Genomic DNA, 72,089 nt, shown 5'->3' with positions numbered 1-72,089 from the left:
AAGAGCAAACCACAGACCACATACTACAATGCAGCCTGTGCCCTGCCACATACACAATGGAGGATCTTCTTATAGCAACACCAGAGGCACTCCAAGTGGCCAGCTACTGGTCAAAGGACATTTAATAGAATGGCAAATTTTTGAACTTTGTGTTTTCTCAAATACATCACAGTTGTACCCTTGGTTCGCTCTTGACACAATAAATAAATAGTCTGAGGCTTACCACATGAACAGTGGAGGACCTGGGTTGTTGTACGTTCATCAGAGGCACTCCAAGTGGCCAGCTACTGGTCAAAGGACATTTAACATAATGCTAAGTTTTTTTAAAACTTTGTATTTTTTATATACAGTACAGCTGTATCCTTGGTTCGTTTCTGATATGATAAAAAGTAGTCCAACACTGAAATTGCTACACCACACTGCTGACATAGGTCATGTGCTATACCAAAGAAAACTTCCACTCACAAAGTATCACATTTTTGTAATGAAATCAAGTGGGATGGCAACTCCTAAGAGTTAGCAGACAGCATGGTGTAGTAGTTTGAGAGTTGGATTATGATCCTGGGGTTTAAATCCCTGTTCAGACATGGAACTTCATTGGGTGACCTTGGATGAGTCTTGAAGGCACAGAATGACATATATTGAACCTCCAATTCTTCAGGATTTCTAGAGCACCTTTGAAAAGAGAAATTCTAGCATAAGCTTTTATGGATCTCAGTCCACTTATTAGATGTTGAAGCTGTTGAAATGGAGTAGACTCGTTGAATTGGAAGGGTATCCGTAGGCCAGCAAGTTCAACCCACCTTCTCACTTAATGCAGGAGATTCAGCTTGTATATCCCCACCAGGTAGCTGTCCTGCCTGTTTTTGAAGACATCCAGAGAAAGAGACCCCACCACCTCTCTGGGTAATTGGCTCCTTTAACAAACCACTCTGACTGTCAAGACTTTCCTTCTTATGTTTAATCAAAGGAATTTCTTAGTAAGAGCTGTTCATGAAAGCTTATGCTAGGAATGTCTTTTTCTCAGTCTCAAAAGATTCTACTGTATTCCTTCTCTTCTTTTTATCCCAGCAATGTCTGCAAATACTACAACATACTTCAAAATGTGTAGTGGAGGCCGCTGGGTGGAATAGTTAAGAGTGTCACATTGGGACTTGGGAATTTTGTCATGCAATTCAGTCACTACATCAGTGGTTCTCCACCTTCCTAATGTTGTGACCCCTTAATACAGTTCCCCATGTTGTGGTAACAACCAACCAAAATATCATTTTTTGTTGCTACTTCATAACTGTCATTTTGCTACTGTTATGAACTGTAATGAATATATCTGATATGTAGAATGTATTTTCATTCATTGGACCAATTTTGGCACAAATACCCAATATGCCCAAATTTGAATACTGGTGGGGTTGCGGGGGAATGGTGTTGTCATTTGGGAGTTGTGGTTGCTGGAATTTATAGTAAACCTACAATCAAAGAGCGTTCTGAACTTTACCAATGATTGAATTGAATCAAACTTGGCACACGAACTGCCACATCAACAAAAAATACTGGAAGGGTTTAATGGCATTGACCTTGAGTTTTGGAGTTATTGTTAACCTACATCCAGAGAGCACTATGGATTCTGAACCACACCAGTGATAGAATGGGGCCAAACTTGCCACACAGAACCCCCATGACCAACAGAAAATACTGTGTTTTCTGATGTCTTTGGCAACCCCTCTGACACCCCCTTGTGACCCCCCCAGGGGTCCTGACCCCCAGGTTGAGAAACGCTGCACTAGATGAACTTGGACAAGCCTTTTTTTCAATCTAACCTATCTCCTGAGATTGTTATTAAGTGAACAGCAGGGAGGAGGAGAGCCATGTACATCTCCTTGAGCTCATTGATGGAAAGGCAGAACCTAAATGTACCTAATAAAAAATATCATTAAGTTGTTTCAGGATGGATGCAAGCCAGTTGATGTTCCTCATTCAAAGCTGACTCATGGTAAAATGTAACTGATTCATAATAAAAATGTAGTTCCCATGTCAGTAGGGTTTTAAATGTACTTTGGAGTTTAGTTTTAATTTTATGGGTGCTGTCCAATGTGCTGAGCCTATTTTGGGCACCTTGGATAGCTTCTTTAAATTAGAAATGAAGGTCTGGCATGGATCCGCTATTCCATTAATATGGAAGCCGTCATCTGACACAGAATAAAACATAGGAGACCTATTGTTATAGTTCTTTTAATGCTTGGATGTGGATTTACAAAACAGCTGTGGTTCCTTTTCTGAAAACGTATCTCCCTTCTTCTGGGTGTGCCAAAGGTCAACAGTCAATGTTCATTTTTCTTTTGTAACTAGCTTGGGAAAACAAGCTGTAAGAAGAGAATATATAAAAACAAAGCAAAAAAGTAACAGTTTGAGACTCCAATAATTATAAACTTCCTTAAAAAAAACAAGTTGAAAAGAAAAGCAAATGCAGAAGAATTGCAGCAATAAGAACGAAGAAATAACCCGCTCCAGCAGGAAATGAACACAAATTAGAATCTAGGGAATTATTTGTATCAAGGAACATTACGAGACATTGCTGACTGCAGCAACAGTCTTCTTCTGACTACTTACTCATAGTTCCCCAGCTCTGTGTTGTTCTTAAAATAACATGGAAACTGCTACTGTATGTCATGGCAGTGTTCATTGTGTTTCTTATTTGGTAACTCATCTTGAAACAGACTTTAAACCCTCAAATGAGATAGGCTGACTTATGTATCATTTGATTGTCATTGTGTGTTCCCCATTACTTACTGGGGCAATAAGCAAGCAATTTGAAGTTGCCGTTTATAAGAAAGATGACATATCATAATTTTGCAGATGTAAGTTGATATGACACAAATGTAATGCAGGCTTTTGGTCAATGGCTAGAGTGCCAACTACATTGTTTGTCACCCACTGTCCTCTCTTACTTAAAGTATTCCAGTTATTCAGCATTTAAGCACAATGATGAAATATTCCAGAAAATACACATTCATGGTATCAGAATCGTAGAACTGGAAGAGACCTCATGGGCCATCTAGTCCAACCTCCTGCCAAGAAGCAGGAAAATTGCATTCAAAGCACTCCCGACAGATGACCATCCAGCCTCTGTTTAAAAGCTTCCAAAGAAGGAGCCTCCACCACACTCTGGGGCAAAGAGTTCCACTGCTGAATGGCTCTCACAGTCAGGAAGTTCTTCCTAATGTTCAGATAGAATCTCCTATCCTGTAGTTTGAAGCCATTGTTCATGTCCTAGTCTCCAGGGCAGCAGAAAACAAGCTTGCTCCCTCCTACCTATGACTTCCTCTCACATATTTATACATCTCTCAGCCTTCTCTTCTTCAGGCTAAACATGCCCAGCTCTTTAAGCCGCTCCTACCATAGAGCTTGTTCTCCAGAGCCTTGATCATTTTAGTCGCCCTCCTCTGGACCCATTCCAGCTTGTCAATATCTCTCCTCAATTGTGGTGCCCAAAATTGGACACAATATTCCAGGTGTGGTCAGAATAGATGGGTAGCATGACTTTCCTGGATCTAGACACTAGACTCCTATTTATGCCGACCAAAATCCCATTGGCTTTTTTTGCTGCCGCATCACATTGTTGGCACATATTTAACTTGTTATCCACAAGAACACCAATATCTTTTTCACACGTACTGCTCTCAAGCCATTTCTCTTCAGACAAACCCAAAGGACCTATGCAAGATGATGAAACAAGATATCCTCCAAAATTGCAGTACAACCTATGTATAACTTTTCAGAAATGACCAATGACTGCACCACATATTTGCATTGTATAGAAATGTCCCAGCTGTGACTACACAATCCATCTGCAGCCTGTAAAAGAACACAAAACATTCTCTATGAGGACACAATCTTCCAGAAGCCTATAAAAGTGTGTACAGATTTCCCCATGGCTTCACAATCCATCCAGAGCATGTGTTCTTCCAAATGTTTCTAAAGGACAACTTCCAAAATTTTGCATGGTTTTTGAGGTGCGTGAGTGCTGGACAACCGCAGCAAGTCCTCTAGGTCATGTTTAAGCCATTTCTGGGGGAACCACGCTTGATCTGTTCTACTCTTTGTCAACCCTAAATATTGTCCACTCTGCAGATATTCAATTTAGCACCCTGCTTACTCACTTCCCCTTTTCACAGCCAATGCATCCATGGCCTAAAATGCTTAAGGGCAACATGAGGTCAAGGAGAGGAAGGACAGAAAGAGCAGAGTAGCAGTGAGCAAAGGCTGTGGTGCTTCATGTGACAGACCGTGCCAAAATGAATTTGGAGAGCAAGCGAAGCAAAGAGAAAGGCGGCATTTATGCCTATGGATGCTCTTTAGATTCATGGGTATTAATCCAGGCAGATTAACCACCCACTGTTAGCCTGAACAGTGGCCAGATTTGAGTATTTGTCCTCATAGATGCATTATGAGTGACTGAAGACATTGAACCAAGAACAATGGAAATTAAGTTGGAATGTCCTTAACTGGAGAGAAAAATAACCTTTCTGTTGGCAAGACCATTGTGAAATCAGAATGCTATGGTCGGCCCACAGTACCCAATGGGATTTGGTTCCAGGATCCCTCATGGATATCAAAATCCATGGATGCACATGTCCCATTATATACAATTGCTTAGTAAATGGTGTATTCTATATAAAATGTAAAATTGTGCCTTCTATATAAAATTGAAATTTTAAGATTTCCTTTTTGGATTCTTTTTTGGGGGGGCGGGATACTTTCAAGCCCATAGATGGATGAATCCATGGATGCAGAATCCATTGATATGAAGGACCAGCAGTATTCATTTGAGAATAAGAGTTGTGCTAGCTCCAACCGAAAGTTTATCTAATCCACTGTTTTCCACACTAGCCAACTAGCTACTATGTAGGAAGCCCAAAAGCAAGACATGAATGCCAAGTGCCCTTCAGCTCATGTTCTCCAGCATGCTACTTCTGAGGCAATATATAACCATCATGTCTAACTATCATTGACATCCTCTTTGAATTTCCTGAATCTACTTTTAGAATTGATCAAGTTAGTGGCAATGGTTTATCTAGGTACTTGGACTATTGCCTTTAACAACCAAAATAACATCATATGCAAGATGTGGAGGAGGGATGCATCCACTCATGGTGGTTACTCAAGCGAAGGCTAGGATCAGAAATCTGTAGAATCCCTATTTTTCTCTTTCTGTCTGTGTGCATCAAGACAGACTGAAAAATCCCAGATTTTGTTTCTATTGGGTTGTTGTAGGTTTTTTGGGCTATATGGCCATGTTCTAGAAGCATTCTCTCCTGATGTTTTGCCTGCATCTATGGCAACCATCCTCAAAGGTTTTGAGGTCTATGGATGCTTACCATAGATGCAGGTGAAAGGTCAGGAGAGAATGCTTCTAGAACATGGCCATATAGCCTGAAAAACCTACAACAACCCAGTGATTCCAGCCATGAAAGTCTTATTTTATTTTATTTTGTTCCTATTATTTATTTTGTGTACATGTTTGCCTTCAACATGACTGCTGACTTATGGCAACCCCATACATTTTACAGGGTTTCTTAGGTAAGGAATACTCAGAGGTGATTCTGCCAGTTCCTTCCTCTGAAATACAGCCCTTGGCATTTGTTAGTGGTCTCCCATTCAAGTACTAACTAGGGGCTATAGACCATCCCTAGGCGAGATGGACCACTTCCAAGATCAGACAGGATTGGATGCCTTTAGGATTAAATCCTGCTTTACATACCAGTCTGGAGAGCAGGTATAAAGGGGTTCTGATTGTACTGGGAACTGACAATATATTCCCGGGTCAACAAAATGTATATGGATCTTTGAACTAAAAATTGGAAAGTACACATGGAAAATCTGGGAATTTTCTGGAGTTAGAAAAATTATTTTCAAAGAGACAGCCATGTTGGGCTGTTGCAGTGTAAAAAGGCAAAAGAGAAGAAAAAGGAGAAATCCAGCAGCATATTTATTTCAGTGTGAGCTTTCATAGATTTTGAGCTAGTTCTTTAGATGCATGGATGGAGGTAACATCAAAGCTTAGCTATATTAGCAGTTTCCTGGCTTTGAGGTTGAGTTCGGGGCATAGTAGTATCCTATTGTGCTCTGATCCCATTCCCACAATAATGTAAGCGCTCATATCCCCAAGGTTCAATTCCATCCATGCATCTGAAGAATTGAGTTGAAATCTCATGCTGAAACAAATCAGCATGGTACTGCTGCATGTGTCCCTTCCTGCACTTTTTGTTCTGCCAGTCAAACATTGACCGTTCCAGGCTAGGTGGATGAGTAAACTAGCCCACCATAAGAGAACTTCATGAATCATGATTATTGTCATCATTTCACTGAGTTTAAAGGACTTTCCTCCTCCTCATATCTTCTTAAGAACACTGTTAGGCATATGTAAATTTATGTAAATTTAATTTATATATGCCTCAGACTTAAAAGAAAATTATCTTAAAATGCTTCATCGAACCGATTCTCCTCTATGAACCATCAAGGTTGTTAAGATCTTCTGAAGGGGCCCTGCTCTCGGTCCCACCACCCTCGCAATCGCGTCTGGTGGGGACGAGGGACAGGGCCTTCTTGGTGGTGGCCCCTTGGCTCTGGAACTCTCTCCCACTGGATATTAGACCTGACCCTTCTCTCCTGACATTTAGAAAACTGGTGAAAACCTGGCTCTGGAATTTAGCATTTGATGAGTGAGTCAGTAACTCCTGACCACATGGACGGATGGCGATGAATTGTGACTTCATTTTGATGACTTGGCATTATGTAATTATATGATCGTATTTTAATGTTTTAGTGAATTATGGGATGTGATGTTTTAAACTATTGTTTATGAATCTTTTGTTGTGAACCGGACTGAGTCCCTCTGCGGAGGTCAAGAAGACCGGTATATAAAAGTTCTAAATAAATAAATAAATTGATGGTACTTGACTCCAGAAAAACTAGGAATAATGTATAAAAATCTACACAACAGTTACTGGAAATGTGAAAACAAGATAGGGACATACTACCATATGTGGTGGGTATGTTCAAAAGCGCAAAGTTACTGGAAAATTATACACAAAGAATGTCAATTAATCATTAAAAAGAAATTTCCAATGAAACCTGAATATTATTTACTTGGCATGTGGGACGAAGAGTTTTTTACAGATATGAACACAGAAAAATTCCCTACCTATTTCGTAACTGCAGCTAGAATGGTTTTTGCAAAAGAATGGAAAGCAGAAACAACACCGGACATAGATTCGTGGAGGAAAAAAGTTGTGGACATTAAAAATATGGATAGACTAACTTTTTTGCTTAAGAAAACAACGGCAGAGGCACAACACAGACTGACTGGTCTATGGTAGAAGAATACATTCAGAGAATATATAATGCGGACTTAACCACTTAATTTACCAAGAGGAAAAGGACAATATTGTTAATTAACAAGAAAACACAGACAATCTGATGAAGAAGATGAATGGAAGTCAAGAACCCAATTTTTTTTACTCTTTCTTTTTTTTTCTGTGTGCATTGTTGAGATGTTCCTATTTCCTACTTTTCTTTAATAAGATTGCTCTCCAACTTTCCTTGTATTATAATTCTTTTGATAATTCTTTTCTCTCCTTTTTTAAGTCTTATTATTTTTAGATTTAAAACAATAAAAATTATATAAAAATAAAGAACACTGTGAGGTAGATCAGGCCAAGAGAGAGAAAGATTCGGATTGCGAATTTCTTAGCCCAGTGAAGACTTGAACCCGGACCTCCTAAATCTCCCAGTCCCATGTTCTTTCTCAGTACACACAACTGCCAAACACATAAGAGAAGGAAAGAGAGAGTGTGTGCAAAGTCCATGTAAAATGGTCTTTGCATTCACTTTCTTTCTCTCCCTCCCTCTCTCTAACACAGATACATACACACACACAGAAGCACAGGCAGACCAAAAGTGCAACTTCCGTCTTAGTGAGAATCCTCATTGTCGCATTTCACAGACTATGAGGAGAAGTGCCTTCTTAATGTCACACTCAAGAGAGACCTTGATATCAGAGGGCCAAATGAATCACTCTTGTAAATCTAGAGGAGTTAAAACAAGAAATGACACCGAGGGGTGACTTGTCCTTCTCTAGTGCCTCTTCTCCACTTCTACTTTTGTCTGGAACGGCTGAACAGCAAATTAGCTGTCACTGAGTTGCTAAATTTAAAGTGTTTCCTTCGCCTCGGAGAGTTCCTTTCTGCGCCTGCGTTGGTTTCACTTGGTAATTCGCCCCTTTTAATCACATTGTGTGATAAGATGGAAATTACAGGCAGGGATCCAGAACCCGCTGAGATTGCTGACTCACCCTGAAATTATTACACTTTTAGGACCTGTTTTTGCTACTGGTGTTAATCCTCCTTAATTTTTCTGATTCTTGCTTATATGGGTAATAACAATAAAACAACTGTTATTATAGTGATGTGTCTATGGCTCTGTAGTTAAGGTTGAGTCAATTTCATATTAACTAGGCTTGTATGGTGTGTGGCTGTGTGTGTTTATAAGCAACATAATTTGAGGATTCTTAAGGTCGGAAGGGGAAAACACACCAATGACATTGCAATCTTCCACAATGCAAGCTGTGGGTGAGTTTTCACTGGTGGTATTAAGCAAAAGCTGGGCAACCATCTGTCAAAGATGCTACAATTTCATTCAACAGGGGCTGAGCTAGATCGGAATGGGAGATCTATGTTGTGCAGATGTTTTTTGGACTCTAGTTCCCATCAGCTCTGTCCAACAGTGATACTGTAAGATTGGGCGAACTGTAACCCAAAACATCTCAAGGGTCAAAGATTTCTCATGGATGAGAAATCTTTGACCTTCAAGATGTTTTGGGTTATAGTTTGCCCAATCTTACAGCATCATTGCTGGACAGAGCTAAGCCATCAAAGATAAATATGAGGTGACAATCCAAACATAAAGAAGTTGTTTTGCTTTGAAGAAACTGCCCAGAAATCTGCTGACTTCTGCTGCTGTTAAAAGCAAAAGTACAAATATGTTGTCATGTTCCTGCAAGTTGACTCTGACTTAATGCAGAATCTTGGCAAGATACTTTTTGAGGAGTCTTCCTTTTCCTTGAGGCTGAGAGAGTATGGGTTGCTCTAGATCACTCAATTGGTTTCCATGGCTGAGCAAAGATTTCCCTGAATCTGAGGAAACAGCTACACTGTAGAATTAATGCAATTTGATGCCCCTTTCACTGCCATCTATGGCTCAATGTCATGGAATCCTGGGAGTTGTAGTTTTACATGGTATTTTGCTTTCTCTGCCAAAGAGTGCTGATGTCTCACCAAAGTACAAACTCCAAGATCCCAGAGCATTGCACCATGGCAGTTGAAGTGGTGCCAAACTGCATTAATTTTATAGTGTAGATGCACCCCGAGTCCAACACTGAAACATTATGCTGGTAAGTCTGTTTAACTTCCTCATCTCTTTCCCTGAATCCCACCCCCTGGTCATATGGTTAATTCTTACCATAGGTAGTATTTCTAGAAAGAACAAAGTGTTTTTGATGGCACAACTTTAGGGCTGTGGGGGTGGGTGTGTATTACAAGTCTGAAGCACTCTTTCACTTAAATAAAAATATTGTGTGTCCAAACAAACCAAGGCTGTCATATGGATGACTAGGTGAGAAAATTTCACCAGGATGTAGCACTATCTTCCTACCTGGAAATGTTTTTCCCCCTCTATAGGAGGAAACTGACAAAAGAACTCCTTTTTATATCCACCTAGCTAGCTCCTTTTCTCCTAATCACCTGTCTCTCTGGAAATTTTCTCACAGCAGCAGTGAGGGAGGGATGGTGGAAGAGGGCTGGAAAAATATAGACTTTCAGTGTCAGTTTGCAAGATATGTGTCTTGTGGTAAACAGGAAATAACATATTGTGGAAGGGCAGCTCTCTATATTCTCCACCTGAAATACGGAATGGCAGTTAGTATGGCCATATCTCTTATTATGCAGAGGACAAGTCTTTGTTTGAACTTGTCTCCTGTTTGTAGAGTTGCTTGGTCCAATAGTAGCCAGGGCTTCCTTGTTACACAGTGCAGTAAGTCTGCCTTGACCTTCATACCAAACTCTCCTTGAGCCATCCAAAGTACTACTGAACTCATTTGCTGTTAATTGCACTCAGCTCAATTTCAACTTATGACAACCCTATGAATGAGAGGCCGCCAAGTCATCCTATCAACAGCCTTGGTCAGGTCTTGCAGAGTCAGGGATATGGCTTCCTTGGTTGAATCTATCCATCTGCAATGTGGTCTTTCGTTTTTCCTGCTGCCATCTATCTACCTTACCAAGTATTATTGCCTTTTCTAATGAGTCATATTTTCTCAGGATGTGGCCAAAGTATAACAGCTTTAGTTTAGTCGTCTTGACTTCTAGGGAGATTTCAGGCATGATTTGCTCTAGGACAGGCATGGGGAAACTTGGACCCTACAGAAGAATTTACCGTGTATTGAACTGCTTCTTCTGTTGATTTGTTGTAAAATATGATGTTTTGGTGCTTAATTTGTAAAATCATAACACAATTTGACAATTTAATAGGCTTTTTCTTAATCCCTCCTATTATCCAACATTTTTGTATATCCAGCGTTCTGCCGGCCCATTTATGTTGGATAAGCAAGACTCTACTGTATGTGTATTTTGGTGCAGATCTGTGGCATCCTTTGCTCTGTGTTATGATGATTCATTTCTCCTTTTTTTCCTTTTCTTTCCCATCCTTCCTTTTTGGCATTATCTCTGTGAGGCCATTTCACCACCACATCTGCTCTTTGTATAGACAAGGTTTGGGCTCTGCAGAAATGCCAGGCTGCTTTAATGTTTATGCAGGCTCTTTTCATTGTTCCTCTAGCATTTCCATTAACTTCATTTCAAATGTTTCTCTGGGCATTTAGATAATTAAGATCATACTGTACCAATTTGAGCAGTGGGCATTTTTTTTCCTTCTTGAAATAAAAGGGTTTCATTTTATCTTGGAAATACTCCTCCACCCTCCTCCCAACCCCAGAAATATTCAGTGCTGTGGAAATTTCGTCTTTACTTTTGAAATGCTGAATCATGTAACTGACAATCAAATATAAGCAGATTTTTTTACCTCCCATATTACATTAGGGATGAGCTGTTTTCTTGAGATGAAGGGCTACTGTTCATCTAGGCCAGGCATGGGCAAACTTTGGCCCTCCAGGTGTTTTGGACTTCCACAATTCCTAACAGCCTCAGGCCCCTTCCTTTTCCCCTTTTTGTGTTATGAGGGGGGAAAGGAAAGGGCCATGACCTACTCTATGTCCTGGTGCAGTTTGTGGGATGGTGGACCATGGACGATAGGACTTGCAGTACCTTCATTCACTTTCTGAAAACACCCTGATCCACACCAATGACTGATAAAGACCAGACATGCCACACAAGGACCCCAAGACCCACTTGACATCCTGGGGAAGTTTGGAGGATGATGGCCCATGGACTTGCAATACCTTCACTCACTTCCTGAGAGCACTACGGCCCACACTAATCATGGATCAGGATGAAAATTGGCACACAGAGTCCCCATGACCCACTTTACATTCTAATGCAGTTTGAAAGAGTACTGACCACGGATGATGGGACTTCCAGTATCTTCATTCACTTCTTGAGACCACTGCGACCCAGACTGATGATTGATCAAGAACAAATTTGGCAGACAGAGCCCCCATGACCAACTCTATGTCCTAGTGCAGTTTGTGGGACAATGGACCATGGATAATGTGACTTGAAGTATCTTCACTCACTTTCAGAGACTACTGTGACCCACATCAATGACTGATCAAGACCTATCGTGGCACACAAAGCTCCCATGACCCACTCTACATTCTGGTGTGGTTTGGAGAACAATGATCGACAATAGGACTTTCATAGGTACCTTCTGAACCAGCTGACATTGGACCTAGATTCAATTTGAATCAAAGAAAAGCAATGCCTTTCTCAAATAACCCGGGCACCACCAGGTCTCCAAGGAATTTTGGGAGTTGAAGTCCAAAACACCTGGAGGACCCAGGTGTATTGGAGGACCATGCCTGCTCTAGGACCTATTTATCTGACTTTTTAGCAATCTACTGTATTGCCCATGCATGATCTAGGCTGACTGTTCAGGGCAACTACAGTTTGGTTTATTTATTCTGAGTGTGCATCTGCACTGGTGGCATTAAAGTAATTTTGATACCACTTTAACTGCCACAGCTCAATGCCATGGAATCATGGGAGTTGTCGTTTGGTGAGACACTATCACTCTTCGGCCAAGGCTAAAGACATTGTAAAACTATAACTGATTCCATGGCATTGAGCGATGGCCATTAAAGTGCTGTCAAACTGCATTACAGGCAGACTCCGAGTTATAAACATCCGACTTACAAACTACTCATAGTTACGAATGGAGGGGAGACAACAGGAAATGAGAGAAAATTACACATAGGAAGGGAAATTCACTCCTGAAAGAGATATCATGGGGAAAAGGTGTTTCCTCTGAAGCTTTCTTGCCAATCCTTTTTCCACAACAAGCCAAATTTTTTAAAATCCAATTCTTACAGGAACAAAAATTGAGATGAAATCTTCTTAACAGGGGCACAGACAGCCAAACAAACACCAAAGGGGTGTTAACCCTTCCCTATGCTATCTAAAGCTGTATCTATCTATATCAGTGGTTCCCAACCTATGGTCCGTGGACCACCAGTGGTCCACAAGAACTAAAATATGGTCCGCGGCCTCACCATTACTACACCGTTGCAATGAGAGTGACTGGTCTCATGAAACCCTCTCATTAAATAGAGTTTTCTATTGCCAAGCAGATGGTGATTACTGGATGGCATATGTTCTGAATCAGAAACTAGAGCTGATGTGGTCTGTCCAATGCAATTTTCTGAATCAGTACCCCAGATAACCAAACTGAATCTAAAGTTGACCAAAAATGGATTCATAACCCTTGAAGTGATTGGCTTGACTCTGAAGGAGCTGGGGGGGGGGGGGGGGTGACAGCCAACATAGAGCTCTGGAATGAGCTGGTCAATAAGGTCACAAAGAGTCAAACCTTTTTGGTACTAATATTGGAGAATGGTCCCTGGTCAAAGTGGTCCCTGTTCAAGTGGCCCTTGGTCCAAAAATGGTTGGGAAACAGTGATCTATTATATATAGATATAGATATGGACTGAAATCCAAAAGGGATCCATTGCTTCCATGAGTGTAGGCATTGGGTACTCTTAAGTACAATTTGGTTTCCAGTCCAATCAGCTTCTGTGCTAGAGATAGGGAAGAAGGTACTCTCTTGCCTTTTTTTTCTCCAGGCAGCAAAAAGAAAAAGGAAAAAAAAGAATGACCATCATATTGTTTTCAGTATCATTATGTGCAAGTCGTGCCCAGAATGTGACCATTCCTTATCCACTCCTTGCACAGATCCTTTGGATGACAATAACAAGATGTAGGACAAATGGCTAATCTTTTTTAAAGGCTTGATTTCTTCCAAAGATATAGATGGACTCATTTGCATGACTGGAGTTGGCTGCAGTGATCTATCCATCTCGGGAGACGACTACCCATCCAAATAATGAGATCCTCTCCATTGAAATGAACTCCCAGCTATTCAATTTGTCCAGCTTTTGACTCATGAACGCTATGCTGTTATTTGCAGAGCGGGCAGCAAAGCCCCCCAGGGGAAAAGTTGCTAATGAGCAATATTATTTCTCTCATTGAAATACACACACATACACGGTGCTTTGAGAGTTCCTTTTAAGACACATTTATATAACAATGTACTGAAACCATCCATAACTGAGCAGTGGTAGGACAATGCCTTGGGTCCCAAAGCATCACTTCCTCACTGCTCGGTTATGGCTTGCTCAAGTATGTCATTATGTTCATTCTTCCTGAAAGGAACATTTCTTCTGTCCCTCTTTCTCGTTCTCTCTCTGTCCATACAAAGAGAGGGAGAGAGAAAATGGGAATGGCAGGAAATGCCCAGGCATAAAAGTGCCTGTTCCATTCTTCTAAAAACAATTAAGAGAAGCAATAATAAAGACTTTGGAGGAGGAAGGCAAATATGTCTTCGGTTTACTATTGTTTCCCTTCTGTAGTCCTCATGCTTTTAAAAACAGCCACTTCAATTTGGAAGAGACAGCACTAGAATTGAGGAGAAAGAGGGCTTTTCATACTATATAATGACAGCACTATGATTTCACATCTATAACCACGACAACGTCCTTGGGACTCCTTGGATTGATAGTTTAAGGCGATACCACCGGTCTCTGGCTGAGAAGAAGTCTAAATAACCGTCCTTAAACTGCAAATCCCAAGATGAATAGGGTTTTGGAGGAGAACACAATGGACATCCACTCCAACCACCAGCTCTATAACAGGTAAAGGTAAAGGTAGTCCCCTGACATTAAGTCCAGTCATGTCTGACTCTGGGGTGTGGTGCTCATCTCCATTTCTAAGCCGAAGAGCCAGCGTTGTCCGTAGACACCTCCAAGGTCATGTGGCCAGCATGACTGCATGGAGTGCCGTTACCTTCCCGCTGGAGCGGTACCTATTGATCTACTCACATTTGCATGTTTTCGAACTGCTAGGTTGGCAGAAGCTAGGGCTGACGGCGGAAGCTCACACCGCTCCCCGGAATCGAACCTGCAACCTTTCGATCAACAAGCTCAGCAGCTCAGTGCTTTAAACCACTGCGCCACCGGGGGCTCCCACCAGCTCTATAGGACCATTCAATCAAAGCATTCTAGACAGATGGCCATCCAGCCTGTTTAAAAACCCCAAAGGAAGAGGCTCCACCACACTCCAAGGTAGCAGATTCTACTGTTAAACAGTAATAATAATAATAATAATAATAATAATAATAATAATAATAATACTTTATTTCTACCCCACCACCACCTACCCGGAGGGACTTGAGATGACTCACAAAAGCACTCAAGGTGCAAACACATAAAATACAATAAGTGCATGAACAATATAACAATAACAAACCACATAAAATCATAAAATTCTAGTAGTTAAAAAATCAATAAAATGTCACAGTAGCTGCAGATATAAATGAATAACAATCGGTATCAGCCCATAAAGTGGGAGATGAGATAAACACTAGTCCTCCAATACAATCAGTAAGGATTCCTAAAAAAGGTCAAAGGCCAGTTTGAAGAGCCAAGTCTTCAAATTAGTGGGAAACTCTTGGAGAGTGGGGGCTAATCTAATCCCTCTGGTGAGGGCATTCCAAAACTGAGGGGCCTCCATCGAGAAGGCCCTCTCGTCCCCTCCAACCGTGCTTGAGACAGAGGTGGGACCAAGAGGAGGGCCACCACGGCAGATCTCAAAGCCTGCACTGGTTCATAGAAAGAGATATGGTCTTGAAGATAGGCTGAACCTGAAGCATATAGAGCTTTATAGGTGATGATTGGTTTGACCTGGACTATGATTTGAATTTGTGTGATTTTAAATTGATGTTTTAATAATTTAATGTTTTAATTACTGTTTTAATTGCAATTGTCATTTATGAATCTGTTTAATGGCATCAAATGGTTGTCTGTTGTAAACTACCCTGAGTCTCCGCTCAGGGGTGAGAAGAATGGGATACAAATATGCGAAATAAATAAATAAACAAATAATATGCACCTTAAATTGAGTCTAGAAACGTATCGGCAGCCAATGGAGCTGTTTTAATAGGGGCATTGTAGGCTCCCTATAATTGGCCCCAGTTAGTAATCTGGCAGCCAAACTTTGCACTAATTGCAGTTTCTGGGCTGTCTTCAAAGGCAGCCCCACATAGAATGCATTATAGTAGTCCAATTTCAGGGCTGAGTGCCGGCAGCATATTGTGCAGTTTTCCTTTCTTTCCTGAAACTTTTTGAGGCATGGACCAACATGGCCAAGTCAGGTTTTTTTGAGGTATGGTCACGGCTGGCGCACCAGTTTTAACTGTGCAAACCCTCCCAGCCACCGCCAACACCTCAGCTTCAAGTGTCAGCGCTGAGTCCAAGAGGACCCCCAAACTGCAGACCTATGTTCTGAGAGAGAGTGTAATCCCGTCAACCACAGATTGCCACCCTATACCCTGATCAGCCTCATAACTGACCAGGAAGACCTCTGTCTTGTCCAAATTAAGCCTCAGCTTGTTGTTCCTCATCCACTCCGTCACAGCTGCCAGGCACCAGTCGAGGGCCCAGGGAGCTTCCTTGGATTGAGGTCAAAAAGAATAGTAGAGTTGTGCATCATCTGTATAACTCCAAAACTCTGGATGACCTCACCCAGCAGTTTTATGTAGATGTTAAAATGCATGGGAGAAATAATAGTGACTGTGGGACCCCACAGATCAATGGCCAAGGGTTCAAGCAGGTGTCCCCAAGCATCAACATCTGGGTACGGTCTACAGGACCCATTTCAGAGAGATCTTAACGTTAAGAAATTTTTCCTAATGCTGGTTTTGTGATCCAGCTCCTAAACTACAAACCTGAACACAACCAATCTCATTAGATTCTGGAGCTGAAACAGTTGAGAACGTACCAGGAAATACCAATGATCTCAAAATATGAGACTTCATTACACCTGCTATTCCGCTACAATCAGGTTAGCCTAGATAGTGGATTCATAATGGTTGAGCACTTTCAATGTAGCACCTCCCTTCATTAGCGCAATTGCATCGGTTTTGCCACTATATAGCCCCATAATCGTACTTCCACACACCCTCGTAATCCTGTCATACTGCATTACTGCAATTCCTATTATTTTTATCATTTTTTAGCCCAATTGCTCAGTTCCAACATGTAGAAACAACATAAGACAAATATAAATATTAAATAAACAGGCAGCTTGGGAAAAGTCAGAGGAAGAAGAAGAGAATCTCACACCTTACCATCACTTTACCGTTTACATTGCAACACAGAAGCAGAAGGAGTCCATTGCATCAAGGTAGATGACAGGAATCTTGCAGGATTGGAAGAATTGTTGGGTTTTGCCTGTTAATAGCTGTTAATAACTAGAGACACAAGAATCATAGAGGGAGGCAAAGCGATAGCAGGATGCACATGGTATCGTATGATAGGGACCATTGTCTGCCTCATAGGATAAAGTCCTTGGAAATACGTCTTGTCTGAAATGCTGGAGGCAACTGCCCATCTACTGGACAAAAGAACCAATGGTCTTAAGGTGCATCTCCTCTTGCACGGTCTTTACACTTCTTTGCCAAACAATTCTGGTTCCTCACTAAACTCCCAGGAGTCCATACTATTGAACTATTGCAATTAAAGTGGTGTCAAACTGCATTAATTCTACAGTGGAGATGCATCCTTAGGCCTCATCTCCAGTAACCGTTTAATGCAGTTCAGAACTTAGGTGGTCAGACAACACTTCCACAAAAGTGCACAAAAGAATGTCTTCAATGTGCATGAGTGTTCTGTGGCTTGTATAATCACCATCCAGGTCTCAAACTGGTTCCAGGATTTCCTGTGTAATCATCTGCACAGCCACCACATTCTTCAATATTGTTTCCAAACTGCATTAAGGACCTTATCCCTGCATTAAGGTTAGTGTCATGTAATCGTGGTGTTCAGTCCTGTAACATTGTAAATCACTATGTTTCGTTATTAATTATCACATGTCATCTGAATTTGCTGGTTTTTCCATTACTAACCGTTTTAATCCTTATCCCATGAGCAAGTGGATTCGCCGCCCTCTCCCCTTCGACATTTGCGAGGGATCAAACTCTCACGGTATTGAGATCTGTGTTTCAAAAGGATAGAAAAAGTCGAAAACCTCACTATTAAAGGCAAAGAAAAGTAGCAATTTTTCTTTAGGTTTTTTTTTAATTACTGAAAAGGGTTGAGCAGCTGCATTATGGCATAATACCGGGGACTTGCTTCTGATTAGGAGACTGTCCACAGGACAGCCCATTTGCCCATGTCATAGATTCGATTCAATAAGGGCTATTTTGACAGCTCCAATCCCATGTGGTTTTGAACCTTTGGAATGGAATATCCCAGTTCCTGAGACCAGAAGATAATCTCAGGCCATCTTCTCTCCCTCCCCTTTTTTATGACCGTTTCTGACACTGAAATAATGAAGCATGACAGCGCTGACAGGAAATTAATAATAATGCTAATAACATTTTATTTATATTCCGCTCCATCTCCCCAAAGGGATTCAGAGCAGATTACAACATACACAGACAGGCAAACGTACAATGCCCTTAATACAGTGAAATAACAGTGACACCATAATACGCAGAACAAAGGTAAAGGCTTCCCCTTTCATCTCCGGCTTCTGGAGATGGTGCTCACTCTGGCCATTGGGAGGTGCTCTTTTCCCATTTCCAAGCTGAGGAACCTCTTGTTCATAGACAACTCCTAGTTGTGTTGCTCACATGGCTGCATGGGCAACTTCATTACCTTCCTGCTGAAGTGGTACCTATTGAGCTACTCACATTTGCATGTTTTTGAACTGCTAGGTTAGCAGGAGCTAGGGCTAAAAGCAGGCACTCACCACGACCCAAAGCTTTGAACTGCCAGCCTTCAGGTCAGAAGTTCAGCAGGACAAGGGTTTAACCCATTGTGCCAACTGCGACCCTGTTCCCCTGCATCATGGGAATAGCTCTGTCATAAATCATACCCTCAATGGATTGCAGCTGTTTTAAAATGGGAGGGGGGATTAGATAAGGCCAGTGTAGATGGGCCCTTACTCAGTATGAGACAGTATACGTCAGTGTTCCAATGTCCCCATTAATTCAAAGGGCTTCTGTCTGCAGACCCTCACCCCTTGCTTTGTTGTTGTTCACTCATTCAGTTGTTTCCGACTCTTTGGGACTTCATGGATCAGTCCACGCCAGAGTTCCCTGTTGGTCATCACCACCCCCAGCTCCTTCAAGGTCAATCCAGTAACTCCAAGGATACAATCCATCCATCTTGCCCTTGGCCAGCCCCTCTTCCTTTTTCCTTCCATTTTCTCCAGCATCATTGTCTTCTCTAAGCTTTCCTTTCTTCTCATGATGTGGCCAAAATACTTCATCTTTGCCTCTACTATTCTTCCCTCCAATGAGCAGTCAGGCTTTATTTCTTGAAGTATGGACTGGTTGGATCTTCTCACTGTCCAAGGCACTCCCAGCACTTTCCTCCAGCTCCACAGTTCAAAAGCATCTATCTTCCTTCGCTCAGCCTTCCCTATGCTCCAGCTCTCACATCCGTAGGTGTCTATGGGGAATACCATTGCTTTAACTATGCGGATCTTTGTTGCAAGTGTGGTGTCTCTACTCTTCACTATTTCATCAAGATTGGTCACTGCTCTCCTCCCAAGAAGTAAGCGTCTCCCGATTTCCTGGCTGCAGTCTGCATTTGCAGTAATCTTTGCACCTAGAAATACAAAGTCTGTCACGGCCTCCAAGTTTTCTCGCTCTATTTCCCAGTTGTCAATCATTCTTGTTGCCATAAACTTGTTTTGTTTTATGTTTAACTGCAACCTAGCTTTTGTGCTTTCTTCTTTCACCTTGATTAGAAGGCTCCTCAGCTCCTCCTCGCTTTCGGCCATCAAAGTGGTGTCATCTGCATATCTAAGGTTGTTCATGTTTCTTCCAGCAATTTTCACCCCAGCCTTGCATTCCTCAAGCCCCGCACATCTCATGATATGTTCTGCATACAAGTTGAACAGGTTGGGTGAGAGTATACAACCCTGCTGTACGCCTCTCCCAATCTTGAACCAGTCTGTTGTTCCACGGTTAGTTCTGCCTTTTGCTACTTGGTCCTTGTACAGATTCCTCAGGAGAGAGACAATGTGGCTTGGTATGCCCATCCCACCAAGAACTTGCCACAATTTATTATGATCCACATAGTCAAAGGATTTGGAATAGTCAATGAAACAGAAATAGATGTTTTTGCTAGCAAGGCAATATATACTGGCTATATCTGTCCACGCATTAATTCCCTTCAGCCCTTGGACAGAAAACAAATGCTTCCTAACTGCACTCTTAGTTAAGATGCCTAGCAGCAAGTTGTTGCTGGAAGCCAAGCCGAGCAAAGGAGAAGGAGGTTCGGCACTCCTTGCATGAGCCACTCTCTTCTTTGTGTGGCCAATTTCAGCCTGTCCTCAGGCTTCCTTTTGAGGTATCACTGTGCTAAAAATATTCTCCCCTAAAGGTATCATTACCACCCAGCCACAGATGTCACTGACTTAGCACTTTCTGGAGGATCTATTAAAAGTAATGCCATTAATTACTTAGCATGTCATCGCAGGACTGCTTTCCAGGGGTTTCAAATGGCTTTATTACTTTCTGCCCAATATTCATCCCTCTGCCAGGGGAAACAGTCAGGGACCGACACCTTCCCACAACTTTTAACGTATAATTATTTATTTATCTGCATTAATTGTGCAGTTTGAAATGTACTGAGTGAGCCTGAAAGCTCTTCGCTCTCTGCCAGAACTCAGAACTTTTGGAAAGTGACAGGCTTGTGGTGGGGATTCTGGAAGTTGCAGTACAAAAAGGGCCGTTCTAAGTTGTAATCTGCTTTGATTTCGACTGGAACCCTGAGGTCCACTGACTGGATCCAGGTGCAAAATAGTGAGTCGGACAGAAAGGCATGCTTTCACAGTGTTAAGGAAATAGAAAACTTTGTAAGAGGAATGGAGTTGATGTACACCCAAGTGATGAAACTTGGGTGTACTCTAGACTTTACATAACTAAGAAGCTTCATTGGAGATTGAAATAATGGAGAATCAGCCCTTCACTTTGTTAGGGTTAGGGGCACGGACCCCCATGAAAGGGAAAAAACATGAATAAAAATATTTCCGTTTGTGGAGAGGAAACCTCTCTAGGAATCTCTAGGTGCTCTAGCATGATTCAACTTCCACCAGAAGTCGATCAAAGAATCACACTGGAAGCAGGCATGTAGCCCCCCCCCCCCCAAATTCTCATGGTGGTCCACGAGAAGGCCTTACTGATGCATTATTTAAACTGTTATATTTATTCATATCATGATCTGTCACCATACTCAATATATCCCATATGCATGGGGGTATTGGGATAATGATACAAAAGGTTTGCTAGGGTAGACCCTCTTTCATTCAGACTCAGCCCCCCCCCCCCCCCCGAATCAAAATCCTGGCTACGGGCCTGACTGGAAGGCTTAAAGATTCCTACAAAACAGGCTTGGGCAAACTTTGGTCCTGCAGGTATTTTGTAAGTCAACTCCCACAATTCCTGACAGCCTCAGGCCCTTTCCTTTTTCCCCTCAGCTGCTTTAAGCGGAAAGAGAGAAGGAAGGAAGGAAGGACGAAAGGGAGAAATGGAAAGATGGAAGGAGAAAGAGGGAGAGAGGGAAGGAGGGAGGAAAGATGGAAGGAGAAAGGGGGAGAGAGGGAAGGAGGGAGGAAAGAGGGAGGGAGGGAGGGAGGAAGGGTGGAAGGGTGGAAGAATTAAAAGAGGGAAGGGAAGAGAGAGGGAAGGAGGAAGGGAAGAGAGAAGGAAGGAAGGATAGGATGGCGAGAGGGAGGAGGGCCTGAGAAAACAGCCCAAGGGGCTGCATCCGGCCCCTGGGCCTGGGTTTGCCCATACCTGGTATATACACTAGTAAACAAACAAAAATTGCCCCAAAGACCTATCAAATCTCAGCACTGCTTTCACTCTGGCCTACTCAGGAATGCTGACAATAAAAGCAAATGATCCTTAAACTTAACTGTTGTAATATTGCTAAAACACTTTAACACTTTGACTTGTAAATCCTGAATAATAATTAAGAAGGGCTCAGTGGAAATTGGTGAATGTTAGTTTCTGAAACATCTGCTTTCTTCACTCTAATGATATCGAGCTGCTTTTAGGAGGGTCTCCCCAGCACAGGAGATCCCTGAGGACTGCACCAAAGAGAGTCCTGAAACCTTGGTGAGGCCAGGCAAAGCCAATTTCAGTGATAAAATAATTTAAAATAATAAATCCTCACCAAAGCAGAAGAAGTTTCAAGCGACCAAGGTGTTTATTTGCGATTCAGCTGCTATCGGATGCAATTGTAGGAATCATTCCACCACAAGCATACTGCTAGGGCAATTGCAAGCATATTTATAGAGAAAATACAAAGGAAAACAATTCAAATCTCCCGCCCACCCCTTGCCGGCCGGCTTCGTTCTGATTGGTGGACAGCGCGATCAGCTGGGAGGAGACTTGGTGGCCCGCCTTGCTCTGGGCCAATCAGCGAGTTCCTCCGCCTTGGGAGGGCCAATCAGCAAGCTCTTCTTGCTTCTGAGGATGGACGAATCAGAAGCGAGGAGGCGGGATGACCGCATACAATGGGGAAATGATGGGATTATAGATTTGCCAGCCAGCTGGAATGCGAGGCTTTGTTTTTGGCTGGCAAGGCGCGATCTTCATTTGAAAGGCTTTCCTGTTCTTGATGAGTTTTGGGGGGAAAACAAACAGGGTCGGGGCGGCGGACCTCCAGGGGTCAACACTGCCCCTTTGTAATTTCAATCATTTCTTTTCCTTGTCCTCAGGAACTTCCTTCTCTCATCAGACAGGCTCAGAAAATGAGATAAAGAAGACATGGCTATTGTTTCATGCAGATGAGTTGATCAACAAAAAGAGTATCGGGGGAGATAGGGGTTCTCCCTCAGGCTGCTCAGCAATCTATGGTCACTTTTGTAAGAGAAAGGTCAAAAGGGGAAAAAGGGGAAACGGACGACATTTCATACATTACCTTCTTATACAAAGTTCATATAAAAATTTCCTCTCCCACCCCACATCTTTATTATTTTATTACAATATTGATTTATTAAAAGAAACTGGAAATTCCATGCTCCTGGGGAAGGTTCGTGGAAGCGGAGGTGGCTTGCAGCCCAAGTCAGGCAGCAAAGAGTCATTTCTCCCTGCAGAAGTCAGCAGATGGGCACTGAGTTGATCAATAACAAAATCCATCACTCAGTCCTTGGGAAACTATGACTCCCTCCCAAAGACCGGGTCTCCTGTCCAGCCCCCTCTCCAGGGTCTCCTGGGGGCATCCACAGCAAGTCCCCGGCTGTGGGGCTAAGCAGGAACAAGCGGCAGCAAGGAGAAATGGGTTGCTTGTGCAGAGCCGGCGGAGATTTGACAAACAGCTGTTTTCTGTCAAATTATATTACTAAAACAAAACAATTATTTCTCGGGCGCAGGGATCCAAAATGAGAAAAGTGAGATAGCAGTTAGTTTTAGAATTAGTTGCAGAAAAATACAAAATTAGAATGGGGCCAATCCGCCATTTTGTTAATTTGGCGGATACGGGGGTCCAAGATGGCGGTTTCGGTATCCGCGGTTTTAACAGACGCAGATCCGGCGTTCCGGGGGTGCCAGAAGGCACCCCCAGCAGGCTCAAGGCTCTCCGGAGCCTGGAAAGAAGTTTATTTCAAGTTTGAGTTAGTTAGAGGCAGGGGAAGATACAATGTATCAAGTGGAAAGATTAAAAGTTGCAAGTTTCAAGTACTTTTATCAGGGAATAGTTACTAAGTAAGAAGAGGGGAAAGTAAAGGGAGACTGAATGTATTCCTGGCTTTGAGCTGCCTGTTGGGGCACATTTCACCAGTTGGTCCCAAACTTGGCTTCCAGCAACTGCGGAACTCTCCGCTGCGGCTCACACCAATTTGGAGGCGGGGGTCTCCGCTGCAGTTGGAGACACTACTACACCTTAGAAGTTTGTTAGCGGTGCCACGTTTCATGGTTGTTCTACATTTCTACAGAAACCCACCACAAGCATGAGATTTGTTCATTTTTGTTTCCAATAGTTGGCATTTGCCTACTTTATAATTTGGAACGCGTCATTCTCTAAGGACAGGAAAGGTGACTCATGCTCGTGAAAAATAAGCAACACATTGCAAAAGGTTTGCAGGAAGGGCATCTAAATTAGCTATAGAAGGGGTAGAGGTTTCTTTTCATTGGCAAGTTAATTATACGACAGCTACACCACTGTTGTAACCTCCTGCATTCTGTCCATTTGGTTTTTGCAACATTTAATCAATTAAACTGGTTGGCTGAAATCAAATTTAGACCTTTTGATCAATTAAAACGCCTACCCACTTAATCAGGGCACTGATTTTATTAAATTCACATTTAATAAAAGTGCTTTTGAGAAAATGAAGCTGGCAAGTACCATAAGAGAAAAAACCTCTACAGCAGTTGTCACCATAGGTTATTGGGTGTTGTTCTGAGTTTTAAATTGTTGTTTTGTATGCTATTGGTTTTATTTTGTTGTATTGTACTGTGTGTTCATGTTATGAGTTGTTTTAGGCACTTATGTCATATGTAAATTGCCCCGAGGCCCTTCAGGGAGATGGAGGCAGGGTACAAAAATTAAGTTATTATTATTATTATTATTATTATTATTATTATTATCATTATCATTATTATTATTAGAGCCCCTGGTGGTGCAGCTGGTTAAACCGCTGAGCTGCTGAACTTGCTGACTGAAAGGTCTGCAGTTCGAATCCAGGGAGTGAGGTGAGCTCCCACTGTTAGTCCCAGCTTCTGCTGACCTAGCAGTTCAAAAACATATAACTGTGAGTAGATCAATAGGTACCACTTGTGCAGGAAGTTAACGGCACTCCATGCAGTCATGCCGGCCACATGACCATGGAGACATCTATGGACAATGCTGACTCTTTGGCCTAGAAATTGAGATGAGCACCAGCCCCCAGAGTCAGACTCGACTAGATTTAATGTCGATAGGAAACCTTTACCATTATTATTATTATTATTATTATTATTATTATTATTATTACAATTCTCTCAAGGGGAGTTAATTTTTCAACTATGATGTTCATCACCCATGCTTGCAGGGCAGTGCTTGTCCCCTCTTCAATGTGACATCTATTCAAACATTTAAACATGGCTATCATGTCCCCTCTTAACCTTCTTTTCTCCAAACGAAACACATCCAGCTCCCTAAGCCGCTATTCATAGGGATTTGCTTCCAGACCTCCTATTATTTTGGTTGCCCTTATCTGGAATATGTTCCACCTTGTCAATATCCTCCTTGATTTGTGTTGCCCAGAACTAATCCATAGGTTCGCCATAACTCAAAGTCAGCCTTATAACAACAACAACAACAACAACAACAACAACAACAACAACAACAACAACAACTTTATCCTTCTATCCTGCCACCATCTCCCCAAAGGGACTTGGGGCAACTTACATGGGGACGAAGCCCAGTCAATAAAAAATTAAAATATAGCACAGTAAAATACATTGCATTACAAAGAATTAAGAGAAAAACCATACAAAACATAATAAAAAATAAATCATCAATAATCAACAACCAGAAGCTGAGCACAGTGGGTGTGTTCAGAGCTGGGCAGGGCAAGGGCTCGTGCAATACAACTGCAGGGTGGGGCTGGTAGTAAAGTGCAAAAGTCAAACAATTAAATTAGAACTAGAAGGGCCATGTCAGCTGATGAACCAATTAATCAAAGGCACATTTGAACGCTCAAGTTTTCAGGTCTTTGTGGAAGGTGGACAGGTGGACGCTAATCTAATCTCCCTGGGAAGAAAGTTCCAGGGCCAAGGGGCCACCACCGAGAAGGCCCTCTCCCTCATCCCCACAAACCACACTTATAACGAAGGTGGGAGCGAGATCTCTCCAGCAGATCTTACAGCTCGTGCAGGTTCAAAGGAGAAGATGCAATCACAAAGATAGGCTGGACCCAAACTGTTAGGGCTTTGTAGGTGATAACCTTATGGAAGTTAGCAACCAATTAAAAAGAAAAAGTATAACTAATTATGTTTTTAGAAGTTGTGTTATGCTTTCCATAACTTGACATGCTAGAGGTGACGCCCCCATGTCCTCCTGCCTACAGGGCATTCACAAGACATGTTACAGCCTGAGGCATGATAGTTTGCTTATCAGTTAGTGCTCAGAAAACAATAGTAAGTTACATCTCATTTAAACATAATAATAATAATAATAATAATAATAATAATAATAACTTTATTTATATTCCGCTCTATCTCCCCAAAGGGACTCAGGGCGGATCCCAAACATAAAAGTCAAACATTCAATGCCCAAATACAACAACAATACATCCATACTAACAAAACTTATACAACCCAACATATAAACACGAATTATAACTTAACAAACTAAAGTTAAATAAAAGCACAGCCTTATAACAGACATAAATCAAAACATCAAACATCAACTGGAAACAATAATTTCCCATTTCCTTGGGGCAAATCAATTAATCATTGCTGAAGATATCTATTGAGCTAGTGGGGTGAGCAGGGCACGGATATGGATGGCAACTATTAATGAGAGATATAATAGTAGTATTACCAACTACTATTCCTCCTCCTCGTAAGCCAGTGACCAAAGGTATGTCTTCAGCTGTTTTTTGAAAGCAGGGAGGGAGGGGGCCATCTTTAACTCCTTTGGAAGGGAGTTCCAGAGTTGGGGGGCAGCCACGGAGAAGGCCCTTTCTCTCATTCCCACCAGCCATGCTTGGGACGGGGGTGGAATTGAGAGGAGGACCTCTTCTGGTGACTGCAGAGTCCAAATTGGTCTATAGAGGGAGATGTGGTTTGTCAAATAGTCTGGACCTAAGCTGTTTAGGGCATTAAAGGTAAGAACCAGCATTGTGATTTTTCATTTCAGTGCAAGGGAAAGAATCTCTATCAGTTTTGCTATCTCCTGGATTGCTTTTTTTTTTTGTTGAATCTCAGTTTCTCTGCCCCTCTATCCTGTTAATTAAGAAACTTGTATCCATAGTTAATGTCTTATTTAAGGAAGAACTGGATGAAATGTTCATCTGTCTGCACTGGACAGTTGCAGTAAGCCCAGCTCCTCTCTCTATGGCGAGGATTATGTTGTACCTGCCTGCCTTGTCACTGTTGAAAGATAAGGAAGCACAGTAGAGGCCAGCAAACACAATTCAATTCATAAGGACACAATGGCAGACATCTAGGAGCAAAGTAGTCAAAGCCTGCCACCTGAATGAGCAACTCTGGCAGTTTTGCTTTCTTCCACATTTTAATTTTAATTATGTCAAGTTCTTCCCAGCAAATATATGAAGAACTAGCTGTCCCCTGCCACGCGTTGCTGTGGCCAGGTCTGGTGATCTGGAAAATAAAGTAATGAGAAAGTGTTGGTTTCTAATATATATAATTCCTTTATGCTTGTGAGTAAACAGTATTTCTTGTTGTTTCTTTGTCAGTGTTGATGTGGAGAGTGTCTGGTTTGCCTACTCTGGAATATGCAACATATCATAGTCCTTCTTTAAGGGTCTCTTTCAAATCTATGATACTATATCTGTGTGTGTGAGAGAGAGAATCATATCTATCTATATTTATGACTGGATGGCTCTTTGTCAGGAGGGCTCCGATTACATTTTCTTGCCCTGGTGAAGAGAGTTGGACTGGATGGCCTTAAGTATTTTCTGTTGGTCATGGGGGTTCTGTGTGGGAAGTATGGCCCATTTCTGTTGTTTGTGGGTTTCAGAATGCTCTTTAATTGTAGTGAACTATAAATCCCAGTAACTACAACTCCCAAATGTCAAGGTCTATTTCCCTTAAACTCCATCTGTGTTCTTATTTAGGCATATGGAATTTTTGTGTCAAGTTTGGTCCAGATCCATCATTGTTTGGGTCCACAGTGCTCTCTGGATGTAGATGAACTACAACTCCCAAACTCAAGGTCAATGCCCACCAAACCCTTCCAGTGTGTTCTGTTGGTCATGGAAGTCCTGTATGCCATGTTTGGTTGAATTCCATCATTGGTGGAGTTCAGAATGCTCTTTGATTGTAGGTGAACTATAAATCCCAGCAATTACAACTCCCAAATGTCAAGGTCTATTTCCCTTAAACTCCATCTGTGTTCATATTTGGGCATATGGAATATTTGTGTCAAGTTTGGCCCAGATCCATCATTGTTTTAGTCCACAGTGCTCTCTGGATGTAGGTGAACTATAACTCCCAAACTCAAGGTCAATGCCCACCAAACCCTTCCAGTGTGTTTTGTTGGTCATGGAAGTACTGTATGCCATGTTTGGTTGAATTCCACTATTGGTGGAGTTCAGAATGCTCTTTGATTGTAGGTGAACTATAAATCCCAGCAACTACAACTCCCAAATGTCAAGGTCTATTTCCCTTAAACTCCATCTGTGTTCATATTTAGGCATATGGAATATTCATGACAAGTTTGGTCCAGATCCATCATTGTTTGAGTCCACAGTGCTCTCTGGATGTGGGTGAACTATAATTCCCAAACTCAATGTCCACCAAACCTTTCCAGTTTTTTCTGTTGGTCATGGGAGCCCTGTGTGCAAAGTTTGGCCCAATTCCATCATTGGTGGAGTTCAGAATGCTCTTTGATTGTAGGTAAACTATAAATCCCAGCAACGACAATTCCCAAATGACAAAATCAATTTTTTTGAGTGGAGGACATAAATTGGACTGTTAGGTGTCTTGTGTCCAAATTTGGTGCCAATTTCCCCAGTGGTTTTTGAGTTCTGGTGGTAGCACGAACTAACATTACATTTTTATTTATATAGATAATAGAGTGTAGATAGACTCTTAGATACTGGATTTTGCACCAATGGAAACCTCTGAATGTTCATCAAAAGTAGTCCCGCATAGAGCCAGGCCAAATGATCAATGATTGAATTAATGGGATTATTCCAGGCCATCTGTCAGGGGTGCTTTGATTGTGTTTTTTTCCCTGCATGGCAGGGGGTTGGACTAGATGACCCATGTGATTTCTTCCAACCTTATTTCGCTATGAGTCTATGATACTATGATTTATAAGAGAACAGAAGCTCAAGTTTCTTGAGTGCAGTGGTGTAGTTTGCTTACTCTCCTACCCCAACCACTTTCTGAATCTCCTGATATTTCTGTTATTTTTGTGGGTTACTCAAAGAACTGGATACAAAAAAATGTATGGGGTAGGCAATTAGTCTCGCTGAAGCCTTAGGGCTAAAAATGGATTTATATAGGAAGATTGTGTGTGTGCGTGCTGCTGTCTGCTGACTTTTATTTATTATTAATTTGCTCATTTTTATTTCTAGAGCTGCCACCATTCCTAGAACTGCTCACACATGCCTACAAAGAGGGTTCTATTTTTGGAGCTGCTCCAGGGCTCCAACCACCTTAATCTGGCCTTGCATAAAGCACACTGCAGTCCTTAAGACACGGTGCAACTAAGGCACGGATAGGGTGGCCAATTCTGAGGGCCTGCCCCTGGATTTCTAGTTCTTGGGTGCAAATTCTCCAGTTTTGATGGACTCTGCTCAAGGGATAAGGGAAGATCTATGGGAAAATCTCCAGGTCATTTTGTGAAGGAGCAGCTTGCTGCAGTTTACAAGTCTTCACAGATTCCTTGCTACAACTTACAAGGACTTTAGGGGCCATTTAATTAGTTGACTTCTTTCCCAATCATTGTAATGCCAAGTCTCATCATCTGCTGTGAACCCACCTTCTAGCAAAAAAGGAAGATGGCTTGTTGTTGTTGTTTAGTTGTTCAGTTGCTTCCGACTCTTCGTGACCTCATGGACCATCCCACACCAGAGGTCCCTGTCACGGCTGAACTGGGCCACCCCCAGTTCCTTCAAGGTCTAGCCAGTCACTTCAAGGATACCATCCATCCAGCTTGCCTTGGTCGGCCCCTCTTCCCTTTTCCTTCCATTTTCCCAAGCATTATTGTCTTCTCCAAGCTTTCCTGTCTTCTCATTATGTGGCCAAAGTATCCTTCTCTCCAATGAGCAGTAGGGCATTGTTTTCTGGACTGGTTTGATCTTCTCGCAATCCAAGGCACTCTCAGAATTTTCCTCCAACACCACAGTTCAAAAGTGTCTATCTTCCTTTGCTCAGCTTTCTTTATGGTCCAGACCTCACATCCATAGGTTACTATGGGGAATACCATTGCTTTAACTATGTGGATCTTCATTGCCAGTGTGATGTCTCTACATTATTTTATCAAAGATGGCTTGGTTAAATGTTTTTCCAGAGTTTAAACCCCCACTTTAACCATCCTGTCTCAATGTATAGCCTTAATGCAGCTGTACAGGACTTTAAGCATCCTGTCTCAATGCTATGTAATCCTGGGGAGTTGTAGTTTGCTGAAGCGCGGCAATTTTGGAAGAACATTGCTTTCTCAGTGGTGGCCCCTCGGATGTGGCACGCCCTTCCTAGGGATATAACATCAGCCCCTTCCCTTCTGACATTCCAAAAAGGTTAAAACCTGGCTCTTCAATGCAGCATAATCAGGTAAATATTAAATCACTGAACCACTTGACAATGCAATTGGATAATGACTTTAGTAAGGAGATGCTCATGACAATGTCTTTATGACCTTGTACAGTTTTTATATTATATGCTAAATGTTTTAATAGTATTTTAGAAGTGTTTTAATTGTTTTTATAATTGTTGAGGCATCGAATTGTTGCAGACTGTGAACCACCTTGAGTCGCCTCCGGGCTGAGAAAGATGGCATACAAAGATGATAAATAAATAAATAAATAAGAATAGCCTGAAGAACTTGAAAATCTACAACTTTCATGATTTCATCTCATTGAGCCATGGCAGTTCATAGAATCATAGAATAATAGAGTTGGAAGAGACCACATGGGTCATGTAGTCCAACCCCTTGCCATGCAGGAAAAGCCCAATCCAAGTTAAACTGGTGTCAAGCTGCTTTGATTCTACAATATAGAGATACATCCATACAAAACAAAACGATCAGAAAATGCGGCTTCCATTGAAACAAATTTCCAAATGTGTTTGGTGTTCTTTCAGCCAATCAGATAAATAACAAACCAGATTTTCTGACTAACCAAATAGCTACATACATTTTAAAAAATGAAATCAAACCCCTCTATTAATCTAAACAAACACCTGAGTAGGTGGCTGAAGGTTTTTAAGATTTGTTTTGAGATTTGGCTCTGACAGCTCTTGGCACACAGACTACATCCCTTGCAATTGGCTGGCAGTCCTCATTATTATTTACTGTTTGTTATTACTGCAGCATCTAAAAGCTATGAAAAGCCATTTATCTGTGATGTAACCAGGTGTCAGCCTCAATGTGAGTGTGCTTCCAGGGAACTCGAAGCATTCATCTTTGCCTGCAAATAAAATTTATTGCCTGCTTCTCAGGATAGTGGAGGACACAATATTCTACACCTTCAAACATTGCTGATGCTGGAGATGAATATAGCTGCTTTTAGGAGATCCAAGTTTCTCTCTTCTTCCACTTTCCCTCTTTGTCCTCAGCTTACTTCAGTTGCTGCAAACTGAGCTCAAAGCACAAAAGTAATTTGCTCTCAGTTAACTCAGTAGGGGAAAGAGGACAGAAGGGATAGAGTAGTAGTTCCCAACCTTTTTTTGACCAGGGACCATTTGGCCAGGAACCACTTTGACGAGGGACCACTTTGGCCAGGGACCACTTTGACTAAGGATCACTTGGCCAGGGACCACTTTGAACAGGGACAACTTGGCCAGGGACCACTTTGATCAAGGACCACCTGACCAGGGACCACTTTGACTAAGGATCACTTGGCCAGGGACTACTTTGATCAAGGACCACTTGGCCAGGGACCACTTTGATCAAGAACCATCTGGCCAGGGACCACTTTGACCAGGGACCACCTGGCCAGGGACCATTTTGACTAAGGATCACTTTGCCAGGGATTACTTTGATCAAGGTCCACTTGGCCAGGTACCACTTTGACCAGGGACCACCTGGCCAGGGACCACTTTGATCAAGGATCATCTGGCCAGGGACCACTTTGACTAAGGATCACTTGGCCAGAGACTACTTTGATCAAGGACCACTTGGCCAGGGACCACTTTGATCAAGAACCACCTGGCCAGGGACCACTTTGACCAGGGACCACCTGGCCAGGGACCATTTTGACTAAGGATCACTTTGCCAGGGATTACTTTGATTAAGGTCCACTTGGCCAGGTACCACTTTGACCAGGGACCACCTGGCCAGGGACCACTTTGACTAAGGATCGCTTGGCCAGAGACTACTTTGATCAAGGCCCACTTGGCCAGGTACCACTTTGACCAGGGACCACCTGGCCAGGGACCACTTTGACCAGGGACCACCTGGCCAGGGACCACTCTCCAACATTAGTACCAAAAGGGTACCAATCAGTTTTAGATTTGGTCTGGTTATTTGGGGTGCTGATTCAGAAAATTGCATTGGATAGACCACATCAGCTCTAGTTTTTGATAAAGAACACTTGCCACCCAGTAGTCGCCATCTGCTCACCCACAGAAAACCATCTTTAATGATCTAGAGTCTTGGACCTTACTTTAGGTCTTGCGGTCCACAGATAGAGAACCCTTGGGATAGAGTCTTGTTCTTCCTAGTAGTCACAAGGAAAAGAAAACTGCCTTTCCAAGCTTGTGTTGTCAAAAATCCATGCCCCTACCCTCAAAATAAAAGGTCCCAGGAATAGGATTTGTGGTTTTCCAAAGGATATGGGCAGACAGCTCAGTGGTGGCGTCCCTCTGTCCTCCTAACACTCACACACCAGCAGCAACACCCAAATCCCACCATTGTGGCTCCTGCTTTCTTGTAGCAACCACACTCCCTGTCTGTCACTTTTTTCCATTTCTTCCTTGGCACACACACGTGGATCTGCCCGGAATCAATGAACCAATTCCATAACTTTCTACCTCTATAAAAGCAGCCATCCATCCCCCCCCCCCCCCCCACTTTCCAACTCCTCACTGCTCCCCACTCTCATGGTTATATTTATAATGTTTTATTTTTATTTGAATAAATCTTTCTGAAGGCAAGCCAGAGGGACTCCAGTTTGAACCTTTCAGCCCTCCCAGAGTTGGAACAACATTCCAAGAACTCCCCCCAACACCCTAATGTATGGGACAATGGCAAGCCGGATTTTAGCACAGGAGGTTAATCATCAAGCTGCAGTAATCTTGCCAACCAGAAGGTTGAAAGTTCAAAACCTAGGTCAGGGTGAGCTCCTGATCTTTAGCCAGCTTCTGCCAACCTAGCAATTTGAAAACAAATGTGAGAAGATAAATAGGAACTGCATTAAAAGCGGAGATGTATTTACTTAGGCTCGGTGTTTAGATCAGGAAAGGGAGGAAATTTACGAACAAAGAAAGCTTTTGGCAGAAAGATGGAGCAACAGCGTCCCGGTGGCCGGAACTCAGCAGAGCCTCCAAAGATGCCAAAATATGGGAAAGCCTACATAACTCTATCTGTTGTCTGTCTTGTTGTTGTTATAATCCGCACTGAATGATTGCCATATGTGTGTTCTGTTATCTGCCCTGAGTTCCCTTTGCGAACCCCTGATGTCTGTGGAGAAATCACCACTGTTGGTATTTACATACGTAGGGCTTTATTTACAACATTTATATTCCACATTGGTATTGCTTTGTCATTGATTTCCCAGTTTTCATCTGTGAAGTATTGGATAGATATGGGGCATTCAACCAGACACTGTTGAACTTAATATCTAAGTATTTCTCGCCATCAGCTATGTTGAATAGGGCGGATATTAGCAGTAGTCCAATAGTGTCTGGAAAGCCAGTCACACAGCTCCCTTCCTGAATGTTTTTGCTCATACTTGGTTCATTTATCCCAATATTTTTTGGTCTGGTAGCATTTCTCCAAGATGTGGAATCACCATACCATGAGGACATCTACTGAATGATTATTTTAATTGGAGATGCTAGGGATTTTAGCTGTTGCTGAACTGCAACTTTGAGCTTTCTTCAGCATTAGTTAAGCTAGCTAGGCCTGATGGGAGCAGCAGTCCAATGTCTTTGGCCATGTTGCACATTTTAGGGTGCATCTACACACTCAAACTTTTTACACAGAGGGCCAGGTCACAGTCCCTCAAAATTAAGACCTATTCAATTTACAAAAGACTTATTTTTAATAGAGATTCACATTTCTAGAACTATTATGCTCTTATGAATCAAAATATCTGCCCACGTTTGGGTTCCTCCCTTAAGGCAGCGTTTCTCAACCTGAGGGTTGGGACCCTTGGGGAGGCCGCGAAGGGATGTCAAAGATGTTGCCAAAGGCCATCAGAAAACAAAGTATTTTCTGTTGGTCATGGGGCTTCTGTGTGGGAAATTTGGCCCAATTCTATCGTTGGTGGGGTTCAGAATGCTCTTTGATTGTAGGTGGACTATATATCCTAGCAATTACAACTCCCAAATGTCAAGGTTTATTTTCCCCAAATTCCACAAGTGTTCACATTTGGGCATATTGAGTATTCGTGCCAAGTTTGGTCCAGATCCATCATTGTTTGAATCCACAGTGCTCTCTGGATGTAGGTGAACTACAACTCCAAAGTTCAAGGTCAATGCCCAACAAACCTTTCCAGTATTTTCTGTTGGTCATGAGAGTTCTGTGTGCCAAGTTTGGTTCAATTCCATCATTGGTGGAGTTCAGAATGCTCTTTGATTGTAGGTTAAGTATAAATCCCAGCAACTACAACTCCCAAATGACAAAAATCAATCCCCCCACCCCATCAATATTTAAATTTGGGTGTATTGATTATTTGTGCCCAATTTGGTCCAGTGAATGAAAATACACCCGCCATATAAGATATTTACATTACAATTCACAACAGTAGCAAAATTACAGTTATGAAGTAGCAATGAAAGTAATTCTATGCTTGGGGGTCACCACTACATGAAGAATGGTATTAAGGGGTCGGGACATTAGGAAGGTTGAGAACCACTGCCTTAAGGGATCATCATAATGATACTTGAACCTAAAATATATAATTCGCCAATGGTAAAAGTAGTTATTTGTTGGCATGCAGAAGATTCTACATTCAGTTCTCCCAAGTTACCAATTAAAATAGATCTCAGATGGATGACTATTGCCTGTTAGAGAAGGCTGTACTTGGTCTTCAAACAGAGGCTGAACTCCTGGGATTTTTGTGGATTTGGATTAAAAATATGATGTACAGGATCTGTGACTCTTAGGGATAGTTAAATTTTCTTGGTGTACTTTAAAATAAGCAAGGGCATTAACCTGTATGGTCTCCGAAGTGTGTGGCATTGTATGGAGACATCCCTTGAGCATGCTAAGAGAGCCAGAGCTGGGGTTCAGGTGGGGCCCCCATATGGAAAAGAGAACCAGAAGAGGAATGATTCAGTGAACACAATAAGGGAAAGGAAAGGGTGTGTAGCATTACCATATTCCACTTCTTCAAATCTAGGCAACTAATTTGCATATTATGGAAATTGTTCCAATTTGCATTTGAATTGTGCAAATTCAGCACACTGATTGTTGCATTTTCTTTTTGTTCTACTGTGTTTCAATCTTCATATCTTTCCTTCTTTACAACTACAGCTGATCTGAGAGAAGCAATACAGAGCAAGGATCAAAGCGCTGGATTGGGAACAGGGAGTCCCAAATTCAAACCTCTTAGGTTCAGCATAGGCTGGGAATGGCTTAAAGGCACACGACGACAGCAAAGTTAACAAGGGATTGCAAGCAGGGCAAATAGAGTACAACACATACACAAAACCCATATCCACAGAGAATTCATTTCCAGAATTTGTTTGAATATGTGAAACTATAGATAATAGAGAACCCTATTATGTTTACTAGGATGAGTGATGGAAGTATTGAAAAGGGGGTGTAGCTCAGTTATGGGAAAACTTGGCCCCTCCAGGTACGTATTTTGGACTTCAACTCCCACAATTCCTAACAGCCTCAGGCTTAAGCAGCTGAGGGGGAAAGGAAAGTGCCTGAGGCTGTTAGGAATAGTGGGAGTTGAAGTCCAAAACACCTCGAGGGCCCAAGATTTCCCATGTCTGTTATAGCTTGTACAAGATGCCCTAAGTGAAAACAGCCATTCTTCCACAATTGCAGTTTTGGCTTTTACAAATTTGATTATTCACAGATCTGATTAAAATCATTTTCTCTAGGAACCTGTAAGTCCTCCAGTGTGACCCTACGGTCAACCTCCTCCAATCATGCTAGAGGACTTAGAAACTGCTAGAGAAAACAATTCCATAGGGACCTCTAAGTCCTCCAAGGCCATTCTGTGTTCATATTCTAGTGCAGTGGTTCCCAACCTTTGGCTCTCCAAGTATTTTGGACTTCCTAACAGATGGTAAACTGACTGGGATTTCTGGGAGTTGAAGTCCAAAACACCTGGAGAACCAGAGGTTGAGAACCACTGTTCTAGTGGAAGTTTGTGGCATAATGTAAAATGTGTAGTTCACGTTTAATCACCCCACACACTGCCTTGCCAGAGAAAGAAAATATGCCGTGGCAGGTGATCAGTAAAGAACAAGTAGTTTACTCTTCTTATTTTAGAATAACATATGTACAATATGATCACTTGCATCAACTCACATAATGTCCTTTTATAAGAGATTTAAAATGGTCTTTCTTTGGCCATGTAGATAAACTTCTTCAGCAGCTCATGAAGCAAGAGCACACTCCAAACTCTGTCTCTCTTTGCTTCTCTCTTCTTCTCTCTGCACCTGTATAGCTCAAGCCTGAACAAAAAGTAACAGTATTCAAAAGTCCCAGGCTCAACCATCTCCCCGGGCACTGCCCGACCAATCAGTTTAATGCATCTTATTTTACAGTTGACACACACACTCACTGATTCCTTGCATGCTCCAAAATTATTACTATAATTAGCTTCAATTATTCCCTATTTTTCACCAAAACCTGGGCTTAAGGCAGTTTACAAATCAAAATACCATACATTCAAACACACAATAAAAGCCTGAACAAAAAGTAACAGTATCCAAAAGCCCCAGGCTCAGCCATCTCCCCAGGCATTGTCCAACCAATCAGCGTCATATATATTTTTTACAGTTCTCTCTCACACACTAATTCCTTGCACACTCCAACAAAGTTGGCTTGCTAGAACTAGAAAACCTAGAAATTCCTAAGGAGGTGTTCTCTCAAATTTCTAAAAATGCAATTTTTCACTTTCAAGGGGGTCCTGTGCCCATCACCCCAACAAATTTAGAGAACTGACTGTTATTGAAACCATATATAAATGAAACGGCATATATCGGTTCTGTGGGTATTGGGGTCATATATAAGGATTTGTAGGTGTGAATAATTTGCACTGACTCCGTCTCTGCGATGGGAGAAGTTGGGGACCAAAGGAAAATTATACTTGGAAGGTGGAATCCTTATTTTGCGGAAGGGCCACTTTTCATAGCTTCAGTTGCAGTGGAAGAAAGAAGCAGAAAGACAAAAAAAAGCAGAAGAGAGAAGCCCTTGGCGTCATGCGGGAGAAAGCGCCGCTTGCATTTTAAGGCTTTTGGCTGGGCATTAATACTATCCTCTCCTTCTTCTTCTAAAAAATGTGCCCTAATGTTCTATGCCTCAACTGAATGGATAATCGGTTAATGGATATTGCACTGGGAAAATCTCCTTGTATGAGAGGATTAAGAGGCTGCTGTGGCCACTGGAACATTATCTTTGGAAAAATGCCTCCCACATCATCTCGCCGGCTGAAATTAGCATGAATTCTTCACTGATCCTGGTTCCGACTCTGACTTCCTTGTGACTGGAGATGTCTGAATTCCTCCAATGCAGGGGGCCAAATATGCATCGTCAAAGAGAGAAAGCGGACCAAAGCGGAAACAATTTTGCTCCAAATATGTATATGCCAAAGCAGATTCATATATATGCAAGCAGATTTAGAAAAAAAAATCATGCATGATAAGAGATTTATTAAATAGACAGCACATGAACTAAAAGCACCAGATCCCATATGATCTTGGAAACAAAACAGGGTCAGCTCTGGTTAATACTCAGATGGAAGACTACTCATGAATATCAGACACTGTGGGTTATGTATTGTCGAAGGCTTTCATGGCTGGAATCACTGAGTTGTTGTGAGTTTTCCATGCTGTATGGTCATGTTCCAGAAGCATTCCCTCCTGACGTTTCACCTGCATTTATGACAAGCACGCACACAGGTTGCGAGGTCTGTTAGAAACTAGGAAAATGGGGTTCATGTTGTTGTTCATTCGTTCAGTCGTCTCCGACTCTTCGTGACCTCATGGACCAGCCCACGCCAGAGCTCCCTGTCGGCCGTCACCACCCCCAGCTCCTTCAAGGTCAGTCCAGTCACTAATGGGGTTCATATATCTGTGGAATTTCCAGGGTTGGAGAAAGAACTCTTGTCTTTTTGAGATAGGTGAGAATGTAGTAATTGGCCACCTTGATTAGCATTTAATGCTCTAGCAGTTTCAAAGTCTGGCTTCTTACTGCCTGGGGAAATATAACTGTGGGTTATATTTCAGAGGAAGCACTGGGAAAACTGAATATTCCTTGCCTTTAAAATCTTATGAAATTTATGGAGTTACCATAATGCAACTTGAAGGCACACACACACAGGGGCGGCTCAACCCATTACGCAAAGTAAGCATTTGCAGTACAGTTTATTTTGCCCAGGGGTGCTCTTGAGGCGCTCTTGGGGGAAAATAGACCTTGACATATGTGAGTTGTAGTTACTGGGATGTATAGTTCACCTACAATCAAAGAGCATTCTGAACTCCAAATATGGCACACAGGACTCCCACGACGAACAGAAAATATATTTCAGTGATTGGTTGGGGGGGGGGGGGGCAAAATACTGCTTGCTTACCATTGAAAATTACCTAGGGCCGCCTCTCAAATGCATCTCACTCAGATATGGGGGTTCTGGGAGTTATAGTCCAAAAATACATTTTCCTAGCCTCACCTAATTGAGATGACTGCGAATAGTGAGTCTGTGTACCAATTTAGTACAGGGACTAGCTGGAAAATGGACCATCTCAATGGCCTGATATTCATTGACATTTTTCTTTAATCTGGGCTTCTTCTGGGCAGCCTTTCAAATAGACATCAAAGAAAGGACTGTCCTCTGAGAGCCCTTCAAAAACATTATACTTTGTTCTAGAAAAAAAGGGCAATAGACCCATCATAACGCTGTCTCCAATTGAACCTTTTCAAAGTGTCATTATTCCCCATTTTGAATACAAATTGCACTGGTTTCCTGGCTTATATTTGCACTCGCTTTCTACAAGCTTCCATATGCACCCACAAACATTCACCCACATATGCCATTTGTCTGTTGAAGGAAGTCTATGTGATATTATAAGGAAGATAAGGAGACCTACATATAGTGTGATACAGTTTCATTTTTCCACAGATAGTGATTCAAATGTAGGATTTTGCTGCCCTCTGCTGTGCAGCACAGGCAAAAGAAGGTAACAGAAAAAGCAAATGTTCAGTAGACTGGGAAAATGACAACAGAAGTGCAATTTAATTACAGCAGAATATAGTAGCAGGACCTGTGATACAGAGTCTGCAAATTATAAGGCTCCTTTGGCACTTTCAAAGAACTCCATGACTCCAATGTTTTGTACAAGGCCTTTAGTGTGTTTGCAGATGCACAAACAATGGTAGCCTGGATGATTTTATGAGACATAATGGTGGAATCACCAAAGCAAAACACACCTCCCCAAATGCTCCATTTATGAAAAGCCACAGAAGTATAGTGGCACAGTGCAATGGTGTGTAATCCAGTGTGGCAAGGAGAAATTAAGGCCGATCTGACAGATCTAAAAGCATCTTTATTTTTAAATTGATCATAGTTTGAATGAATGCCCAGTGCTTCAATGCTCCTATTACTCCAAACCAGTCTCTTGTTGAAGACTTTCATGGCCAGAATCACAAAGTTGTAGGTTTTTCGGGCTATATGGCCATGTTTGAGAAACATTCTCTCCTGACGTTTCACCTGCATCTATGGCAGGCATCCTCAGAGGTTGTGAGAACTTGTGGCACTCTTCATGATATGAGGTAGGTTCCAGTGAGTCTTCTGTTGCTGTTGTTTTCTCTATACTCTGTCTCCATCTTGTTTGGAACTCTGTACTATCCCAGGACTTCAATATAGTATGGTCATTTGGACTGGGTCCAGTTTTGCCTGATCCACTGTCTAGATCAGTGGTTCCCAACCTTTGTTTCTGCAGGTGTTTTGGACTCCCAGAAATCCCAGCCAGTTTACCAGCTGTTAGCAATTGTGGGATCTGAAGTCCAAAACACCTGGAAGACCAAAAGTTGGAAACCACAGGTCTAAAAGGATATTTCCTCCATTACCCTTGCCCTTAGCTGACCAGTGCAGGAGAATGGCTCATGCCCCCGTCACTGCCACTCCTAGCTGGCCACCAAACTCCAACTGAACTCCTGGCCATCTCCTGCCACCCATGCAGCCAGCAAGAAAGAGAGAAGACTGACCCTCACCTTGCTGGTTAAGTGGGGCACCATGTGTTTGTAACACAGATATGAACATGGCGCCCAGGCATTTGCACAGAGCTCCATGGCAATCTAGGAGCAGTGGTGGCAGCAACACGGATGAGGTAACAGTCCCAGGCCATCTGGATAACAACCCCAGATCAGCACATAAGTGCTGAATCTGGGGATGATCCAAGCCAGATTTACATCTGCTAGGATGGATAAGCCCTTAAAATTAGGGGAAGGCATCCCCATTTGGATCACAGTCTCCAGTCAATATCCCTGTGTGAGTGTGTGTCTTCAAGCACAAACAATGCTGACTCCCATAGGGTTTCCATAAGTAAGAAATGTTCAAAAGTGGTTTCTATGCTTGTGTGTATAAATTAGGCATAGGCAAACTTTGGCCCCCTAGGTGCTTTGGACTTCAACTCTCACAATTCCTAACAGCCTATGAGCTGTTAGGAGTGAAGGCCCATTGGAATTAGTTAAACAAACATAACTATAGTCATACTGAGAATATTCAGTGTTCTCGCTAATCTGCTTTGTCATACACCCAAATTCAGAGGCATATCATGGGCCAGAGGTGACACACTTCTAAGACGGAGAAGTTAAACAGTATGCCGACTTGCATGCGTCACAAAGCAGCCACTTCTGCTATATGGCATTTTGCAAGTCGTATTATGAAAGTGTAGCACTGACATAGCATAGGCTCCAACTGTCCCAGATTGTCAAGAATGGCCCAGGTTAATCCTCTTCTGTCCCACTTTCTTAGATGTTTTTAAAATGTGCCGATTTGTCTCCTCTCCCTTTCACCCTTTGCCATGTCTCACTTAAGTTGCTGCGAACTGAATTCAAAGTGGTGTCAGGAGTCAAGTTCTCTCCATCTCCTTGCTCCTTCTTGCTATCACCACTATTTTACTTTATTCTATATTCTATATTTATATATTGTTCATTTTCAAATGCTGAAATTGCACTATTTCACTAAACATAAAAAATTAAGAAACAATGTGTGAGAAGGTTGGGTTATGAGGGTGTGCAGGAGTATGATCGCAGGACCATGAATTGGTGAACCGGTGCATTGCACAAATGGAGATAAGTGTGATATTGAAGGTGTATCTGATATATATTCACTCTCAATGTATATTCACTGTGAATGATAACACAGCTAGAATAGCAGATTTGTGAGATAACATCCTTACCTTCCACACCTATCCCTTTCGCAACATTCAGAATTGGCAAAATAAGCAATGAGAAAGAACTAAATGTCAACATTTATTTTGATTTCAGAGGCTGAAGTGGTTTGAACAAAAAATGACAAACAACTGTTTCTTCACTTCTATTTTAATTGGTGGTTTCGGGGAATCTAAAATGGTCTCAAATTTATATGCCATATTTTGCTTACCCCAGCCTTTAAGGACTGGAGGATATTTCTCCCCCCAAAAAGTCATCCCCCCCCCCCCCCTATGCAACCAAGGAAAAATAGGGCTCACTGCAGCCTTATCCCACACATTTGGGGTGTTAATGGCAACTCCTCCATTGCTTCCAGCTTTATCCTAAATTTGTTTTTTTGTTTTTTGGGACACAGGGCCTGTCCAGACAGTACTTTATCCCAGGAGCTTCCGTAGCAAACAGAAGGGTAGCCAGGCGGCGTTCCCTGTAAACGCGGAAGCAATCGCTACAAAAGGCCAAAAATGCAAGATTTTCAGGTGAGGGAATATCACGGTTTTGAACTGAATATCCACACCTTCAAATGTCTGTTATGTCCCTGCAATCAGAAATCACAGGATTTTTTAATCTAGGTATATTCTTGGGTTTTAGATGTCTGTTCCTAATTGGTCGGTTTCTCAAAAGAAGGTGACAGTTGAGAAGAATGTAAAAACTTTATTTGTGTGCCAGAAACTTTATGAAACATTTTATCTGGTCAGGACAAAGTTGTGGTCCCCTAGTCAACATTGTACATCTTTTTCAATCAGGAACAGCCATGTATAACCCAGGAACAGCACCCTGTTGTTTGATGCCACAAGCACACAACCAAATTTGTCTGGACAGATGGCCAGGCAGCCAGGTTCTAAAAAATGTCAATAATGACAAAATTATGTTCCTGGCTTGAAAGTGTGTGTTCCTGTTTGATTGTGCAGTACTGTCTTGGGCAGAAATGGTGAGGGCACAGTTTATCTGGCCAGGACAAAGAATTGAACGTTTGCAGTGCTTTACTGCAGTGAATCTCCACATATCCACATCTTGAGAGTTTTTATTTAAAAAAAACAAACACTGAAGTTTACAGCGGAAGTCCCACAGCTGCCATCTTGGGAACCTCTAAATCTTGCAACAAAGCATCAAGTCTGGACAACAGAGGCAGAAATCCCAGGACCAACAGGTCTGTATGTGGACCTCTTCTGAAGTCCCGAGATTTTTTGCCGCTGTTTAAAACCTGTGATTTAGTGCTGTCTGGAAATGCTCACAGTGAATCATTGAGAAATCCCATTCAAGGAAAGTGTTTTTGCTTCTCGTTTTCTACCATTTGATGACAGCTGAGGATATTGTTTCTTATTTGTTGCCTTCCACCTCACATCTGGGATGGTGGGAGGAGGGTTAGCTTTCTAATAACCATCTTGGCATTCTTTGTTCTTGGTTTAATTTAGAGGGAAGGAAATGAAGCTGAAGGGTGGATGGAAATTCCTGGACAAATGGTTTCCCTTAAGTAATCTCTGCAATCACATTAACGTTTCATTGAATGATAAATGGATGAAAGCTAATTGTATTAATTCATAATGAGGCATTGCAGTGGTGCTGCATAACCAGAGCAGAGAAGGCTGCTCCAGATCAATACAGTTCTAAAAATATTGATTTATCCTCCCTTTCCCCAAACAATGTCCTTGAATGTAAGGATGTTCTTGCAAGGTTATTTTCCTTTGGATGGCAGAGAGAGAATTAACATAAGGCAAGATCCAAGGACTTCATCCTTTACGATTTTCTCCAAAGGTCATCACAGTAATTTAATGAAAATAAAACGCAGGAAAAATTCAACTGTCGTGTTGGTAGAGTTCAACAAACTATTAACAGTCCTCTGCCTCCCAGGCACTTTGCTAAGGTTTATTTCACAAAGCCTTTTTCGTAATTTTGTGTGGCAATCATCTATCGATGAATTACGAGCACACATATATATACATGTATTTAAAGCAGGGCTGGAGAAAACAGTGATTCACACAAGATTTTTGAAATTGACCCAGTAATTTAAGGAAAATGATTTCTATGAAATGGCCACTCCCCCAGCTTTGGTTGTGCTCAGTCTGACTCATTCCGCTAATTTTTATTATTGCTTAGGAGAGTGAGTCACACTGAGCTCAGTGGAGGTTACCATATATGCTCGTATACATGTTTAATCATTTTTCATTAAAAAAAATGACTCCAAAAGACCTGGGTCAATTTATATATGGATCAGTGCGAGAATATGATGAAAGGCAAAGGCAACAAACACTCCCAACCCATTACCCCTTCCTTGGCCAAAATTAGGGGGAAAGGCAGCCCTCCCTCCTTCCTCACCTTTTTTCAGCCTGTTTGGCACTCAGAAGCAATATGAAGTAGTTGATATGGAACATCAAGGGCCATTTTTAATAAGGGCTTACTCTGGTGAGCCTCTGTGCAAAGAGGTTGCTGGTCCCATTTTTAATAGGACCAGGCACACTTCTGCAGAAATCTTTAAAACATTTGGTCTATCAAATAATGCAAATTGAGGCTGTTGTTGTTTTCTGTTTTGGTGAAGATTGTAAAAATGAAGAAACATGCCGAGATTTATTTTTTGTACCATAACAGATTGGATGTCAAGCATGGTTTTCTGTCATGCAGTGTTCCTGCCACCTTTACCAACACAGAGGACATTGGAGAGAGCCTTCTCAGTGGCTGCTCTTAAACTGTGGATCCTGATCTCAAATGGGATCCCCTTAGCTCAATGTTGGGGGTCACAAAAGTTTGGCAACAGTACAAAGTTTCTGATTGCCACCCATTTACACAAATCTGTTAGCAACAACATGCAGTGTTTATAGTGGACTCTGCTGAAAATGCTTTAGCTGTACTTCATAAACAAGCCTGTTTAGCAAATCTTGTTTTTATATAGGTATATAAAACAGATATAGGTATATTTTTATATTTTATATATACCTATATACCTGGTGTCACGTAACAATTTCTTGGGCAGAAAGGGTGAGTAGAAAAGGTTTAAGAAGCCGTGATCTAAAATTAATGACTGGTTCATCTTCTCAATTTCTACATATTCACTGATTTGGGGAATACATATAAACCGTGATTCACGACTTGTGGGTCATTTCTAGTGTGTTAGGACCCCACTCCTATCTGTTGCAACAGAGCATGCTCACGTGATGGGATGTGAACATGTGATGTTGCTTGGTCGCACATGTCCCATTCATCATTTCTGAAATGTTAGTGGGTAAGAGGCAGAGAAGTTGAGAAGGTACAATTGGACTTCAAAAGTGAAGGAATTGGACTGCTGGTTGAGAAGGGAAAAGTACCTTTGGACTTAGAAAGAGGCAGGATTGGGGAGCTGCTTGGAAAGGGAAAAAGTGGTGTGCTTGTATACCTAATTTATATATTTACATACCTGGGATCACATAAACATTTCTCAGGTGGAAAGGGGGCGTGGGTGGAAAAGGTGTAGGAAACCCTGATCTAGATGGATTAATGGTTTAGCTTGGGGCCAACTATCTGTTAGGGAATGCCCCACTGAGCATTACTTGTAACTACTGACACTATTAGCAATGCACATGGCAAAGAACCAGGTGAAAGAAGCAGGGGTCTCATCAACTCTTCACTACCATGCTGTGAAACGACACCAGATGGGATAGCATTGCTTGCTTTATTGTGGTATAAAATCAGAGTTTGTTCTCAGCTGGCTCTTACATGGTCCTTGATCATCTCTTCTGCTGGCCCTCACTCCCCTGTTGTTAGTGCAACAACCCCACAGCAGGCCATTACTATAATGACTTCAGAGGCATGACTTCGGAGATATTCCCACGCAGCTGCTTCTCCTTTTCCAAACTGCAATTAAAGAACAAAAGGAAAGACTGGGATCATTGAGAGATGCACTAGCGCCAAGTTGGAAACTAAACCCTCTTCCATACAGCTGAATAAAATTCCACATTATCTGCTTTGAACTGGAATGCATGGCAGTGTGGACTCAGATAACTGAGTTCAAAGCAGATATTGTATAATTTACTGCCTTGATAAAGGTAAAGGTAAAGGTTTTCCCCTGACATTAAGTCTAGACATGTCCGACTCTGGGGGTTGGTGCTCATCTCCATTTCTAAGCCAAAGAGCTAGTGTTGTCCGTAGAAGTCTCCAAGGTTATGTGGCCGGCATGATTGCATGGAGCACTGTTACCTTCCCGCTGGAGCGGTACTTATTAATCTACTGACATTTGCATGTATTTGAACTGCCAGATTGGCAGAAGCTAGAGCTAACAGCGGGAGCTCACCCCGCTCCCTGGATTCGAACCATCAACCTTTCGGTCAGCAAATTCATCAGCTCAGTGGTTTAACCTGCTGTGCCACTGGAAGCTTTTGATATTCTTGGTTATATGGCTGTGTGGAAGGGTCCTACATTGTAGGAAAAATTAATGCTAGATGATCAATATTTTTATTTCCTCCCCTCCCTTCAAAACAAGGAATACCCCTTCCCCATTGAGAACTTTTTTCCTTTGGTCTTTTCCCCTATTTTTTGCTATTTGACATCTGTCAGAACATATACGGTATTGAAGGGATCACACTTGATGATTTGCCAGCCAAGTGGTGAATATATAATTAGAAATTCTCAAGGAACTCATAGAGCTACAGAATTGGAATGGCACAAGTAGAAAACCTTTCCGTGCAAAGTTGAGTGCAAATCATTTTTGCACTTTGAATCCATCTTACAAAACTACCAATCCCCGAATTCCATAGTATTGAGCCAAGGCTGTTAATGTGGCATCAAACAACTATAATTCTGCGGAGTGGAGATATCCCTCATCTCACCTTTGCTTTTCGGTGTCCTCGATTGTCTCTGGCAGTCGGACGTTTAATGTCTCAGGGAGGAAGAAGACCGATGAGCCACAAAGCACAGCTACGGCAAAGTACGTCACTTGGGGCAGTGGCTTCCAGAGCCCGTCCAGCAAGAAAATGAGTGGAGCCACGGACCCACCGAGGCGTCCCATGAAAGAACAGTAGCCTTGCCCTTTCTGTCTAGAAAGAAAGCAGAGGAATATATGAAAATGATGCTATAAGCACCTCAGTCTCATGAAAAGGCAGCAAAATGGATTTCATTAATAAAGATTGCATATTTACTCTTAGGAACAGAGAGAGGTGGCTGTAAGGTTTCTTCAGCTGCTGGAATAACTGGATAAGCTCAGCCTACTATGACATAGCTTCTAACATTTTACAAATGAAAACCATGGTTGGCCAAGCAACATTAGACTGAAAAAACTTTATTAATGAATGTTATTTATTTGTGTATTGTGTCAGAAGCAAACAGAGGGTACAATTGTAATGTATTTGAGAAAACACAAAGTTTAAAAACTTGGCATTCTATTAAATGTCCTTTGACGAGTAGCAGGCCACTTGGAGTGCCTCTGGTGTGGCGATAAGAAGGTCCTCCATTGTTCATGTGGCAGGACTCAGGCTGCATTGTAATAGGTGGTCTGCAGTTTGCTTTTCCCCTCAATCTCATGTTGTGGACTCTACTTTGTGGCCCCATTTCTTAAGGTTGGCTCTGCGTCTCGTGGTGCCAGAGCGCAATCTGTTCAGCATCTTCGAAATCACCCAGTCTTCTGAGTGCCCAGGAGGGAGTCCCTCATTCAGTATCAGCCATAGGTTAAGGTTCCTGGTTTTAGCCTGCCACTTTTGGACTCTTGCTTGCTGAGGTGTTCCTGCGAGTGTCTGTCTCTGTAGATCTTAGAAAACTAGTTCTTGATTTAAGGCATTAGCGTGCTGGCTGACATCCAAGCAAGGGGTGGGATGGAGATGTCACTGCCTCAGTCCTTTCATTGTTGGCTGCTACTTCCGGCGGATATTAGGTGGTGCAATACCAGCTATTGTGCTGAACCTGATTCAGCACATACATGTACAGGCTATTGAACCTGACTCAACACATAGAAGATGGTTTTGAAAGGCAGCAGATTACAGAAGCTGTCATCATAGACCTGTCAGCAGCCTATGACAGTGTAAATCATCGCCTTTACCTGAGAAAAAAATTATAATATCACAAAGGACTACCATGTCACCTGCTTCATAGGAAATCTGCTTATTAATGAAGAAAAACATTATTACTATTATCATTATCATTATTTATTTCTAACCCATACCTCTCTCCCCAGAGACATTCAGGGCAGCTTCCAAAATAACACAAAATTTATTTATTTATTTCTGCTGCTTATACCCCGCCCTTCTCACCCCCGAGGGGGGACTCAGGGCGGCTTACAAAAAGAGGCACAATTCGATACCCTTATCCAAACACGTACAAATATAAAAACAATTACAATAGTTAAACAATTAACAGATTAAAACATCAATATATTGCACAATAGCACATCAATAAACAGTCTCATGGTCAGTGTTCCGCGTTCCATAGGTCCAACAGGTTTCTTCATTATTTGCCCATCATTATGGTCTTTCTTTTTAGTTGCCAGAGTTTCCAAAGGCCTGGTCCCACATCCAAGTTTTCAGCTTTTTCCTAAATGAGAGAAGGGAGGTCGCTGATCTGATCTCCCCAGGGAGTGAGTTCCACAGGTGGGGGGCCACCACTGAGAAGGCCCTGCTCCTCGTCCCCGCCAGTCTCACTTGTGATAAAGGCGGGGTCGAGAGCAGGGCCTCCCCAGAAGATCTTAGACTCCGAGGTGGGATGTAGAGGGAGATCCGTTCGGACAGATACACTGGGCCGGAACCGTATAGGGTTTTGTAGGTTAAAACCAGCACCTTGAATTGTGCTCGGAATGGGATCGGCAGCCAGTGGAGCTGGCATAGCAGGGGGGTGGTATGCTCCCTGTAAGCCGCTCCGGTGAGCAATCTGGCTGCCTCCCGTTGGACTAGTTGGAGTTTCCGAGCAGTCTTCAAAGGCAACCCCACGTAGAGTGCGTTGCAGTAATCCAACCGGGATGTGACAAGAGCGTGGACCACCGTGGCCAGATCCGACTTCCCAAGGTACGGGCGCAGCTGGCGCACAAGTTTTAATTGTGCGAAAGCTCTCCCGGCCACCGCTGAGACCTGGGGTTCCAGGCTCAGCGATGAGTCCAGGATAACTCCCAAGCTGCGAACCTGCGTCTTCAGGGGGAGTGTAACCCCGTCTAACACAGGCTGTAACCCTATACCCTGCTCGGCCTTACGATTGACCAGTAGGACCTCTGTCTTGTCTGGATTCAATTTCAATTTGTTAGCTCTCATCCAGTCCGACACAGCAGCCAAGCACCGGTTCAAGGGCTGGACAGCCTCCTTGGTGACAGGTGAGAAGGAGTGACAGATTTGGAAATCATCTGCATAGAGATAACATCTCATTCCGAAACTCCGAATGATCTCTCCCAACGGCTTCATGTAGATGTTGAATAACATCGGGGACAGAATTGAACCCTGTGGGACTCCACACAACAACGGTTGTGGGGTCGAACAGGTGTCACCCAATAACACCTTCTGGGACCGACCCTCAAGGAAGGATCGGAGCCACCGCAAAGCAGTGCCCCCGAGCCCCATGTCCATGAGGCGTCCCAGAAGGATACCGTGATCGACGGTATCGAAGGCCGCTGAGAGGTCCAGCAGAACTAACAGGGACACACTCCCCCTGTCTAGTTCCCTGCGCAGATCATCTACCAAGGCGACCAAGGCTGTCTCAGTTCCATGTCCCGGCCTAAAGCCAGACTGTGCCGGATCTAGATAATCAGTGTCTACCAGAAACCCCTGGAGTTGTGTTGCCACCACACGTTCCATGACTTTGCCCAAATAGGGGAGATTGGAAACTGGCCGATAGTTGTCGAATTGGGTGGGATCCAGTGATGGTTTCTTCAACAGCGGTTTTATAATAGCTTGTTTTAAGCTCGCTGGAAACTCTCCTTCCTGTAAGGAGGCATTAACCATCACCTTCACCCACCCTGCCAAACCCCCTCTGGCTTCCTTGATCAGCCAGGAAGGGCAGGGGTCTAGGATGCATGTGGTGGGTCGCACCTCTCCAAGGATCCTGTCCACATCCTCAAGCTGAACCAATTGAAACGAATCCAACAAAACTGGACAAGCAGATGCTCTCGTTACATCCCCAGAGACTGCCGTTAACATGGCGTCCAAACCCGACCGAATCCGCTCAATTTTATCCGCGAAGAATCGAGCGAATGCTTCACAGCGAGCCACCGAGTTATCAGGGATCTCGCTTTTTGGCGGGTTTAATAGACCCCTGACAACTCGGAAAAGCTCAGCTGGACGATTCTGCGCGGATGCAATATTGGCTGTGATGAATATTTTCTGAGCCGCCGTTATTGCCACACCGTAGGACCTTAAAAAGGCATTCAGATGTGTTTGGGCAGACTTGGTGGGATTCTGGCGCCACACGCACTCTAGCCTCCTCTTCTTTCGCTTCATCGCTGCCAGCTCCTCAGTGAACCAAGAAGCTGGTTTAGCTCGGTTACTTGAGAGGGGGCGTTCCGGAGCGATTGTGTCAATAGCCCTGGTCAACTCACTGTCCCAGCGGGAGACCAGAGCATCGACAGAGTCGCTAGCCAGGAAGGTGGAGAAATCCCCAAGAGCCGTCAGAAAACCATTTGGATCCATCAGTCTCCTGGGGCGGACCATTCTAATGGGTCCACCACCCCTGCGGAGGTTAGAAGGCACAGTTAGTCTAAAACTGATCAGGTGGTGATCGGTCCATGGCAAAGGAGCGATGGTCAGCTCCTCTATCCCGTCACTCTCATCCCATCCTTGCGAAAAGACCAAATCCAAGGTGTGCCCGGCACTATGGGTGGGACCAGATATTAGTTGGGACAGGCCCATGGTTGCCATGGTGGCCATGAAGTCCTGAGCCGCACCAGAAAGAGAGGCCTCGGCATGGATGTTGAAATCTCCCAAGACTAAAAGCCGTTGGGAGCTCAACGCCATGTCCGAGACCACTCCTGCTAGCTCAGGTAGGGAGACTGTAGTGCAGCGGGGTGGTCGGTACACTAACAGAATCCCTATCCTGTCCCGGTCACCTATCCTAAAGCCGGCACATTCAAAGGAAGATGATTGTGGGATGGGGCACCTGATCAGGGGGATAAACTCCTTATAGACCACTGCGACTCCGCCTCCCCGCCCTCCAAGCCTTGGTTGGTGCTGAACTGAGTAACCTGGTGGGCAGAGCTGGGAGAGGTTGACCCCTCCCCCCTCGTCCAACCAGGTCTCCGTTATACAAGCCAGGTCAGCTCGTTCTTCTTGAATTAGATCTTGGATGATGGAAGTCTTTCCATTCACCGACCTGGCATTGAACAGCACCACTTTTAGCTTGGAGGGGCCACCAACCTGGCACCTCAGTTGTATCTTGTCAGGAGAGGATTGTTTGATTGCCAATCTATTTTTATTTGTTTCGGGCCGAATTGTAGCGTTGATTTTTGGAATTGCCAATGTCCTATTATGAATTTTGAGCCGAATTCGATTTTGTCTTTGGTTCTTGGTATTTTTGAAGGTTGCCAATTTGTTATTGTAAATTTTGGGCCAGAATTGATGTTTTGTTCTCCCTTTCCCGTATCTCCCTCTACCTATCACCACCTCTATGGCGCCCCCCCCACCCGTAGGCCCACCTCCCCAGGGGAACCGCCCTCCATTTCCAACAGTTGTTATCGTAGCAACAGAAGCTTGTTTGTAATTATGGTTACCTGTCTCTGGATCCCAGTATTCCCGCCCCTTGATGCTACTTGCTCCTTCCAGTGTTGTGAGAGCTGTAAAGTGCACCTGTGCTAAACTTGTTGTAAAGTGCACTTGTGGTGATAGCTGATAAGATACCAATAACAGCAAAGATAATGTAAACATTGACATAGGAGTAAAGTGCAGGTGGTTAGTAATATGTATATATATATGTATATACGAAACTTCAAGGTGGCAGTACAGGGACCCAGAGTATTTGATTAAAGTGCAAAGATAGTAACCACTTAATTTGGGACCAGATGGTTATTGGCAAGGATTCTGGCAAAGATCTAAAGTGCTTGACTAAATTTAGAGCTAGACTAGTTCAATAGTGCAAAATAGTGCAAAGTAGTGCAAATAGTGCAAAATTACTGCCTTATATAAATAAGTTGATTTTCAAACCACTCAGTCAAGGCAGACAATTCAGGCCACAGCACCCGGCTCCTTGGGTCCGTGGAAAACAAGCCGGCACCCAGAAGCCTGGCCCCCAGCTTTCCTTGACTGCCCCAAGAGGGAATGCCACAAGCAGAATAGCTGGTAGTCTGCAGGATAAGGCAACAATTGCAGGTCTTTCTAATTAGCAGCACAAGTTCACCAATTGCACACTGTGTAGAGATATTATATACATAGTTTAGCTTGACCATAGAGGGCAGTATAACATTAAAGAGTGACCAATTCCTTGGACGTAGAGCTCTGTAGATTGTTATTGCACCTCTGACCAGAGAGGGCGATGTTGCCAAATAACAGGGTTTATGCTGCTACAGTTCTGAATGGCAAGCAGCTGAACCCTGGAATCACTATCAGGTAGGCCTTCCGGTTGTTGTTTGGGCCCACAATGTTGGAAAAATTAGCGCTATTAGATTCCGGCCGACAAGAGATGATGGAAAACCATCGGATTGGCGGGGGAGGTAGCAGCCCAGCCTCGGGTATTCTCGGTGATCCCCTCCTGAGCGGAGAGGCCGCCCATAACTTCAGCTCCTTTCGCCCCTCACAGCCCCCTTCAGCTAGCGTGGGGGGGGGGGAAGAGAGAGCTAGCGGCACGGGTTGTGATTCCACGAGGTGGGTGCAGGGGCCGCGATGGCGTGGGGCCCGGAGGTGGAACAACCAGCTGCAGTCCCGCCGGTCCGGTGGAGGGTCGACCGGGCTGAGATTCCGGCGTTGAGAGCGCCACGGGCCCGATGAGGAAGCAGTCAGCCGAAGCGAGGATGCGGCAGCAGCGGCGTAGTCCGCAGGCAGGGCCCGTCCCACACAGCTCGTAATGGTGGTAGATGGCACAGACCGTCTCCCTGATGATCCAGGGGAGCGATGAAATCAGCCCTAATGCCAGCAACTCATGCCTCGCTCAACAGTTAGGTGAGATCTTTAGGATTGGGGGAGCCAGCCACGCTGTAATGGCGATGACGCTCTACCTCAGTCTCCCTCGCCTTCTCCGCCTCCTCTTACCCTTCTCCTGAGCCGAACCAGATCGCCAGGGTCTCTATCGGGTCCCCAGGTTGTTCCGGATCTCTTGCTTCAGCTGGGGGGTCAGCGGGGGGGGGGGGGGGGGATCGTTCTGATTTTCAGCGGATTAAAGATCTCAGTCGGCGCAGCTAAGATCTTGTTGCTCGCTCGACCGGAACCGGAACTCCCTCCACATAACCTTATTTGATTGTACTTGCTGCTCGGTGCCCTGTGCTGCTAGCAAAAGCATGACAAACATTCAGTTCTGTAAAATTAATCACATTCAAAACTTTTCAAAAACATTTTCACATAAATTAAAAACAGAGAAACAACTTTGGCTACAGCAAGTCAGCCATCCATGGTGACAGTAAACAGTTAATATAGTTCTTGACTAAATTAGACTTAAATAGAATTAACTAAACTTATGAGCTAGGAATGGCAACAGCAGTTTGCTTTTGCCTGAACCCACAGGGAAGGGCAAGATTCTCTCTCTGATATCCTCCTCTCTTTTCCCTGCAAAGTTGAGTGCAAATCATTTTTGCACTTTGAATCCAGTTTGCAGCAATTACAATAAACTGAGGTTGAAAGGAAGGACATGAGTGGAAGAGAGAGAAATGGGGACATTTTCAAAGCCTCAATAAGGGCGAAACTGGGAGAGTTGGAGGATATGCTCATATGGAGCTCATTTTGGAGAGGGAAGGTATGATTTGCTGCTTTCTGCAAAAAAGTAATATATTTTGGCTGATCCTGAAAGGTTGCCTCAAGGAAACCTCAAGTTAAGCATAGTATGACTCTCTCATATATATAGGGCAGTGGTTTCCAACCTTTTTTTGACCAGGGACCACTTGACTAGGGATTACTTTGACCAGGGACCATTCTCCAACATTAGTACCAAAAGGTTACGAATCAGTTTTTGGTCAACTTTAGATTCAGTTAGGTTATTTGGGGTCTGATTAAGAAATTTACATTGGATAGACCACATCAGCTCTAGTTTCTAATATAGAACATCTGCCATCCAGTAGTCGGCATCTGCTTGCCCACAGAAAGCCATATTTAATAAGCCTCATCACTATAAGAGGGTTTCGCGAGACCAGTTGCTCTCATTGCAACGATGTAGTAAGAGTAAGGCCGTGGACCATATTTTAGTTCTTATGGACCACTGGTGGTCCACGGACCACAGATTGAGAACCAATGATATAAGATGATATTTTTCAGGACTTGGTGTGGATATGCAAAGCCATAACAGAGAATCCTGTCAAAATAGAGGACTTCCAGGCTCAGAATACCATAAAAATGGCTAAAGAGCAGGCATTTTGTTGGTTTTGGATAAATGAAGCTGCAGGTACTGGCCCTTTGGATATGGGAGTCATGCCATAAACTATATTGGAGAGCAGAACCTTCTGGAAATTCTCAATGTATTAAATTCCCTGCTCAAAATGAGCAAAGGTTTATCTAGTTCAATATCTTGTTTTCCATCGGGCCAGCCAGATGCTTATAGTAAACCCATGAGTGCAATACAAGAGCACTCCTATTCTCCAGCATCTGGTATGGAAGTGTACCGCATGATGTTGATAACTGTATAATTGCAATGTACTCAACGATGGGTTTGATTTTTTTCTAAAACCATCATATGAGTGAATAAATTAGTCAATTGATTAAACTTGCATTATGAATAAGTCTAATAGTCCTGAAGTGAAGGACCTTTTAATTGGTAAATGACATTGTTCAACAAATTCAGTACAGGCAATCCCTGAGTTACAAACACCTGACTTACGAAAGACTCGTACTTAGGAATGTGAGTGAAACAACAGGAAGTGAGAGAAATCTATCCCTAGGGAGGGAAATTCACTCCTAAAAGAGTTATCATGAGAATGGGATGTGTTATCATGAGAAGTGGGTTGCTGTGAGTTTTCTAGGCTGTATAGCCATGGTGCAGAAGCATTCTCTCCTGACATGTCACCCACATCTATGATAAGCATCCTCGGAGGTTGTGGAATGCCCAGGGTGGGAGAAAGAAGTCTTGTCTGCTTGAGGCAAGTGTGAATGTTGCAATTGGCCACCTTGATTAGCATTTAATGGCCTTGTAGCTTCAACACATGGTTGCCTGAAAGGATCCTTTGTTGGGAGGTGTTAGTTGGCCCTGATTGGTTCTTGCCTGGAATTCCCCTGTTTTTTAATGTTGCTCTTTATTTACTGTCCTGATTTTAGAGGGGTTTTTTTTTAATACTGATAGCCAGCTTTGTTCATTTTCATGGTTTCCTCCTTTCTGTTGAAATTGTCCACATGCTTGTGGATTTCAATGGCTTCTCTGTGTAGTCTGACATGATGGTTGTTAGAGTGGTCCAACATTTCTGTGAAATATTGGCTCTGCCTTCTCCTCTCCTCTGCTTTATTTCCCCCTGTTTTCGGTTTATCCCAGATTATCTGGCAGTAGGGACACATATAATTTAGTTTAAAGCAGAAAACCTGAGATAAGATCCTGGAATATAGGGCCTGTCTGGAATGGCCCCTAGAGATTCCTAGACAGGGGTTATCTCAGGTTTAAACAAAAGTGAGTGTGTGTGTGTGTGTGTGGTGGTGGTGGGGGGGGGGGGTGTTAATTTGTAGTATTTCCACTTTTGTGGCAGTACTGCGCCTCTAATCACAGTGAATGTGGAGGGCTGACTATTACCTTTTCACAAGGAGTTCCCAATCTCTTGCTTATGTTTTAGTGCAGTTTGTACTACAACATTATCCAGAACCTATCCCTGAATTTAAGGCAGGAAACCAACAGTCCCAGTGAGTTAGACCAAATGATTAGATTAGTCCAGAATTACACAGTGGCGAAATACAAGCATCTCTTACCTAAGGACAGTGGGATAGAGCTCTGATGAATACAAGAAGACGGTGGTGAAGGAAGCTTCGGATAATCCTTTGCCAATGATGGCAACCACTGAGCGCAAAGTCTCCAGAGCTAAGGAGGTGGAAGAACACAGTTCAGGGAGTTAGCAAAATCCAAGACTCTTGATGTTGTTGGACGTCAATCCCTACCCAGTTGTGCTACAGGAAAACCACCTCATTCCCAATCCACTAAAGTGTTCTGTACAAGCATCTCCATTATGCAATCCAATAGAGGTTTTTTAAAAAATTAAGCCCTCAGAAGCCCCAGAGAGCATGGGCAGAAATCAAGGATTCTAGAAGCTGAAGTCCAAAATATCTGTGGGGATAAAGACTGAAACCCCTAGCAATAGATATGATCAATGTTATTTGCATTAACTATTAGCCACGCAAAAGATTTCTGCTAGGATTCCTTCTAATTCAACCTTATTTTGATTTTAATGTTCATATTGTCCAATATGATGATTCTGTTTGTAAGTAGTTGCAAACTTAAACCAATTCAGGATCAACTCAATTCCTTTTGTTTCCTGAAAGATGAGTAAGAGGAGGAGGAAGAAGAATCTAGCCCACAAATGATCCACAAGAATGAGTTTAAGGGTGAGTATTATATTAGGTATGCCTCACATTAAAGGTGAACAATTATTTTCAAGGTCACTTTGGCAATACCTACACTGCCATATAATTTTTTTTTTATTTACAGTATTTATATTCTGCCCTTCTCACCCCGAAGGGGACTCAGAGTGGATCACACAACACATATACAGCAAACATTCAATGCAATTATACATTGACAGGACAGACAGAGTACATAGATAGAGATATATAGGTTTTCCCATCTTCGACATCTTGGAGGTTGTGTTCAATTCTGGCCACAGGGGTCACTTCATCCAACATGCTGAAGAGCCCTGTTCACAGACTTCCTCCTTTGATCAAATAACTGGCATTTTTCTGGTATTTCCTTATGGTTCCATTAAAATACCTCCCCACTTCAGCGATACCTATTTATCTACTTTCTGATCTGCTAGGTAGGCAGTAAACTGGGCTGAAGGTTGGGTGCTCACTTCTGACCCAGGCTTGGATTATATGGCAGTATAGACTCATATAATACAGATCAAAGCAGATTATCTGGATTCAGAAACTGAATTATATGGCAGTGTAGATCCAGCTAAACACCAATAATCCACTTATAAAGATAACATAATGAATAAGTCCAACAAATAGGTAAATTGTGAAACTTAGACTGTTCAATTCACAGTAGTCACAAAATTAAGCAATATGAAATAAGTTCTGTACAGTCTTTTAGTGATGTCGTTGTATGTTCATGAATCAGCCTCCCAAGACTGTACAGAACTTATTTCATATTACTTAATTTTGTGACTACTGTGAATTGAACAGTCTAAGTTTCACAATTTACCTATTTGTTGGACTTATTCATTATGTTATCTTTATAAGTGGATTATTGGTGTTTAACCTGTCTACTAAGGAACCCATTCATATTGTAGTGTAGATCCAGCCTCAGACACCATGTTTAAGAACTCCTTTGGACAAAATACTTCCCCACTTCAGTGGTATTTATCTACCCACAGCTGTTTTCAATCTGCTAGGTGGGCAGTGACCTGGGCTGAAGGTCGGGCACAACCCCCCAAACCAGGTTTGGATTATATGGCAGTATAGGTAAATGTAAAGATTTTCCCATGACATTAAGTCCTGTTGTGTCCAACTCTTGGGATTGGTGCTCATCTCCATTTCTAAGCTGACGTTGTTCGTAGCCGGCGTTGTTCGTAGACACCTCCAAGGTCATGTGGTTGTTACCTTCCCGCTGGAGCGATACCTATTGATCTACTCACACTTGCATGTTTTTGAACTGCTAGGTTGGCAGAAGCTGGGGCCAACAGAAGGAGCTCACACCACTCCCCGGATTCGAACCTGCGACCTGTTGGTCCGCAAGTTCTGCAGCTCAGTGCTTTAGCCCACTGCGTCATCATATGGGGCAGTAAACACTCCATATGGAAGTATAGACTCATATAATACAGTTCAAAGCAGATAATCTGGATTCAGAAACAGGATTATATGGCAGTGTAGATCCAGCCTCAGACACCAAGTTTAAAAACTCATTTGGACAAATATTGAGATACTAATAGTTGCACAAATCTATATGTCCCCTTAATATCCCAACTAAGTACTGAATTAGGTTGCAACTGCATTTTAGAATTAGTGCAGCTTGACACTACTTTATCTGTCTTGCCTCAATTTTATTAATTATTAATTATTTATTTTATTTATTTATTGTATTTGTATACCGCCTTTCTCAGCCAATCGGCGACTCAAGGCAGTTTCCAACAAATCAGTATACATAAAACATAATATAGATAAAAAAACAATTTTATGCAATTGCAGCAGCTGTAGTTTGGTGGGAGAACTACTCTCTGGCAGAGAAGGTTAATACATTAATTCTATAGTGCCAATGCACCATTAACATCTCAATATTTCTGTGTAAAATATGAATAAATACTAATCAAGAAGTTAAATCTTTGTCCTTTGGACTGACTGAATTACAATTTATAGAGCTAAAATGCACTGGCTCCATCAAGCCCTCTGTGAATTCCAATGATAAATATATTCCCTGAACCTATACAAAAGGATCACTAAATATTTGATGCCCCATGACGTTTGATTTCAATATCTGACAAATTATATTTGATTTTAAAAAATTGATTAATGCTTGGCTGAACGGTTTAGCATGTAAATAGCATTTGGTCATTGCCACTCAAAGGTTGTTATCTGACATTGAATAAATTATATTCACTGGCATTTAGTATCTGACTATTGACAGCGGATGAGAATTTATGCTTCAGATATTATAAACATTGACTCAAAATCAAAAGCAAACATGAAAAACTATTTATTTTGCTAATAGAAAAATAGAAATAATGGATGTATAATGAAAAATGAAAATATGTTAGAAAGCTTGTCGGTGTTATATTATATGTATCTGTTTGTGGGCAGTTTCGGAGATGGCTCCCACTTCCAGATAGTTCGATGACTCCCACCGATGATGAATCTGGACCAAGCTTGGCACACATATCCCCCCATAACCACAATAAAATACTGGAGAGATTTGACTTTGCTGAGAGTTGTAGTTCTCTCATATCTAGAGAGCACTGTGAACCCCACCAATGATGGATCTGGATCTAACTTGGTACACATATCCACCATGGCCAATTTTAACTACTGGTGTGGTTTGGAAACAATAACACATGGTTTTGGGAGATGTAGTTTACCCACTTGTTTACATAAACCCAAAACCTTAGATTCATTGTAAATTGATCCCTGATGGTCCCCATGACACAATGGTTTTTCTGGTGAGTATCTCAGAGTTTTTCCAGTTTAAACAGATTTTGTGCTGCTTTTGGCAAAGAGATTTTATATTATGGATTTTCATGAAAATTCAAGAGTATGCCAGGGCTTCAGCACGGTCTGGAACTATAGGATCAGGTCCAATTTGGCCTGATCTGACTGAACATAGGGAAGGGGAAAGGGGAAAGGGGAAAGGCAGAAAGGATGGGAAAGGAAGGGACGAGAAGGGAAGGAAAAGTACGGGACAGGAAGGGGAGGGGAGGGGAGGGGAGGGGAGGGGAGAGATGTGCCTTCGTCATGGGTTCAAGAAAGTGGTATGGATCATGCCCAGATTACCCTGCCTAGCTGGCTAGAGATCTCTGTGCAAGCTACTGGTGTCACAAGTTGATATCACAAACGGGCCACCAATGAGACCATCAGGAAGGAAAGGATAGTCTCCCCTTCTTGCTTGTTGTGTGTATATCTTGTGGTGATATCAGCAGAGGTGCCCACTAAGATTAGGAGCTCGCCTGGAGTCCTAAGGCCAGTTAGGAGCTGGTGAGAAGGGTGGCATATAAATGTTGCAAATAAATAAATAATAAAATCAAGATGAAGGAATTATGGTCCAGAAAAGTAGGTGCAGTTCCAGACTGTCTGGATAATGGCCCCAGATTCGGCTGCCCCAAGGCAAATTTATAGTGGGCTAAACTGCCTAGTGCAGATGAGCCCTTAATTAAGTATTAAGTCACCTCTCCACATATGCATTTTTTACTTTTGCATTCTCCCAGGCTAAAAAAAATAGCAATTTCTTTATTCGTGGTTTTTCACTTTCACAGGGATCTTGTGCCACTAACTCCAGCAAGTGTGGAGAAGTCACTGGACTTAAGTAAATATAGGCAGTCCCTGAGTTACAAACATCCAACTTACATCCAACTCCTAGTTACAAACCGAGGTGAGACAACAGGAAGTGAGAGGAAAGCAACCCTCCTGAAAGCGTTATCATTGGGACAAGGTGTCTCCACTGAAGCTATAACTCCAATCCATATTTCCAGTTTTTTCAAAATCTAATTTTCACTGGGACAGAAAGTGAGGTGAAATATTCTGAACTGGGACAAAGACAACAAACCAAACCAAACAAGGGTGTTAACCCTTCCTTATGCTATCCAAAGTTTATAGATAGATAGATAGATAGATAGAGCTGGAATTACACTTTTAAAATGTGCCAGTTCTGACTTACATACAACTTAAGAACAAACCTACAAAACCTATCTTGTTTGTAATCCATGGACTGACTGTGTACTTGAACTACATAGTTGATAGAGGATCCCAGCCAGTATTAGGATATTAATATCTTATAATATCATATACTATATATATAGTGCATTATGTTGTATATACAATAAAACTACTTACACTTTGGGATGACAATGTTGGCGCCTATAGATAAGCCAGCAAGGATGAGAGTCCAGGCCTGGCAATGTCTTCGTCCCGCCCAATTAACCACAATATACATAATGATCTTGGCAGGAATTTCAATGATTCCAAAGACAAACTGGGTCATGTACATATCCAGACCAAAGCCAGTGATGTTCATGCTCATGCCGTAGTAGGAAAAGGCCACCCCAAACCTGAAGAGGAGGGAAACAAAGGGCTGTGCTGAGGAATGCAGACTCAGGCGCAGGTAGGAAAGAAATCCATGTGTTGGGGAAAAGGGGAAGGAAGGGAGATGTGCCTCCTCACCACACGGCACCCATGCAATAAGATATTCTTCTCATCATCGGTGTCTGGAAAAGGCTGGTGTAGGAATAATTCCCACCTGGCTTCTGTGCTATATTTGCTGCAGTCTTGTTTAATATCTGAAAAAGGAACAATGGGTTTTAGGTTAGATGTGAAGTCTTGGCATTGCCTTTTCTTCTCCTTTGCTTCAGTTCCCCCTGTTCCTAGATTTTCCAAATAGTGTAGACACCTTCCTTTGTATAATTTTTTGGGTGAAGCATAACACCTCTGAGAGGCTAGCCTTCGTTGGACTATTCCATTTCCCTGCATAGAGCAATCTTGCCAGACTCCTCCCCTTTTCTACAGTCACTAGAGGTTTGGGGCATTGTCTGGTAATCCTAGACCAAGCAATTCAAAAACAGGCATTCTTAGCACTATGATGGCATGCATTTAGCAGTATTATTATACCAACAGTCTAAAGGACTACAGAAGCTTTTGGCCAGACTAAGCTTCACAGGGAAGAGGAGTAAGACAGTTTATAAGCAACAACTTGTAATCCATCACTTTGCACCAGAGGCAGAAGATTCCAGAGAGATGACTACAACCAGCAAAATCTTCTTTTGTAATGTATTGTTTTAAGGTACCTTGGGACTGGGTGGGGTTAACCCTTTATTCAACTTGTTTTCAGTAAACTCATTTTAGTTATCATTTCACCTTTCCTGAAGTGCCTCTATCTGCTAAGGGTCTTAATCTTAACAGAAGGTATCAGATAGCCCCCGAGTAAAGCCAGACAGTATAGGCTCAGTCATGCCATCACATTAGACACTAATTGCAAAATTGTGAATTCAGCCATTTATGTCAAATCAAATATTAAAAAACAAAATGTGTCTGTTCTCACACGCATATTTGTGTCTGTCACAAATTATTTTTGAGTTATAGTAATCCTTAGACAAACCTGTCACGGGGAGCTCTTCCAGACAGGTCCGATATCCCAGGATCTGATCCCAGGTTTTCTGTTTATCCCAGATTATCTGGCAGTGCGGACTCATATAATCCAGTTTAAAGCAGAAAACCTGGGGTCAGATCCTGGGATATAGGGCTTGTCTGGAAGGGCCATGGGTTTTCTTAGCAAGATTTTGTTCTTCAGAGGGAGTTTGACATTGCCTTTCTCCATGACTGTGCGAAGGTAGTTTGCACAAGATCACCCAGAGGGTTTCCATGGCCAAACAGGGGCTTGAACCCTGGTCTCTCAGAGTCCAAGTTCAACACTCAAACTGCTACACCATTCTCCCTCTCTCCCTCATTCTTCCTTCATCTTCCCCCGCACAAATGCACATGCATGTATATAGCAAATATTATTTAAATACATATACAGCATATCTAGGAGCCCCAGCTTCTGCCAACCTAGCAGTTTAAAAACATGTAAATGTGAATAGATCAATAGGTACCACTCTGGCAGGAAGGTAACAGTGCTCCATGCAGTCATGCCGGCCACATGACCTTGGAGGTGTCTACGGACAATGCCAGCTCTTCGACTTAGAAATGGAGATGAGCACCAACCCCCAGAGTCGGACACGACTGGACTTAATGTCAGGGGAAAACCTTTACCTTTACAGCATATCTAACAAAAGTGTCAATAAATAGAAGATTTTGCATCTGGTTTAAGAAAAGGGAAGCAAAAGAGCTGGAATCTCTTTTTCATTCTCGTGGGACACAGAGAGATTTCGGATTCCTAAAAACAGTCCTGAAACCTGGTAAAGGGAAAGGAAATGTCTACAGTTTTCTGGAACAGGTTGAAAGAGATGAGGAGAACTGGACTTCCCAAGAGAAGTGGTTAACCCAAAACTATTTTCCACTTGAGATAAATTATGGAAGTGGCACCTTTCCTCCTTCCTCCCCATTCCACATACAGGACCTAATTGGCTTGACAGCCATTCAGCACAAAGGGTGCAGAGAAAGACGTGTGATACATACAACTCTGTACTTCAACATGTCAATATTTCTGTTTAAACATTTTGTGGCAGAAGCTGTGGTCTTACCTATGGCAGAGCCATTCTTGATGCTGCAGGTGAGGATGGGGAATTGCTAGAAAATTTGAGCTCATGGCCAAAGTGAAAATTCTGCCTAGCTGATTCATGATAATGAGAAAGAGATAAGTTTTTTTCCCTTTGTTTCAGTCCAAACCCTGATCCCTTGATGTACCTCGAGGTTTATCTTGGCCCCAGACTCCTTCCTTCCATTCATTTTGGCACATCTTTGAAGGTGTTTGTGAGCTTGCTCAAGCTTTCCTTTGGTCAACAACCATCTGGCAGATTCTGAGAGCCACCTGTTAAACAGAGGGTCAAGAGGTATTGTTGATCATCAGTGAAAACATTTTGAGACCAACCCATCTACTTCATACTGATCATAATGTTCATGAAGATAATATATAGTCATACCCTCACATTTGCTGAGATTAGGAGCAGAAGGCCCCCATGAAAGTGAATAATGCAAATTTAAAAATAGCTATTTTTTAACCTGAAGGAACATCTCTCTAGGAATGTCTAGGTAATCCTAGAAGAATTTCTTCTGCTGGAAAATGACCATAGAATTGCATTGTTCCCATAGCCAGACATCGATCAAGGACATCTTCCACTAATACCTGCCAGGCAGTCTCTATAGATGATGTCATCAGTTCGCATGTGGTCACAAACATAGCCAGATATAAGAATTGTATCTATCTCTTGTCCTCAGTCTCAGACAGAGACTGAGGACATCTTAGAATTATAGAATCATAGAGTTGGAAGAGACCTCGTGGGCCATCCAATCCAATCCCCTGCCAAGAAGCAGGACAATCGCGTTCAAAGCATCCACAACAGATGGCCATCCAGCCTCTGTTTAAAAGCCTCCATAGAAGGAGCCTCCACCACACTTTGGGGTAGAGAGTTCCACTGCTGAACAGCTCTCACAGTCAGAAAGTTATTCCTAATGTTCAGGTGGAATCTCCTTTCCTGTCGTTTGAAGCCATTGCTCCGTACTACAAGAAAGGAGATTCTTTCACCAAGATCTACCAGGAGGTCCCAGCAGATGATGTCAACGATCTCCAATCCCCTCCACTCTCCAACAACAACAGAATGGCCACGAGAGGGAGGTTAATGTCATAACTATAAGCTATTTAGTTATGACATCCCATGTGCAATATGCATGACATTAACAAATGGGCATTGACAAATGGACAGTGGGCTAAGTAGTGACCAAATGGGCAGGAACTGGAAGGTTTTGTTAGCATGCAATACAGGTCAATAGCTGAAGGTCTTGTGGGAAAAGAATCAAATAACTGGGTATCAGAAATTCTGTGTGTTTTATCACTCTGGGTGTTATTAGTGTATGAGCCCTATATATGTTGGGCCTTAGAGGAACATTTTAGTCTGAACAATAAATGTTTTGGGACCAGCAAAGGTCCTGTGTGATGTATTAAAATTTATGTATGCTGCTAAGAGGATTTCAGCTATGAATTTTGTGTAACTCTGCAAGCAACTCTATGAGGAAGGTTGAAATTCTTGTCCCCATTTTTTTTAGGTAGAGAGAGAAGATTGTTGGGTGTGACTTTCCCAAGACATTCTCAATACATTCCTCAAGAAAGGATGCAAATTTGAGCTGAAAAAGTGTCTGGCAGAAATGCTCTTAGGCACCCATGGCAAAAAGAGGCATAATTTTGGATAGAAAATTGGCTATTGTTGAAAAAAATCCTGAAACGTTAAGCACCTCTTGCTGCTCACTTTCCTGCTTTGCAAAGAAGCTTTTCATTACTGAGAAAAATGCACAGAAAATCTATATATATTTATGTGTAACTCACAATCTGGTTTCTAATATCTTGCTTATTCAGAGGTCAACAGTGGATTATATATAGTTCTAAAGTGAGTTAGAGCAAGCAGTTTCTTGAAACTCCTTCTACCCTGTAGAAAAGGGATAGAAGGTAAATATCTGATCCTCTGTATTCAACCTGATATTTATTTAGCTCTTGGTGAACCATTGCTGTGATATGGTTAGGCACAAGTTCAGACTATGCATGATTGACATTAGGCACAAGCTACTGAATCACTAATTTCAGTTTATACCCAACTTCTGGGCACAGATTAACACCTTTCCCTTAATGTGTACTAATTTTCATGAGCCTTTACCCAGAATTCAGGCTGTGAGTTGTGTAATGATGTTTGGGGACTAGGGATAAATTTCTGTTCCATCCAAATCATGAGTATTCATAGTCTGGTCAGGCATCTGGTTAAATGTGTGTATTCTTCATGTAACAATGGGAGTGTTCTAGCTCTTCCCTCCTCCAAAATTGTTTCCCAAAATTGATGTATTGTCGAAGACTTTCATGGCAAAATCACTGGGTTGTTGTAGGTTTTTTGGTCTGTATGGTCATGTTCCAGAAGCATTCTCTCCTGACGTTTCACCTGCATCTATGGCAGGCATCTTCAGCAGTTGTGAGGTCTTGCATTCTTGTGAGACCTCACAACCTCTGATGCCTGCCATAGATGCAGGTGAAACGTCAGGAGGGAATGCTTCTAGAACACAGCCATACAGACCGAAAAACCTACAACAACCAGTGATTCCAGCGATGAAAGCCTTTAACAATACAGATTCAGATGACAATTGGAATGGCTCCTGGCATATTTTCGAATTCTGTGATTTTAACTAATTGTTTCAATTGATATGTTTTAATTATGTGATTTTAATGTATATGTTGTTTTTATGTTGATATGTGTTCAAGGCATCGAATTATGCCTTTGTTGTGAGCTGCCCTGAGTCCCCTTCAGTGAGAAGGACGGGATATAAGTAAATGAAATAAATAAATACATAAAATCCTTGTTTCTTTGCTTTTGATTTTCCATTATTTTCCATTGTTTGGAAAATAAACCTGTGAATTGATTAAAAATAGAATAAAATTGAAAATATTGTAGGTAGGTAGTAGACACTCAGTTAATCTGACACCTATGGGAATTAGTAGATGTCAGATAAATGTAGTTTCTGGTTGCTTGAGAGTTACTATTAAAAACAGGCCTAACTAACAGTATACCATACCATAAACTGTGTAATGGTTTGATATTAATATTGAAATAAAAGCAAATAAACACAAATAAATTCTAACTAACCTCAATGTAGCATAAAATTGTATTTTAATTTTTATTTAAAGTATTATTTTTCTATTTTTGCTGGTTGCATGAGAGTTTCAGTGGCTTGTATTCTGGTTAACTGAGAGTTTACTGTGCTCATTTTCATCAGCAAAAATTGACCCAAAACACCTGGGATGACTTATCTCAGTTGTCCCTGTTATCAAAAAAGGAAATATCTCCTTCTCTGAATTGTGAAAGGCAAGAGCTTGGACCATCATGGGAGAACCTAAAAAAGTACCCATCACTGTTTCTGCCATGACATTGATTATTGCCTTTTTGAATGCCTGGAAAGCTATGGAAATCATTCATACTCAAACGAAATAGTAAAATATCTACATGCCTACATTTCTTACAGCTTACTACATTTGCTATAACTTATTCCATGCAAATTCTGCTCCTTTTGGAATGAAAAAGCTAGAATTTAGGGCAAACAGGGTATGTCTTCACAGTTACAACGGTTCTCTGCAATCTGTAACACAGAATCATGAAGTGTTAATTTCACTCACCACAAAGAGGCAATGCCCACAAAACAAGGCAGAGTGACAGCAAACAACAGCCAACGCCAGTCCCGCACAAAGTAGGCAATCAGAGCAAGAAGCATATTTCCCAAACTCCAGAAGATACTAGTTGTGACCCCAGAAAAGGTACGATGGTGTATATCCACCCATTCTAAGCCTGGAACATAGAAGCAGAACTGAGTAAACCTGTATATCTACACTTATCTACACTTTTGGGGGGATCTTGAATCTGGTGTTATGACAACACAAAAAATACAGTTGTTTTGGAAGTGAATCAGCATTTTAACAGTTTAATGTGTTTCTTAAAAATACATAATTCCCTAGCATAGAGCCATGGAAATTAATCTGGTGTCAATCTGTATTGATTCTACAGTATGACGCCCCCAGAAATGAGTTTTTTTCCTGGATCTCCAGCAGGTGTTTGCAGATCTAGGAGTGATTCTGGGGGCCCTTCTAGGCAGACCTTAATCCTGGGAGGAACTGGATTACCTAAACCCAGTTCCTCCCTGGATTAATATCCACACATCCACCCCAAACTCTAAGATTTCCCTGGGAGAAGGTAGCTACATGCCCTCCCAGGTCAACCAGCGACCCCCACCCCATTTCATTTCCCCCCAAAACTTACCTGAGGGGCCTGCCAACAGTGCACCTGGGAAAAGATCTGGACCTTAGTTTAAGGTCCAGATCTTTCCAGGTGTTTTATTAATCAGGAGCAAATTAAGAAATCCCAGTTTTCTCTGGATTTAATTGGTTTTAACTTAGGCGTAATTTGGACACTTCAGACAAGTCCCAGGATATGAGTCTGTCTGGATTGGCCCTCTGCTGCATCAAAGCATCCATGGTTGTTTTCTTTCACCCTTTTATAGCCAGTAAAATGACCGTATTTGTGGCCTCCAAGGAGTTGGTAACTGCACAAGGAGCTACTGAATAGCTCCTTGCAGAACATCTAAAAAGAGACACATGTGCACTTAATTCTAAATTATGCATATTATTGTCAACAACTGAATTCCAGCCAAAGATCAGATCTTTACTAGATTCCAAGAGACATCTTGCAAAGGAAGTCTTCCCGAACTCGTGGAAGATATTCTGCTCTAGTATGTACCTTCTGCAGAAGGTACATAGTGGGGAAGATGGCTCCCCCTGTACTTGAGAGGCCTGTCTTGAAATACCATTGTGCTTACCTAGAGGTAGTACAATGAGGGAGAGTCCAGACATAGCCACCCCTGTCAGGGTCCGTGTGACTGCAAGCATACTGTAAGTAACGGAGATGGCACTCAGCATGCCAAAGAGGAGAGTGCCTACATATGCCACAAGGAGCATGGATTTCCGCCCAAACCTGCCGAGCCAGAAAGAAAATGTTACTTACACAACACATTTGGTGTTGCCAGCTGTTCTCATCTTATCTCTACAATATGTGATGAGAATGACCAATTCTGAATATTGACTGGCATTTACCCTTTTGACCCCAAACAAGTATGGAAGATCTCTATGAGCAGAAGCATGCTTAATATTAGAAACTTGCATCTACGGAACAGTATCCATGCATATACATACATACATGCATACATACATACACATATGCAAGGATTTATTTCAGGGCTCCTACCCATTTGTTAGTGGTTTTTTTCCTATGTTTACTGTAGTGTTTCATCTGTGTTGTTATTTTGAGCAAGCCAACTAGTCCAGTGTGTTGGCTGGAAAAGGGAGCATAGAAAATTGCCTTTTTAAGCCACAGCTTCCATGATTCACCAGCTAACATGGTTGGTAGACACACTGGCCATGGGATTGTGGACATTGTCTAAAGATGTGGAGAGTATTTCCACCACTTATTTACTCTCCTGTACTATTTTAGTTCCAGGAGAGGTATTTTTTGAAAAGCAGAACATTAAAAATGAGTGACCTTGTTCACTTTCCGTTGCTAAAAAGGCTTCTCCTGGACCTACAAATGGCCAAGGATGATCTTACATGATGGTTGAAATGTCCCCAAGCATGGGGAGCAGAGGTATTTTTGTAAACAATGCAGTGTTTCTCCAAGGTCTCCTAAGGGAATAATGCATCTCCAAGGTCTCCAAGGGGTTAATGCATCTCCCCCACTCAAGTTTCTTGTCCTAGTTTTAGAAGGAGAGGAAGGGGGAAACTTCCTGTGGAGAAAAGATAATAGAAAATAATAGAATCCAGTTACCTATCTGAGAGGTAGCCAAAGATCACAGCACCAAACATGACACCAATGAAGAAGAAAGTAGCAGTTGCTTGGTTCAGTCCTCTTTGTTCGCAAACCAAGTCCCACTGGAACAAAAGAGTCAAAGCAAAAATTCATAGAATCAAAGACATGGAAAGGACCATGAGGTGAACCCTGTTGCTCTTGTATACTGTTGCAAACCTTGACGTACCTTGAATCTCTAAGTACTGACTATGTCTTTAGATCACTCTTGGACTCTGGACTCTCTGGCTTGACCTTTGGAACAACGATGCTTTGGTCTCTTGAATCTTGGACATTAATCAGTGAATGCTCAGCATTTGATTCCTGAACTACAACCATGATTGCTGAGTACTTTCTCCTGAACTGGTGTTTGTTGTATGTTCCTTGTTATAAGTTTTGCTTTGTATCTGTGGCTGTGTGTTATCTTTATGTTTTGAACTTGGACCTTGAAAACAGCCAAATGAGTAAGTGCTGCTTTAAGTAAAATAGTTTTGTTGTTTTTGGTTCACCTCTGCTTGCATACTGGCAGAGCACTGGATCCTGACACACACCTAAAAGATGCCCAGACAACCTCAATTTAAAGACTGTCCATCAAGAGTCCACCACCCTCCAAAGCAAATCTTTTCCACTGTCTTACAGTGCTTGGAGTTTGGAAGTTCTCCCAACTGTAAGCACTGTTGGGAGAATCTTTAGGGGGAATCTTTTCTTGGAATTTGCATCCATTCATTCATGTTCTAGTCTCTGGAGCAGAAGAAAACAAACTGGATCCATCTTCAACATGCATTATCTCGTCAGATATTAAAACATGGTTACCTTGTCATCTCTAAGTCTTCTCTCCTCCAAGAAAAATATATATACTGCTAAGTTATTCCTCATAGAGCTTGGTTTCCAGATCTTTGAGCATCTAGGTCACTCATTTCAATGTACATTCCAGCTTTTCTATATCCTCCTTGAACTGTGGTTCCCAGAACCAGGAACAATACAATCAGAATACAGACACTATAGTCCTGCTGAAGGATCCCAGAATTGGATTGGGTATTTTGGGTGCTTTATCACATTCTAGATTCATTAAAGATGGATATCTTGCTTCTTATGGAGCAACCAGTAACCCACAAAAGTTTATACTAGCCTTTATATTTTTCCGATTTACCTCCAAGGTTTTTCTGAATTTTTCTATCTGGGAAGATGGTAGAGAAACTGGGAAATTGTAAAAGCATTTAAAATATTATATATTTTGTATAAGGGGGACAGCAGAGGATTAAAGTGGGGGATGTCTGCCAAACCAAGACAGTTGGAGTTCATGAAGACTTCCGTCTTGTAGTGCAAGCCAAAATTTCAGGGAAACTTGGGGAAAATCCTCTCACAATAAAAGCAGGATTTGAAAATAACTCTGAAATATACTTCCATTTTGTGACTATTACATAACCTCTTAGCTTGCCTGCCGTGTTGATGCCAGTTAAAGAGCTTGTGTGTCTTTAACAATAACAAATTCAAGAGAGTCATTGATTGACCTATCTGTCTAATTTACATAAGGCAATGGTCCTGGTTATATATGAAACACACTTCCTCTGAACATGCCTGGCATTAATTTAGTGTTATCCTACCCCAGACCTCAGCCAACTTCTCAGAAGGTTGTGACCTGATTATGGTCCTTGAGTCGTTTGTGTTTGTGTGTGCAGAGAAAGAGGGAAGACATAAAGATTTGTCAGGCACACAAAACACTGAAGGGTGCACCTACACAGTGCAATTAATGCAGTTTGACACCACTTGAACTGCCATGCCATGGCTACATCCTATGGAATTGTGGCAGTTGTAGTTTTACAATGTCTTTAGTCTTTTCTTCCAAAGCTGTTGCCTTGCCAGATGAGAACTCCCATAATTCAACATCATTGAGCCATGGCAATTGAAGTAGTCTCAAATTGCATTCCTTCTCTAGCAGGCATGGGCAACTTGGCCCCTCCAGGCATTTTGGAGTCCAACTCCACAATTCCTAACAGCCTCGGGCCCTTTCCTTTCACCCCTCAGCTGCTTAATTGAACTACATAGGCTTTCAATCTTATCTCAAAGGCAGTCTCCTTGGAACAAAGGTTCCAAGGAGATTCACATACAGAAGAAGATAGATGCAGATGAGCAATAGCACTGAGATGTTTGGAGGGACTTGAAGATAAATTAGAAATCTTCAGTCACACACCACTCTCCTTTCCTGTTATGACGTGGGTCCTTATATCCCACTGTGTTCCATCTTTGTTTTGTCACTCTGTTTCCTTCCATCCTGACTGGCCATCCTGTTTTCAATCTCTGATCATCTCCACACCACATCTTTTAGTGAGTCATCTTCACTATTATTATTATTCTGCATCTCTGTACAGATACTCCTCAAGCAGAAAGCAATTCCTCAATCTCACCAAGCTTTGTAAAATTCTTGGTCCCAGAATCATATGTATGTGTGTTTGAGTAGGTCACCTGTCAGCTACAGCTGCCAGGATATCATAGCATTGAACCAAGGTAGTTAAAGTGGTGTCAAACTGCATTAATTCTACAGTGTAGATACACCCATATTCTATCAAGAGGGTTATTTCCATACATTGCCATTTATTTTGTGAGGTATTAAGCTGTTCACATCTACCTATGGGTCTTTGTAGGACATCCTGTATTGGAAATCATCTGACCATCTGACCCATTCAAATCATAGAGTTGGAAGAGACCACAAGGGCCATCCAGTTCAATCCCGTCATGCAATAAAACACAATAAAAGCACCACTTATAGATGGCCAGATGGTTTTCCTGCTTGAAAACATCCAAAGAATGAGACTCCACCACATTCCAAGGCAGCATAGTCTACTAGCGAGTAGCTCTTGCCATCAGGAAGTTTTTTTTAACATTTCCTGTAATTTGAATCCATTGCTCTTTGTTCTACTCTCTCTATTTTTGGATTTTTTTATACCATGCTCCTTGAGAATATTTGTTCCATTTAGAAGGACCAATGGAGAGGTACAAACATCACAAATAAAAGGAATACGGAACATTACCTGGGTGGCTATAGTAGACGTGAACTGGGATTGATCATAGATCCATCCATGTTGGCAGTTCTGTACAGCAGTGATGTTCATTGTGGTGTTAGATGCTTCCTGGGTAGAGTTAACCAGTAAATGAAACTGAGGTTCTGAGAACATCTTGCAGGAGCTGAAGACATCTTCAGCATCTCTTGGGATGCTAATAAGCCACGCTTCTTCCTTGGTGAGGTTGGCCAGTCGGTCCACATATGTGATGTCACAGTGATGAGGTGGGATGGCCGCCAGAAAGTTGTGCAGAAGGAAATGCAGGGGCAATAAGAGTCTTGGAAAGCAGAGAAGGAGCAATGTTAGGACCTGGAATTTGCCAAAACCACCTACTTCTTGTAGGAGATCTTCAAAGTTCATCTTTGCCAGTGTTCTTGCTTGCTCATAGGGCCAGAGAGCTACTGGAGGAGGGAATCCTTCCAGACCTTGTGTTACATGAAAGGAGAAGATCTGGCACTTTTAAAAGCCATTGGGTTCAAGGACTTTGAAATCTAGGTTAAACATCTGCCCCTCAGGACCAGTGGGTGCAGAGCCAAAAAATCCTTTTCGGTTAGACCTGGATGAAGGACAAGGTCAACAAAACCACAGTGACTGAAGCTGGTGAGAAAGGTGTATGGAACTAAAAGTTGATGGCACTGTGCTGGGATGG

At 42.4% G+C, this 72,089-nt stretch overlaps 1 protein-coding gene across 1 annotated transcript; it reads right to left on the bottom strand.

Annotated features, from left to right (window-relative positions):
- Positions 1-45,231: 45,231 nt before the first annotated feature.
- On the bottom strand, positions 45,232-71,809 carry LOC132762114 (solute carrier family 22 member 7-like). Its single transcript, XM_060755096.2, has 10 exons — positions 71,411-71,809; positions 68,364-68,467; positions 67,363-67,517; positions 66,170-66,338; positions 62,710-62,833; positions 60,532-60,647; positions 60,205-60,419; positions 55,423-55,531; positions 46,267-46,473; positions 45,232-45,295 (listed from the first exon to the last, which is right to left on the bottom strand). The coding sequence occupies exons 1-10, from the start codon at positions 71,798-71,800 to the stop codon at positions 45,232-45,234; spliced, it is 1,653 nt and encodes a 550-aa protein (XP_060611079.2). The 5' UTR covers positions 71,801-71,809.
- Between the last annotated feature and the right edge of the window lie 280 nt (positions 71,810-72,089).

Source organism: Anolis sagrei, chromosome 1 (genome assembly GCF_037176765.1).
Source record: "Anolis sagrei isolate rAnoSag1 chromosome 1, rAnoSag1.mat, whole genome shotgun sequence".
Taxonomy (NCBI): domain Eukaryota; kingdom Metazoa; phylum Chordata; class Lepidosauria; order Squamata; family Dactyloidae; genus Anolis; species Anolis sagrei.
This window is presented reverse-complemented; position numbering and strand designations above follow the sequence as displayed.

Bases quoted from the DNA above. Each gene is read 5' to 3' on its own strand.
- LOC132762114 (XM_060755096.2), bottom strand. From the start codon at position 71,800: ATGAACTTTGAAGATCTCCTACAAGAAGTAGGTGGTTTTGGCAAATTC. The intron at 67,518-68,363 runs GTAACTGGATTC...CTGGCTCGGCAG, and splicing joins TTTGGCTACCTCTCAGATAG to GTTTGGGCGGAAATCCATGC. The intron at 60,420-60,531 runs GTGAGGAGGCAC...CCTCCTCTTCAG, and splicing joins TATTGCATGGGTGCCGTGTG to GTTTGGGGTGGCCTTTTCCT.